The sequence below is a fragment of the Somniosus microcephalus genome, chromosome 6, assembly GCF_052327205.1.
Source record: "Somniosus microcephalus isolate GS21.2 chromosome 6, FLI_Smic_1.0, whole genome shotgun sequence".
Classification (NCBI taxonomy): Eukaryota; Metazoa; Chordata; class Chondrichthyes; order Squaliformes; family Somniosidae; genus Somniosus; species Somniosus microcephalus.
The window spans coordinates 113,598,445-113,670,533 of NC_140992.1; positions in this window are offsets into that span (position 1 = coordinate 113,598,445).

A 72,089-nucleotide genomic window follows, 5' to 3' on the forward strand; every position below is an offset into this window, starting at 1 on the left:
CACTCACTGCCCCTGTCCAGCTCTGGACAGCAGGGTCTGAGAACACTCACAGCCCCATGTCCAGCTCTGGACAGCAGGGTCTGAGAACACTCATTGCCCCATGTCCAGCTCTGGACAGCAGGGTCTGAGAACACTCACTGCCCCATGTCCAGCTCTGGACAGCAGGGTCTGAGAATACTCCCTGCCCCGGGTCCAGCTCTGGACAGCAGGGTCTGAGAACACTCACTGCCCCATGTCCAGCTCTGGACAGCAGGGTCTGAGAACACTCACTGCCCCATGTCCAGCTCTGGACAGCAGGGTCTGAGAACGCTCACTGCCCCATTTCCAGCTCTGGACAGCAGGGTCTGAGAACACTCACCGCCCCATGTCCAGCTCTGGACAGCAGGGTCTGAGAACACTCACCGCCCCATATCCAGCTCTGCACAGCAGGGTCTACAAACACTCACCGCCCCATGTCCAGCTCTGGACAGCAGGGTCTGAGAACACTCACCGCCCCATGTCCAGCTCTGGACAGCAGGGTCTGAGAACACTCACCACCCCGGGTCCTGCTCTGGACAGCAGGGTCTGAGAACACTCACCGCCCCATGTCCAGCTCTGGACAGCAGGGTCAGAGAACTCTCACTGCCCCGGGTCCAGCTCTGGACAGCAGGGTCTGAGAACACTCACCACCCCGGGTCCAGCTCTGGACAGCAGGGTCTGAGAACACTCACTGCCCCATGTCCAGCTCTGGACAGCAGGGTCTGAGAACACTCACTGCCCCATGTCCTGCTCTGGATAGCAGGGTCTGAGAACACTCACCGCCCCATGTCCAGCTCTGGATAGCAGGGTCTGAGAACACTCACCGCCCCATGTCCAGCTCTGGAAAGCAGGGTCTGAGAACATTCACCGCCCCATGTCCAGCTCTGGACAGCAGGGTCTGAGAACACTCACTGCCCCGGGCCCTGCTCTGGACAGCAGGGTCTGAGAATACTCACCGCCCCATGTCCAGCTCTGGACAGCAGGGTCTGAGAACACTCACTGCCCCGGGCCCTGCTCTGGACAGCAGGGTCTGCGAATACTCACCGCCCGATGTCCAGCTCTGGACAGCAGGGTCTGAGAACAATCAACGCCCCATGCCCAGCTCTGGACAGCAGGGTCTGAGAACACTCACAGCCCCATGTCCAGCTCTGGACAGCAGGGTCTGAGAACACTCACTGATCCGGGCCCTGCTCTGGACAGCAGTGTCTGAGAACACTCACTGCCCCATGTCCAGCTCTGGACAGCAGGGTCTGAGAACACGCACCACCCAGAGTCCTGCTCTGGACAGCATGGTCTGAGGACACTCTCCACCCCATGTCCAGCTCTGGACAGCAGGGTCTGAGAACGCTCACTGCCCCATGTCCAGCTCTGGACAGCAGGGTCTGAGAACACTCACTGCCACAGGTCCAACTCTGGACAGCAGGGTCTGAGAACGCTCACTGCCCCTTCTGCAGCTCTGGACAGCAGGGTCTGAGACCACTCACCGCCCCATGTCCCGCTCTGGACAGCAGGGTCTGAGAACACTCACCGCCCCCTCTCCAGCTCTGGACAGCAGGGCCTGAGGACACTCACTGCCCCATGTCCAGCTCTGGACAGCAGGGTCTGAGAACACTCACTGCCACGGGTCCAGCTCTGGACAGCAGGGTCTGAGAACACTCACTGCCCCATGTCCAGCTCTGGACAGCAGGGTCTGAGAACACTCACTGCCCCATGTCCTGCTCTGGATAGCAGGGTCTGAGAACACTCACCGCCCCATGTCCAGCTCTGGACAGCAGTGTCTGAGAACACTCACTGCCCCATGTCCTGCTCTGGATAGCAGGGTCTGAGAACACTCACCGCCCCATGTCCAGCTCTGGACAGCAGGGTCTGAGAACACTCACCGCCCCATGTCCAGCTCTGGACAGCAGGGTCTGAGAACACTCACTGCACCGGGCCCTGCTCTGGACAGCATGGTCTGAGAATACTCACCGCCCCATGTCCAGCTCTGGACAGCAGGGTCTGAGAACACTCACCGCTGCCCCATGTCCAGCTCTGGACAGCAGGGTCTGAGAACACTCACCGCCCCATGTCCAGCTCTGGACAGCAGGGTCTGAGAACACTCACTGCACCGGGCCCTGCTCTGGACAGCATGGTCTGAGAATACTCACCGCCCCATGTCCAGCTCTGGACAGAAGGGTCTGAGAACACTCACCGCCGCCCCCTGTCCAGCTCTGGACAGCAGGGTCTAAGAACACTCACTGCCCCATGTCCAGCTCTGGACTGCAGGGTCTGAGAACACTCACTGCCCCATGTCCTGCTCTCCACAGCAGGGTCTGAGAACACTCACCGCCCCATGTCCAGCTCTGGACAGCAGGGTCTGAGAAAACTCACTGCCCCATGTCCTGCACTCGACAGAAGGGTCTGAGAACACTCACCGCCCCATGTCCTGCTCTGGACAGCAGGGTCTGAGAACACTCACTGCCCCATGTCCAGCTCTGGAAAGCAGGGTCTGAGAACACTCACTGCCCCATGTCCAGCTCTGGCAGCAGGGTCTGAGAACACTCACCGCCCCATGTCCAGCTCTGGACAGCAGGGTCTGAGAACACTCACTGCCCCATGTCCAGCTCTGGACAGCAGGGTCTGAGAATACTCCCTGCCCCGGGTCCAGCTCTGGACAGCAGGGTCTGAGAACACTCACTGCCCCATGTCCAGCTCTGGACAGCAGGGTCTGAGAACACTCACTGCCCCATGTCCAGCTCTGGACAGCAGGGTCTGAGAACACTCACTACCCCATGTCCAGCTCTGTAAAGCAGTGTCTGAGAACACTCACTGCCACGGGCCCTGCTCTGGACAGAAGGGTCTGAGAACACTCACCGCCGCCCCATGTCCAGCTCTGGACAGCAGGGTCTGAGAACACTCACTGCCCCATGTCCAGCTCTGGACAGCAGGGTCTGAGAACACTCACTGCCCCATGTCCTGCTCTCCACAGCAGGGTCTGAGAATACTCCCTGCCCCGGGTCCAGCTCTGGACAGCAGGGTCTGAGAACACTCACTGCCCCATGTCCAGCTCTGGACAGCAGGGTCTGAGAACACTCACTGCCTCATGTCCAGCTCTGGACAGCAGGGTCTGAGAACACTCACCGCCCCATGTCCAGCTCTGGACAGCAGGGTCTGAGAACGCTCACTGCCCCGGGTCCAGCTCTGGACAGCAGGGTCTGAGAACACTCACCACCCCGTGTCCAGCTCTGGACAGCAGGGTCTGAGAACACTCACTGCCCCGGGCCCTGCTCTGGACAGCAGGGTCTGAGAATACTCACCGCCCCATGTCCAGCTCTGGACAGCAGGGTCTGAGAACACTCACTGCCCCGGGCCCTGCTCTGGACAGCAGGGTCTGCGAATACTCACCGCCCGATGTCCAGCTCTGGACAGCAGGGTCTGAGAACAATCAACGCCCCATGCCCAGCTCTGGACAGCAGGGTCTGAGAACACTCACAGCCCCATGTCCAGCTCTGGACAGCAGGGTCTGAGAACACTCACTGATCCGGGCCCTGCTCTGGACAGCAGTGTCTGAGAACACTCACTGCCCCATGTCCAGCTCTGGACAGCAGGGTCTGAGAACACGCACCACCCCGAGTCCTGCTCTGGACAGCATGGTCTGAGGACACTCTCCACCCCATGTCCAGCTCTGGACAGCAGGGTCTGAGAACGCTCACTGCCCCATGTCCAGCTCTGGACAGCAGGGTCTGAGAACACTCACTGCCACAGGTCCAACTCTGGACAGCAGGGTCTGAGAACGCTCACTGCCCCTTCTGCAGCTCTGGACAGCAGGGTCTGAGACCACTCACCGCCCCATGTCCCGCTCTGGACAGCAGGGTCTGAGAACACTCACCGCCCCCTCTCCAGCTCTGGACAGCAGGGCCTGAGGACACTCACTGCCCCATGTCCAGCTCTGGACAGCAGGGTCTGAGAACACTCACTGCCACGGGTCCAGCTCTGGACAGCAGGGTCTGAGAACGCTCACTGCCCCGGGTCCTGCTCTGGACAGCAGGGTCTGAGAACACTCACCGCCCCATGTCCAGCTCTGGACAGCAGGGTCTGAGAACACTCACTGCCCCATGTCCTGCTCTGGATAGCAGGGTCTGAGAACACTCACCGCCCCATGTCCAGCTCTGGACAGCAGTGTCTGAGAACACTCACTGCCCCATGTCCTGCTCTGGATAGCAGGGTCTGAGAACACTCACCGCCCCATGTCCAGCTCTGGACAGCAGGGTCTGAGAACACTCACTGCACCGGGCCCTGCTCTGGACAGCATGGTCTGAGAATACTCACCGCCCCATGTCCAGCTCTGGACAGAAGGGTCTGAGAACACTCACCGCTGCCCCATGTCCAGCTCTGGACAGCAGGGTCTGAGAACACTCACCGCCCCATGTCCAGCTCTGGACAGCAGGGTCTGAGAACACTCACTGCACCGGGCCCTGCTCTGGACAGCATGGTCTGAGAATACTCACCGCCCCATGTCCAGCTCTGGACAGAAGGGTCTGAGAACACTCACCGCCGCCCCCTGTCCAGCTCTGGACAGCAGGGTCTAAGAACACTCACTGCCCCATGTCCAGCTCTGGACTGCAGGGTCTGAGAACACTCACTGCCCCATGTCCTGCTCTCCACAGCAGGGTCTGAGAACACTCACCGCCCCATGTCCTGCTCTGGACAGCAGGGTCTGAGAAAACTCACTGCCCCATGTCCTGCACTCGACAGAAGAGTCTGAGAACACTCACCGCCCCATGTCCTGCTCTGGACAGCAGGGTCTGAGAACACTCACTGCCCCATGTCCAGCTCTGGAAAGCAGGGTCTGAGAACACTCACTGCCCCATGTCCAGCTCTGGCAGCAGGGTCTGAGAACACTCACCGCCCCATGTCCAGCTCTGGACAGCAGGGTCTGAGAACACTCACTGCCCCATGTCCAGCTCTGGACAGCAGGGTCTGAGAATACTCCCTGCCCCGGGTCCAGCTCTGGACAGCAGGGTCTGAGAACACTCACTGCCCCATGTCCAGCTCTGGACAGCAGGGTCTGAGAACACTCACTGCCCCATGTCCAGCTCTGGACAGCAGGGTCTGAGAACACTCACTACCCCATGTCCAGCTCTGTAAAGCAGTGTCTGAGAACACTCACTGCCACGGGCCCTGCTCTGGACAGAAGGGTCTGAGAACACTCACCGCCGCCCCATGTCCAGCTCTGGACAGCAGGGTCTGAGAACACTCACTGCCCCATGTCCAGCTCTGGACAGCAGGGTCTGAGAACACTCACTGCCCCATGTCCTGCTCTCCACAGCAGGGTCTGAGAATACTCCCTGCCCCGGGTCCAGCTCTGGACAGCAGGGTCTGAGAACACTCACTGCCCCATGTCCAGCTCTGGACAGCAGGGTCTGAGAACACTCACTGCCTCATGTCCAGCTCTGGACAGCAGGGTCTGAGAACACTCACCGCCCCATGTCCAGCTCTGGACAGCAGGGTCTGAGAACGCTCACTGCCCCGGGTCCAGCTCTGGACAGCAGGGTCTGAGAACACTCACCACCCCGTGTCCAGCTCTGGACAGCAGGGTCTGAGAACACTTACTGCCCCGGGTCCAGCTCTGGACAGCAGGGTCTGAGAACAATCAACACCCCATGTCCAGCTCTGGACAGCAGGGTCTGAGAACACTCACTGCCCCATGTCCTGCTCCGGATAGCAGGGTCTGAGAACACTCACCGCCCCATGTCCAGCTCTGGACAGCAGGGTCTGAGAACACTCACTGCCCCATGTCCTGCTCTGGATAGCAGGGTCTGAGAACACTCACTGCCCCGGGCCCTGCTCTGGATAGCAGGGTCTGAGAACACTCACCGCCCCATGTCCAGCTCTGGACAGCAGGGTCTGAGAACATTCACCGCCCCATGTCCTGCTCTGGATAGCAGGGTCTGAGAACACTCACCGCCCCATGTCCAGCTCTGGAAAGCAGGGTCTGAGAACATTCACCGCCCCATGTCCAGCTCTGGACAGCAGGGTCTGAGAAGACTCACTGCCCCGGGCCCTGCTCTGGACAGCAGGGTCTGCGAATACTCACCGCCCGATGTTCAGCTCTGGACAGCAGGGTCTGAGAACAATCAACGCCCCATGCCCAGCTCTGGACAGCAGGGTCTGAGAACACTCACAGCCCCATGTCCAGCTCTGGACAGCAGGGTCTGAGAACACTCACTGCCCCGGGTCCAGCTCTGGACAGCAGGGTCTGAGAACACTCACTGCCCCATGTCCAGCTCTGGACAGCAGGGTCTGAGAACACTCACTGATCCGGGCCCTGCTCTGGACAGCAGTGTCTGAGGACACTCACTGCCCCATGTCCAGCTCTGGACAGCAGGGTCTGAGAACACGCACCACCCCGAGTCCTGCTCTGGACAGCATGGTCTGAGGACACTCTCCACCCCATGTCCAGCTCTGGACAGCAGGGTCTGAGAACGCTCACTGCCCCATGTCCAGCTCTGGACAGCAGGGTCTGAGAACACTCACTGCCACGGGTCCAACTCTGGACAGTAGGGTCTGAGAACGCTCACTGCCCCTTCTGCAGCTCTGGACAGCAGGGCCTGAGGACACTCACTGCCCCATGTCCAGCTCTGGACAGCAGGGTCTGAGAACACTCACTGCCACGGGTCCAGCTCTGGACAGCAGGGTCTGAGAACGCTCACTGCCCCGGGTCCTGCTCTGGACAGCAGGGTCTGAGAACACTCACCGCCCCATGTCCAGCTCTGGACAGCAGGGTCTGAGAACACTCACTGCCCCATGTCCTGCTCTGGATAGCAGGGTCTGAGAACACTCACCGCCCCATGTCCAGCTCTGGACAGCAGGGTCTGAGAACACTCACTGCCCCATGTCCTGCTCTGGATAGCAGGGTCTGAGAACACTCACCGCCCCATGTCCATCTCTGGACAGCAGGGTCTGAGAACACTCACCGCCCCATGTCCAGCTCTGGACAGCAGGGTCTGAGAACACTCACTGCACCGGGCCCTGCTCTGGACAGCATGGTCTGAGAATACTCACCGCCCCATGTCCAGCTCTGGACAGAAGGGTCTGAGAACACTCACCGCTGCCCCATGTCGAGCTCTGGACAGCAGGGTCTGAGAACACTCACCGCCCCATGTCCAGCTCTGGACAGCAGGGTCTGAGAACACTCACTGCACCGGGCCCTGCTCTGGACAGCATGGTCTGAGAATACTCACCGCCCCATGTCCAGCTCTGGACAGAAGGGTCTGAGAACACTCACTGCCCCATGTCCTGCTCTGGACAGCAGGGTCTGAGAAAACTCACTGCCCCATGTCCTGCACTCGACAGAAGGGTCTGAGAACACTCACCGCCCCATGTCCTGCTCTGGACAGCAGGGTCTGAGAACACTCACTGCCCCATGTCCAGCTCTGGAAAGCAGGGTCTGAGAACACTCACTGCCCCATGTCCAGCTCTGGCAGCAGGGTCTGAGAACACTCACCGCCCCATGTCCAGCTCTGGACAGCAGGGTCTGAGAACACTCACTGCCCCATGTCCAGCTCTGGACAGCAGGGTCTGAGAATACTCCCTGCCCCGGGTCCAGCTCTGGACAGCAGGGTCTGAGAACACTCACTGCCCCATGTCCAGCTCTGGACAGCAGGGTCTGAGAACACTCACTGCCCCATGTCCAGCTCTGGACAGCAGGGTCTGAGAACACTCACTACCCCATGTCCAGCTCTGTAAAGCAGTGTCTGAGAACACTCACTGCCACGGGCCCTGCTCTGGACAGAAGGGTCTGAGAACACTCACCGCCGCCCCATGTCCAGCTCTGGACAGCAGGGTCTGAGAACACTCACTGCCCCATGTCCAGCTCTGGACAGCAGGGTCTGAGAACACTCAATGCCCCATGTCCTGCTCTCCACAGCAGGGTCTGAGAATACTCCCTGCCCCGGGTCCAGCTCTGGACAGCAGGGTCTGAGAACACTCACTGCCCCATGTCCAGCTCTGGACAGCAGGGTCTGAGAACACTCACCGCCCCATGTCCAGCTCTGGACAGCAGGGTCTGAGAACACTCACCGCCCCGGGTCCTGCTCTGGACAGCAGGGTCTGAGAACACTCACCGCCCCATGTCCAGCTCTGGACAGCAGGGTCTGAGAACGCTCACTGCCCCGGGTCCAGCTCTGGACAGCAGGGTCTGAGAACACTCACCACCCCGTGTCCAGCTCTGGACAGCAGGGTCTGAGAACACTCACTACCCCATGTCCAGCTCTGTAAAGCAGTGTCTGAGAACACTCACTGCCACGGGCCCTGCTCTGGACAGAAGGGTCTGAGAACACTCACCGCCGCCCCATGTCCAGCTCTGGACAGCAGGGTCTGAGAACACTCACTGCCCCATGTCCAGCTCTGGACAGCAGGGTCTGAGAACACTCACTGCCCCATGTCCTGCTCTCCACAGCAGGGTCTGAGAATACTCCCTGCCCCGGGTCCAGCTCTGGACAGCAGGGTCTGAGAACACTCACTGCCCCATGTCCAGCTCTGGACAGCAGGGTCTGAGAACACTCACTGCCTCATGTCCAGCTCTGGACAGCAGGGTCTGAGAACACTCACCGCCCCATGTCCAGCTCTGGACAGCAGGGTCTGAGAACACTCACCGCCCCGGGTCCTGCTCTGGACAGCAGGGTCTGAGAACACTCACCGCCCCATGTCCAGCTCTGGACAGCAGGGTCTGAGAACGCTCACTGCCCCGGGTCCAGCTCTGGACAGCAGGGTCTGAGAACACTCACCACCCCGTGTCCAGCTCTGGACAGCAGGGTCTGAGAACACTCACTGCCCCGGGTCCAGCTCTGGACAGCAGGGTCTGAGAACAATCAACACCCCATGTCCAGCTCTGGACAGCAGGGTCTGAGAACACTCACTGCCCCATGTCCTGCTCCGGATAGCAGGGTCTGAGAACACTCACCGCCCCATGTCCAGCTCTGGACAGCAGGGTCTGAGAACACTCACTGCCCCATGTCCTGCTCTGGATAGCAGGGTCTGAGAACACTCACTGCCCCGGGCCCTGCTCTGGATAGCAGGGTCTGAGAACACTCACCGCCCCATGTCCAGCTCTGGAAAGCAGGGTCTGAGAACAATCACCGCCCCATGTCCAGCTCTGGACAGCAGGGTCTGAGAACACTCACTGCCCCGGGCCCTGCTCTGGACAGCAGGGTCTGCGAATACTCACCGCCCGATGTCCAGCTCTGGACAGCAGGGTCTGAGAACAATCAACGCCCCATGTCCAGCTCTGGACAGCAGGGTCTGAGAACACTCACAGCCCCATGTCCAGCTCTGGACAGCAGGGTCTGAGAACACTCACTGCCCCGGGTCCAGCTCTGGACAGCAGGGTCTGAGAACACTCACTGCCCCATGTCCTGCTCTGGATAGCAGGGTCTGAGAACACTCACCGCCCCATGTCCAGCTCTGGACAGCAGGGTCTGAGAACATTCACCGCCCCATGTCCTGCTCTGGATAGCAGGGTCTGAGAACACTCACCGCCCCATGTCCAGCTCTGGAAAGCAGGGTCTGAGAACATTCACCGCCCCATGTCCAGCTCTGGACAGCAGGGTCTGAGAACACTCACTGCCCCGGGCCCTGCTCTGGACAGCAGGGTCTGAGAATACTCACCGCCCCATGTCCAGCTCTGGACAGCAGGGTCTGAGAACACTCACTGCCCCGGGCCCTGCTCTGGACAGCAGGGTCTGCGAATACTCACCGCCCGATGTTCAGCTCTGGACAGCAGGGTCTGAGAACAATCAACGCCCCATGCCCAGCTCTGGACAGCAGGGTCTGAGAACACTCACAGCCCCATGTCCAGCTCTGGACAGCAGGGTCTGAGAACACTCACTGCCCCGGGTCCAGCTCTGGACAGCAGGGTCTGAGAACACTCACTGCCCCATGTCCAGCTCTGGACAGCAGGGTCTGAGAACACTCACTGATCCGGGCCCTGCTCTGGACAGCAGTGTCTGAGAACACTCACTGCCCCATGTCCAGCTCTGGACAGCAGGGTCTGAGAACACGCACCACCCCGAGTCCTGCTCTGGACAGCATGGTCTGAGGACACTCTCCACCCCATGTCCAGCTCTGGACAGCAGGGTCTGAGAACGCTCACTGCCCCATGTCCAGCTCTGGACAGCAGGGTCTGAGAACACTCACTGCCACGGGTCCAACTCTGGACAGCAGGGTCTGAGAACGCTCACTGCCCCTTCTGCAGCTCTGGACAGCAGGGTCTGAGAACACTCACCGCCCCATGTCCCGCTCTGGACAGCAGGGTCTGAGAACACTCACCGCCCCCTCTCCAGCTCTGGACAGCAGGGCCTGAGGACACTCACTGCCCCATGTCCAGCTCTGGACAGCAGGGTCTGAGAACACTCACTGCCACGGGTCCAGCTCTGGACAGCAGGGTCTGAGAACGCTCACTGCCCCGGGTCCTGCTCTGGACAGCAGGGTCTGAGAACACTCACCGCCCCATGTCCAGCTCTGGACAGCAGGGTCGGAGAACACTCACTGCCCCATGTCCTGCTCTGGATAGCAGGGTCTGAGAACACTCACCGCCCCATGTCCAGCTCTGGACAGCAGGGTCTGAGAACACTCACTGCCCCATGTCCTGCTCTGGATAGCAGGGTCTGAGAACACTCACCGCCCCATGTCCAGCTCTGGACAGCAGGGTCTGAGAACACTCACCGCCCCATGTCCAGCTCTGGACAGCAGTGTCTGAGAACACTCACTGCACCGGGCCCTGCTGTGGACAGCATGGTCTGAGAATACTCACCGCCCCATGTCCAGCTCTGGACAGAAGGGTCTGAGAACACTCACCGCTGCCCCATGTCCAGCTCTGGACAGCAGGGTCGGAGAACACTCACCGCCCCATGTCCAGCTCTGGACAGCAGGGTCTGAGAACACTCACTGCACCGGGCCCTGCTCTGGACAGCATGGTCTGAGAATACTCACCGCCCCATGTCCAGCTCTGGACAGAAGGGTCTGAGAACACTCACTGCCCCATGTCCTGCTCTGGACAGCAGGGTCTGAGAAAACTCACTGCCCCATGTCCTGCACTCGACAGAAGGGTCTGAGAACACTCACCGCCCCATGTCCTGCTCTGGACAGCAGGGTCTGAGAACACTCACTGCCCCATGTCCAGCTCTGGAAAGCAGGGTCTGAGAACACTCACTGCCCCATGTCCAGCTCTGGCAGCAGGGTCTGAGAACACTCACCGCCCCATGTCCAGCTCTGGACAGCAGGGTCTGAGAACACTCACTGCCCCATGTCCAGCTCTGGACAGCAGGGTCTGAGAATACTCCCTGCCCCGGGTCCAGCTCTGGACAGCAGGGTCTGAGAACACTCACTGCCCCATGTCCAGCTCTGGACAGCAGGGTCTGAGAACACTCACTGCCCCATGTCCAGCTCTGGACAGCAGGGTCTGAGAACACTCACTACCCCATGTCCAGCTCTGTAAAGCAGTGTCTGAGAACACTCACTGCCACGGGCCCTGCTCTGGACAGAAGGGTCTGAGAACACTCACCGCCGCCCCATGTCCAGCTCTGGACAGCAGGGTCTGAGAACACTCACTGCCCCATGTCCAGCTCTGGACAGCAGGGTCTGAGAACACTCACTGCCCCATGTCCTGCTCTCCACAGCAGGGTCTGAGAATACTCCCTGCCCCGGATCCAGCTCTGGACAGCAGGGTCTGAGAACACTCACTGCCCCATGTCCAGCTCTGGACAGCAGGGTCTGAGAACACTCACTGCCTCATGTCCAGCTCTGGACAGCAGGGTCTGAGAACACTCACCGCCCCATGTCCAGCTCTGGACAGCAGGGTCTGAGAACACTCACCGCCCCGGGTCCTGCTCTGGACAGCAGGGTCTGAGAACACTCACCGCCCCATGTCCAGCTCTGGACAGCAGGGTCTGAGAACGCTCACTGCCCCGGGTCCAGCTCTGGACAGCAGGGTCTGAGAACACTCACCACCCCGTGTCCAGCTCTGGACAGCACGGTCTGAGAACACTCACTGCCCCGGGTCCAGCTCTGGACAGCAGGGTCTGAGAACAATCAACACCCCATGTCCAGCTCTGGACAGCAGGGTCTGAGAACACTCACTGCCCCATGTCCTGCTCCGGATAGCAGGGTCTGAGAACACTCACCGCCCCATGTCCAGCTCTGGACAGCAGGGTCTGAGAACACTCACTGCCCCATGTCCTGCTCTGGATAGCAGGGTCTGAGAACACTCACTGCCCCGGGCCCTGCTCTGGATAGCAGGGTCTGAGAACAATCACCGCCCCATTTCCAGCTCTGGACAGCAGGGTCTGAGAACACTCACTGCCCCGGGCCCTGCTCTGGACAGCAGGGTCTGCGAATACTCACCGCCCGATGTCCTGCTCTGGACAGCAGGGTCTGAGAACAATCAACGCCCCATGTCCAGCTCTGGACAGCAGGGTCTGAGAACACTCACAGCCCCATGTCCAGCTCTGGACAGCAGGGTCTGAGAACACTCACTGCCCCGGGTCCAGCTCTGGACAGCAGGGTCTGAGAACACTCACTGCCCCATGTCCAGCTCTGGACAGCAGTGTCTGAGAATTCTCACTGCCCCATGTCCTGCTCTGGACAGCAGGGTCTAGGAACACTCACCGCCCCATGTCCAGGTCTGGACAGCAGGGTCTGAGAACACTCACTGCCCCATGTCCAGCTCTGGACAGCAGGGTCTGAGAACACTCACTGCCCCATGTCCAGCTCTGGACAGCAGAGTCTGAGAACACTCACTACCCCATGTACAGCTCTGGACAGCAGGGTCTGAGAACACTCACTGCCCCATGTCCAGCTCTGGACAGCAGGATCTGAGAACACTCACCGCCCCATGTCCAGCTCTGGACAGCAGGGTCTGAGAACACTCACTGCCCCATGTCCAGCTCTGGACAGCAGGGTCTGAGAACACTCACCGCCCCATGTCCAGCTCTGGACAGCAGGGTCTGAGAACACTCACCGCCCCATGTCCAGCTCTGGACAGCAGGGTCTGAGAACACTCACTACCCCATGTCCAGCTCTGGACAGCAGTGTCTGAGAACACTCACTGCCCCGGGTCCTGCTCTGGACAGAAGGGTCTGAGAACACTCTCCGCCGCCCCATGTCCAGCTCTGGACAGCAGGGTCTGAGAACACTCACTGCCCCATGTCCTGCTCTGGACAGCAGGGTCTGAGAACACTCACTGCCCCATGTCCAGCTCTGGACTGCAGGGTCTGAGAACACTCACTGCACCATGTCCAGCTCTGGACAGCAGGGTCTGAGAATACTCACAGCCCCATGTCCAGCTCTGGACAGCAGGGTCTGAGAACACTCACTGCCCCGGGTCCAGCTCTGGACAGCAGGGTCTGAGAACACTCACTGCCCCATTTCCAGCTCTGGACAGCAGGGTCTGAGAACACTCACTGCCCCATGTCCAGCTCTGGAAAGCAGGGTCTGAGAATACTCCCTGCCCCGGGTCCAGCTCTGGACAGCAGGGTCTGAGAACACTCACTGCCCCATGTCCAGCTCTGGACAGCAGGGTCTGAGAACACTCACTGCCCCATGTCCAGCTCTGCACAGCAGGGTCTGAGAACACTCACTGCCCCATGTCCACCTCTGGACAGCAGGGTGTGAGAACACTCACTGCCCTGGCTCCAGCTCTGGACAGCAGGGTCTGAGAACAATCAACGCCCCATGTCCAGCTCTGGACAGCAGGGTCTGAGAACACCCACTGCCCCATCTCCTGCTCTGGATAGCAGGGTCTGAGAACACTCACCGCCCCATGTCCAGCTCTGGACAGCAGGGTCTGAGAACACTCACTGCCCCATGTCCTGCTCTGGAAAGCAGGGTCTGAGAACATTCACCGCCCCATGTCCAGCTCTGGACAGCAGGGTCTGAGAACGCTCACTGCCCCGGGTCCTGCTCTGGACAGCAGGGTCTGAGAACACTCACTGCCCCATGTCCAGCTCTGGACAGCAAGGTCTGAGAACACTCACTGCCCCATGTCCTGCTCTGGATAGCAGGGTCTGAGAACACTCACCGCCCCATGTCCAGCTCTGGACAGCAGGGTCTGAGAACACTCACTGCCCCATGTCCTGCTCTGGATAGCAGGGTCTGAGAACACTCACCGCCCCATGTCCAGCTCTGGACAGCAGGGTCTGAGAACACTCACTGCACCGGGCCCTGCTCTGGACAGCATGGTCTGAGAATACTCACCGCCCCATGTCCAGCTCTGGCCAGCAGGGTCTGAGAACACTCACTGCCCCGGGTCCTGCTCTGGACAGCAGGGTCTGAGAACACTCACCGCCCCATGTCCAGCTCTGGACAGCAAGGTCTGAGAACACTCACTGCCCCATGTCCTGCTCTGGATAGCAGGGTCTGAGAACACTCACCGCCCCATGTCCAGCTCTGGACAGCAGGGTCTGAGAACACTCACTGCCCCATGTCCTGCTCTGGATAGCAGGGTCTGAGAACACTCACCACCCCATGTCCAGCTCTGGACAGCAGGGTCTGAGAACACTCACTGCACCGGGCCCTGCTCTGGACAGCATGGTCTGAGAATACTCACCGCCCCATGTCCAGCTCTGGACAGAAGGGTCTGAGAACACTCACAGCCCCATGTCCAGCTCTGGACAGCAGGGTCAGAGAACACTCACTGCCCCATGTCCAGCTCTGGACAGCAGGGTCTGAGAACACTCACTGCACCGGGCCCTGCTCTGGACAGCATGGTCTGAGAATAATCACCGCCCCATGTCCAGCTCTGGACAGAAGGGTCTGAGAACACTCACCGCCGCCCCATGTCCAGCTCTGGACAGCAGGGTCTGAGAACACTCACTGCCCCATGTCCAGCTCTGGACTGCAGGGTCTGAGAACACTCACTGCCCCATGTCCTGCTCTCCACAGCAGGGTCTGAGAACACTCACCGCCCGATGTCCTGCTCTGGACAGCAGGGTCTGAGAAAACTCACTGCCCCATGTCCTGCTCTCGACAGAAGAGTCTGAGAACACTCACCGCCCCATGTCCTGCTCTGGACAGCAGGGTCTGAGAACACTCACTGCCCCATGTCCAGCTCTGGACAGCAGGGTCTGAGAACACTCACTGCCCCATGTCCAGCTCTGGACAGCAGGGTCTGAGAACACTCACAGCCCCATGTCCAGCTCTGGACAGCAGGGTCTGAGAACACTCACTGCCCCGGGTCCAGCTCTGGACAGCAGGGTCTGAGAACACTCACTGCCCCATGTCCAGCTCTGGACAGCAGGGTCTGAGAACACTCACCGCCGCCCCATGTCCAGCTCTGGACAGCAGGGTCTGAGAACACTCACTGACCCATGTCCAGCTCTGGACAGCAGGGTCTGAGAACACTCACTGCCCCATGTCCTGCTCTCCACAGCAGGGTCTGAGAATACTCCCTGCCCCGGGTCCAGCTCTGGACAGCAGGGTCTGAGAACACTCACTGCCCCATGTCCAGCTCTGGACAGCAGGGTCTGAGAACACTCACTGCCTCATGTCCAGCTCTGGACAGCAGGGTCTGAGAACGCTCACTGCCCCATTTCCAGCTCTGGACAGCAGGGTCTGAGAACACTCACCACCCCATGTCCAGCTCTGGACAGCAGGGTCTGAGAACACTCACCGCCCCATGTCCAGCTCTGCACAGCAGGGTCTACAAACACTCACCACCCCATGTCCAGCTCTGGACAGCAGGGTCTGAGAACACTCACTGCCCCATGTCCAGCTCTGGACAGCAGGGTCTGAGAACACTCACCGCCCCATGTCCAGCTCTGGACAGCAGGGTCTGAGAACACTCACCGCCCCGGGTCCTGCTCTGGACAGCAGGGTCTGAGAACACTCACCGCCCCATGTCCAGCTCTGGACAGCAGGGTCTGAGAACGCTCACTGCCCCGGGTCCAGCTCTGGACAGCAGGGTCTGAGAACACTCACCACCCCGGGTCCAGCTCTGGACAGCAGGGTCTGAGAACACTCACTGCCCCGGGTACAGCTCTGGACAGCATGGTCTGAGAACAATCAACGCCCCATGTCCAGCTCTGGACAGCAGGGTCTGAGAACACTCACTGCCCCATGTCCTGCTCTGGATAGCAGGGTCTGAGAACACTCACTGCCCCATGTCCAGCTCTGGACAGCAGGGTCTGAGAACACTCACTGCCCCATGTCCTGCTCTGGATAGCAGATCTGAGAACACTCACTGCCCCATGTCCAGCTCTGGACAGCAGGGTCTGAGAACACTCACTGCCCCATGTCCAGCTCTGGACAGCAGGGTCTGAGAACACTCACTGCCCCATGTCCAGCTCTGGAAAGCAGGGTCTGAGAACATTCACCGCCCCATGTCCAGCTCTGGACAGCAGGGTCTGAGAACACTCACTGCCCCGGGCCCTGCTCTGGACAGCAGGGTCTGCGAAGACTCACCGCCCGATGTCCAGCTCTGGACAGCAGGGTCTGAGAACAATCAACGCCCCATGTCCAGCTCTGGACAGCAGGGTCTGAGAACACTCACAGCCCCATGTCCAGCTCTGGACAGCAGGGTCTGAGAACACTCACTGCCCCGGGTCCAGCTCTGGACAGCAGGGTCTGAGAACACTCACTGCCCCATGTCCAGCTCTGGACAGCAGTGTCTGAGAATTCTCACTGCCCCATGTGCTGCTCTGGACAGCAGGGTCTAGGAACACTCACCGCCCCATGTCCAGGTCTGGACAGCAGTGTCTGAGAACACTCACTGCCCCATGTCCAGCTCTGGACAGCAGGGTCTGAGAACACTCACTGCCCCATGTCCAGCTCTGGACAGCAGGATCTGAGAACACTCACCGCCCCATGTCCAGCTCTGGACAGCAGGGCCTGAGAACACTCACCGCCCCATGTCCAGCTCTGGACAGCAGGGTCTGAGAACACTCACTACCCATGTCCAGCTCTGGACAGCAGGGTCTGAGAACACTCACTGCCCCGGGTCCTGCTCTTGACAGAAGGGTCTGAGAACACTCTCCGCCGCCCCATGTCCAGCTCTGGACAGCAGGGTCTGAGAACACTCACTGCCCCATGTCCTGCTCTGGACAGCAGGGTCTGAGAACACTCACTGCCCCATGTCCAGCTCTGGACTGCAGGGTCTGAGAACACTCACTGCCCCATGTCCAGCTCTGGACAGCAGGGTCTGAGAACACTCACAGCCCCATGTCCAGCTCTGGACAGCAGGGTCTGAGAACACTCACTGCCCCGGGTCCAGCTCTGGACAGCAGGGTCTGAGAACACTCACTGCCCCATGTCCAGCTCTGGACAGCAGGGTCTGAGAACACTCACTGCCCCATGTCCAGCTCTGGACAGCAGCGTCTGAGAACACTCACTGCCCCATGTCCAGCTCTGGAAAGCAGGGTCTGAGAATACTCCCTGCCCCGGGTCCAGCTCTGGACAGCAGGGTCTGAGAACACTCACTGCCCCATGTCCAGCTCTGGACAGCAGGGTCTGAGAACACTCACTGCCCCATGTCCAGCTCTGCACAGCAGGGTCTGAGAACACTCACCACCCCGGGTCCACCTCTGGACAGCAGGGTCTGAGAACACTCACTGCACCGGGTCCAGCTCTGGACAGCAGGGTCTGAGAACAATCAACGCCCCATTTCCAGCTCTGGACAGCAGTGTCTGAGAATAGTCACTGCCCCATGTCCTGCTCTGGACAGCAGGGTCTACGAACACTCACCGCCCCATGTCCAGGTCTGGACAGCAGGGTCTGAGAACACTCACTGCCTCATGTCCAGCTCTGGACAGCAGGGTCTGAGAACACTCACTGCCCCATGTCCAGCTCTGGACAGCAGAGTCTGAGAACACTCACTACCCCATGTACAGCTCTGGACAGCAGGGTCTGAGAACACTCACTGCCCCATGTCCAGCTCTGGACAGCAGGATCTGAGAACACTCACCGCCCCATGTCCAGCTCTGGACAGCAGGGTCTGAGAACACTCATTGCCCCATGTCCAGCTCTGGACAGCAAGGTCTGAGAACACTCACCACCCCATGTCCAGCTCTGGACAGCAGGGTCTGAGAACACTCACCGCCCCATGTCCAGCTCTGGACAGCAGGGTCTGAGAACACTCACTGCCCCGGGTCCTGCTCTGGACAGAAGGGTCTGAGAACACTCACCGCCGCCCCATGTCCAGCTCTGGACAGCAGGGTCTGAGAACACTCACTGCCCCATGTCCTGCTCTGGACAGCAGGGTCTGAGAACACTCACTGCCCCATGTCCAGCTCTGGACTGCAGGGTCTGAGATCACTCACTGCCCCATGTCCTGCTCTCCACAGCAGGGTCTGAGAACACTCACCGCCCCATGTCCTGCTCTGGACAGCAGGGTCTGAGAACACTCACCGCCCCATGTCCTGCTCTGTACAGCACGGTCTGAAAACACTCACTGCCCCATGTCCTGCTCTCGATAGAAGGGTCTGAGAACACTCACTGCCCCATGTCCTGCTCTGCACAGCAGGGTCTGAGAACACTCACTGCCCCATGCCCAGCTCTGGAAAGCAGGGTCTGAGAACACTCACTGCCCCATGTCCAGCTCTGGACAGCAGGGTCTGAGAACACTCACTGCCCCATGTCCAGCTCTGGACAGCAGGGTCTGAGAATACTCCCTGCCCCGGGTCCAGCTCTGGACAGCAGGGTCTGAGAACACTCACTGCCCCATGTCCAGCTCTGGACAGCAGGGTCTGAGAACACTCACTGCCCCATGTCCAGCTCTGGACAGCAGTGTCTGAGAATGCTCACTGCCCCATGTCCAGCTCTGGACAGCAGGGTCTGAGAACACTCACTGCCCCATGTCCAGCTCTGGACAGCAGGGTCTGAGAATACTCCCTGCCCCGGGTCCAGCTCTGGACAGCAGGGTCTGAGAACACTCACTGCCCCATGTCCAGCTCTGGACAGCAGGGTCTGAGAACACTCACCGCCCCATGTCCAGCTCTGGACAGCAGCGTCTGAGAACACTCACCGCCCCATGTCCAGCTCTGCACAGCAGGGTCTACAAACACTCACCGCCCCATGTCCAGCTCTGGACAGCAGGGTCTGAGAACACTCACTGCCCCATGTCCAGCTCTGGACAGCAGGGTCTGAGAACACTCACCGCCCCATGTCCAGCTCTGGACATCCGGGTCTGAGAACACTCACCGCCCCGGTTCCTGCTCTGGACAGCAGGGTCTGAGAACACTCACCGCCCCATGTCCAGCTCTGGACAGCAGGGTCTGAGAACGCTCACTGCCCCGGGTCCAGCTCTGGACAGCAGGCTCTGAGAACACTCACCACCCCGGGTCCAGCTCTGGACAGCAGGGTCTGAGAACACTCACTGCCCCGGGTCCAGCTCTGGACAGCAGGGTCTGAGAACAATCAACGCCCCATGTCCAGCTCTGGACAGCAGGGTCTGAGAACACTCACTGCCCCATGTCCTGCTCTGGATAGCTGGGTCTGAGAACACTCACCGCCCCATGTCCAGCTCTGGACAGCAGGGTCTGAGAACACTCACTGCCCCATGTCCTGCTCTGGATAGCAGGGTCTGAGAACAATCACCGCCCCATGTCCAGCTCTGGAAAGCAGGGTCTGAGAACATTCACCGCCCCATGTCCAGCTCTGGACAGCAGGGTCTGAGAACACTCACTGCCCCGGGCCCTGCTCTGGACAGCAGAGTCTGCGAATACTCACCGCCCGATGTCCAGCTCTGGACGGCAGGGTCTGAGAACAATCAACGCCCCATGTCCAGCTCTGGACAGCAGTGTCTGAGAACAATCAGCGCCCCATGTCCAGCTCTGGACAGCAGGGTCTCAGAACACTCACTGCCCCATGTCCAGCTCCGGACAGCAGGGTCTGAGAACACTCACAGCCCCATGTCCAGCTCTGGACAGCGGGGTCTGAGAACACTCACTGCCCCGGGTCCAGCTCTGGACAGCAGGGTCTGAGAACACTCACTGCCCCATGTCCAGCTCTGGACAGCAGTGTCTGAGAATACTCACTGCCCCATGTCCAGCTCTGGACAGCAGTGTCTGAGAATACTCACTGCCCCATGTCCTGCTCTGGACAGCAGGGTCTACGAACACTCACCGCCCCATGTCCAGGTCTGGACAGCAGGGTCTGAGAACACTCACCGCATCATGTCCAGCTCTGGACAGCAGGGTCTGAGAACACTCACTGCCCCATGTCCTGCTCTGGACAGCAGGGTCTGAGAACACTCACTGCCCCATGTCCAGCTCTGGACAGCAGGGTCTGAGAACACTCACTGCCCCGGGTCCAGCTCTGGACAGCAGGGTCTGAGAACACTCACTGCCCCATGTCCAGCTCTGGACAGCAGGGTCTGAGAAAACTCACCGCATCATGTCCAGCTCTGGACAGCAGGGTCTGAGAACACTCACTGCCCAATGTCCTGCTCTGGACAGCAGGGTCTGAGAACACTCACTGCCCCATGTCCTGCTCTGGACAGCAGGGTCTGAGAAAACTCACCGCATCATGTCCAGCTCTGGACAGCAGGGTCTGAGAACACTCACCGCCCCGGGCCCTGCCCTGGACAGCAGGGTCAGAGAACACTCAATGCCCCATGACCTGCTCTGGACAGCAGGGTCTGAGAAAACTCACCGCATCATGTCCAGCTCTGGACAGCAGGGTCTGAGAACACTCACCGCCCCTTGTCCAGCTCTGGACAGCAGGGTCTGAGAAAACTCACTGCCCCATGTCCAGCTCTGGACAGCAGGGTCTGAGAACACTCACTGCCCCGGGCCCTGCTCTGGACAGCAGTGTCTGAGAACACTCACTGCCCCATGTCCAGCTCTGGACAGCAGTGTCTGAGAACACTCACCACCCCATGTCCAGCTCTGGACGGCAGGGTCTGAGAACACTCACTGCCCCGGGTCCTGCTCTGGACAGCAGGGTCTGAGAACACTCACCGCCCCATGTCCAGCTCTGGATAGCAGGGTCTGAGAACACTCACTGCCCCATGTCCTACTCTGGATAGCAGCGTCTGAGAACACTCACCGCCCCATGTTCGGCTCTGGACAGCAGGGTCTGAGAACACTCACTGCCCCATGTCCTGCTCTGGATAGCAGGGTCTGAGAACACTCACCGCCCCATGTCCAGCTCTGGACAGCAGGGTCTGAGAACACTCACCGCCCCATGTCCAGCTCTGGACAGCAGTGTCTGAGAACACTCACTGCACCGGGCCCTGCTCTGGACAGCATGGTCTGAGAATACTCACCGCCCCATGTCCAGCTCTGGACAGAAGGGTCTGAGAACACTCACCGCCGCCCCATGTCCAGCTCTGGACAGCAGGGTCTGAGAACACTCACTGCCCCATGTCCTGCTCTGGACAGCAGGGTCTGAGAACACTCACTGCCCCATGTCCAGCTCTGGACTGCAGGGTCTGAGAACACTCACTGCCCCATGTCCTGCTCTCCACAGCAGGGTCTGAGAACACTCACCGCCCCATGTCCTGCTCTGGACAGCAGGGTCTGAGAAAACTCACTGCCCCATGTCCTGCTCTCGATAGAAGGGTCTGAGAACACTCACCGCCCCATGTCCTGCTCTGGACAGCAGGGTCTGAGAACACTCACTGCCCCATGTCCAGCTCTGGAAAGCAGGGTCTGAGAACACTCACTGCCCCATGTCCAGCTCTGGACAGCAGGGTCTGAGAACACTCACTGCCCCATGTCCAGCTCTGGACAGCAGGGTCTGAGAATACTCCCTGCCCCGGGTCCAGCTCTGGACAGCAGGGTCTGAGAACACTCACTGCCCCATGTCCAGCTCTGGACAGCAGGGTCTGAGAACACTCACTGCCCCATGTCCAGCTCTGGACAGCAGGGTCTGAGAACGCTCACTGCCCCATGTCCAGCTCTGGACAGCAGGGTCTGAGAACACTCACCACCCCATGTCCAGCTCTGGACAGCAGGGTCTGAGAACACTCACCACCCCATGTCCAGCTCTGCACAGCAGGGTCTGCAAACACTCACCGCCCCATGTCCAGCTCTGGACAGCAGGGTCTGAGAACACTCACTGCCCCATGTCCAGCTCTGGACAGCAGGGTCTGAGAACACTCACTGCCCCATGTCCAGCTCTGGACAGCAGGGTCTGAGAACACTCACCGCCCCGGGTCCTGCTCTGGACAGCAGGGTCTGAGAACACTCACCGCCCCATGTCCTGCTCTGGACAGCAGGGTCTGAGAAAGCTCACAGCCCCGGGTCCAGCTCTGGACAGCAGGGTCTGAGAACACTCACCACCCCGGGTCCAGCTCTGGACAGCAGGGTCTGAGAACACACACTGACCCGGGTCCAGCTCTGGACAGCAGGGTCTGAGAACAATCAACGCCCCATGTATAGCTCTGGACAGCAGGGTCTGAGAACACTCACTGCCCCATGTCCTGCTCTGGATAGCAGGGTCTGAGAACACTCACCGCCCCATGTCCAGCTCTGGACAGCAGGGTCTGAGAACACTCACTGCCCCATGTCCTGCTCTGGATAGTAGGGTCTGAGAACACTCACCGCCCCATGTCCAGCTCTGGACAGCAGGGTCTGAGAACACTCACTGCCCCGGGCACTGCTGTGAACAGCAGGGTCTGCGAATACTCACCGCCCGATGTCCAGCTCTGGACAGCAGGGTCTGAGAACAATCAACGCCCCATGTCCAGCTCAGGACAGCAGTGTCTGAGAACAATCAGCGCCCCATGTCCAGCTCTGGACAGCAGGGTCTGAGAACACTCACTGCCCCATGTCCTGCTCTCCACAGCAGGGTCTGAGAACACTCACTGCCCCATGTCCAGCTCTGGACAGCAGGGTCTGAGAACGCTCACTTCCCCATGTCCAGCTCTGGACAGCAGGGTCTGAGAACACTCACCACCCCATGTCCAGCTCTGGACAGCAGGGTCTGAGAACGCTCACTGCCCCGGGTCCAGCTCTGGACAGCAGGGTCTGAGAACACTCACCACCCCGGGTCCAGCTCTGGACAGCAGGGTCTGAGAACACTCACTGCCCCGGGTACAGCTCTGGACAGCATGGTCTGAGAACAATCAACGCCCCATGTCCAGCTCTGGACAGCAGGGTCTGAGAACACTCACTGCCCCATGTCCTGCTCTGGATAGCAGGGTCTGAGAACACTCACCGCCCCATGTCCAGCTCTGGACAGCAGGGTCTGAGAGCACTCACTGCCCCATGTCCTGCTCTGGATTGCAGGGTCTGAGAACACACACCGCCCCATGTCCAGCTCTGGACAGCAGGGTCTGAGAACACTCACCGCCCCATGTCCAGCTCTGGAAAGCAGGGTCTGAGAACATTCACCGCCCCATGTCCAGCTCTGGACAGCAGGGTCTGAGAACACTCACTGCCCCGGGTCCTGCTCTGGGCAGCAGGGTCTGCGAATACTCACCGCCCGATGTCCAGCTCTGGACAGCAGGGTCTGAGAACAATCAACGCCCCATGTCCAGCTCTGGACAGCAGGGTCTGAGAACACTCACAGCCCCATGTCCAGCTCTGGACAGCAGGGTCTGAGAACACTCACTGCCCCGGGTCCAGCTCTGGACAGCAGGGTCTGAGAACACTCACTGCCCCATGTCCAGCTCTGGACAGCAGTGTCTGAGAATTCTCACTTCCCCATGTCCTGCTCTGGACAGCAGGGTCGAGGAACAGTCACCGCCCCATGTCCAGGTCTGGACAGCAGTGTCTGAGAACGCTCACTGCCCCATGTCCAGCTCTGGACAGCAGGGTCTGAGAACACTCACTGCCCCATGTCCAGCTCTGGACAGCAGAGTCTGAGAACACTCACTACCCCATGTACAGCTCTGGACAGCAGGGTCTGAGAACACTCACTGCCCCATGTCCAGCTCTGGACAGCAGGATCTGAGAACACTCACCGCCCCATGTCCAGCTCTGGACAGCAGGGTCTGAGAACACTCACCGCCCCATGTCCAGCTCTGGACAGCAGGGCCTGAGAACACTCACCACCCCATGTCCAGCTCTGGACAGCAGGGTCTGAGAACACTCACTACCCCATGTCCAGCTCTGGACAGCAGGGTCTGAGAACACTCACTGCCCCGGGTCCTGCTCTGGACAGAAGGGTCTGAGAACACTCTCCGCCGCCCCATGTCCAGCTCTGGACAGCAGGGTCTGAGAACACTCACTGCCCCATGTCCTGCTCTGGACAGCAGGGTCTGAGAACACTCACTGCCCCATGTCCAGCTCTGGACTGCAGGGTCTGAGAACACTCACTGCCCCATGTCCAGCTCTGGACAGCAGGGTCTGAGAACACTCACAGCCCCATGTCCAGCTCTGGACAGCAGGGTCTGAGAACACTCACTGCCCCGGGTCCAGCTCTGGACAGCAGGGTCTGAGAACACTCACTGCCCCATGTCCAGCTCTGGACAGCAGGGTCTGAGAACACTCACTGCCCCATGTCCAGCTCTGGACAGCAGCGTCTGAGAACACTCACTGCCCCATGTCCAGCTCTGGAAAGCAGGGTCTGAGAATACTCCCTGCCCCGGGTCCAGCTCTGGACAGCAGGGTCTGAGAACACTCACTGCCCCATGTCCAGCTCTGGACAGCAGGGTCTGAGAACACTCACTGCCCCATGTCCAGCTCTGCACAGCAGGGTCTGAGAACACTCACTGCCCCGGTTCCAGCTGTGGACAGCAGGGTCTGAGAACAATCAACGCCCCATGTCCAGCTCTGGACAGCAGGGTCTGAGAACACCCACCGCCCCATGTCCAGCTCTGGACAGCAGGGTCTGAGAAAACTCACTGCCCCATGTCCTGCTCTGGATAGCAGGGTCTCAGAACACTCACCGCCCCATGTCCAGCTCTGGACAGCAGGGTCTGAGAACACTCACTGCCCCGGGCCCTGCTCTGGACAGCAGGGTCTGCGAATACTCACCGCCCGATGTCCAGCTCTGGACAGCAGGGTCTGAGAACAATCAACGCCCCATGTCCAGCTCTGGACAGCAGGGTCTGAGAACACTCACAGCCCCAAGTCCAGCTCTGGACAGCAGGGTCTGAGAACACTCACTGCCCCGGGTCCAGCTCTGGACAGCAGGGTCTGAGAACACTCACTGCCCCATGTCCAGCTCTGGACAGCAGTGTCTGAGAATAGTCACTGCCCCAGGTCCTGCTCTGGACAGCAGGGTCTACGAACACTCACCGCCCCATGTCCAGGTCTGGACAGCAGGGTCTGAGAACACTCACTGCCCCATGTCCAGCTCTGGACAGCAGGGTCTGAGAACACTCACTGCCCCATGTCCAGCTCTGGACAGCAGAGTCTGAGAACACTCACTACCCCATGTACAGCTCTGGACAGCAGGGTCTGAGAACACTCACTGCCCCATGTCCAGCTCTGGACAGCAGGATCTGAGAACACTCACCGCCCCATGTCCAGCTCTGGACAGCAGGGTCTGAGAACACTCACTGCCCCATGTCCAGCTCTGGACAGCAAGGTCTGAGAACACTCACCACCCCATGTCCAGCTCTGGACAGCAGGGTCTGAGAACACTCACCGCCCCATGTCCAGCTCTGGACAGCAGGGTCTGAGAACACTCACTACCGCATGTCCAGCTCTGGACAGCAGGGTCTGAGAACACTCACTGCCCCGGGTCCTGCTCTGGACAGAAGGGTCTGAGAACGCTCACCGCCGCCCCATGTCCAGCTCTGGACAGCAGGGTCTGAGAACACTCACTGCCCCATGTCCTGCTCTGGACAGCAGGGTCTGAGAACACTCACTGCCCCATGTCCAGCTCTGGACTGCAGGGTCTGAGAACACTCACTGCCCCATGTCCTGCTCTCCACATCAGGGTCTGAGATCACTCACCGCCCCATGTCCTGCTCTGGACAGCAGGGTCTGAGAACACTCACTGCCCCATGTCCTGCTCTCGACAGAAGGGTCTGAGAACACTCACCGCCCCATGTCCTGCTCTGCACAGCAGGGTCTGAGAACACTCACTGCCCCATGCCCAGCTCTGGAAAGCAGGTTCTGAGAACAGTCACTGCCCCATGTCCAGCTCTGGACAGCAGGGTCTGAGAATACTCCCTGCCCCGGGTCCAGCTCTGGACAGCAGGGTCTGAGAACACTCACTGCCCCATGTCCAGCTCTGGACAGCAGGGTCTGAGAACACTCACTGCCCCATGTCCAGCTCTGGACAGCAGTGTCTGAGAACGCTCACTGCCCCATTTCCAGCTCTGGACAGCAGGGTCTGAGAACACTCACCGCCCCATGTCCAGCTCTGGACAGCAGGGTCTGAGAACACTCACCGCCCCATGTCCAGCTCTGCACAGCAGGGTCTACGAACACTCACCGCCCCATGTGCAGGTCTGGACAGCAGGGTCTGAGAACACTCACCGCATCATGTCCAGCTCTGGACAGCAGGGTCTGAGAACACTCACTGCCCCATGTCCTGCTCTGGACTGCAGGGTCTGAGAACAATCACTGCCCCATGTCCAGCTCTGGACAGCAGGGTCTGAGAAAACTCACTGCCCCGGGTCCAGCTCTGGACAGCAGGGTCTGAGAACACTCACTGCCCCATGTCCAGCTCTGGACAGCAGGGTCTGAGAAAACTCACCGCATCATGTCCAGCTCTGGACAGCAGGGTCTGAGAACACTCACTGCCCAATGTCCTGCTCTGGACAGCAGGGTCTGAGAACACTCATTGCCCCATGTCCTGCTCTGGACAGCAGGGTCTGAGAAAACTCACCGCATCATGTCCAGCTCTGGACAGCAGGGTCTGAGAACACTCACCGCCCCGGGCCCTGCCCTGGACAGCAGGGTCAGAGAACACTCAATGCCCCATGTCCTGCTCTGGACAGCAGGGTCTGAGAAAACTCACCGCATCATGTCCAGCTCTGGACAGCAGGGTCTGAGAACACTCACCGCCCCTTGTCCAGCTCTGGACAGCAGGGTCTGAGAAAACTCACTGCCCCATGTCCAGCTCTGGACAGCAGGGTCTGAGAACACTCACTGCCCCGGGCCCTGCTCTGGACAGCAGTGTCTGAGAACACTCACTGCCCCATGTCCAGCTCTGCACAGCAGGGTCTACGAACACTCACCGCCCCATGTGCAGGTCTGGACAGCAGGGTCTGAGAACACTCACCGCATCATGTCCAGCTCTGCACAGCAGGGTCTACGAACACTCACCGCCCCATGTGCAGGTCTGGACAGCAGGGTCTGAGAACACTCACCGCATCATGTCCAGCTCTGGACAGCAGGGTCTGAGAACACTCACTGCCCCGGGTCCAGCTCTGGACAGCAGGGTCTGAGAACACTCACTGCCCCATGTCCAGCTCTGGACAGCAGTGTCTGAGAACACTCACTGCCCCATGTCCAGCTCTGGACAGCAGTGTCTGAGAACACTCACCACCCCATGTCCAGCTCTGGACGGCAGGGTCTGAGAACACTCACTGCCCCTTCTGCAGCTCTGGACAGCAGGGTCTGAGAACACTCACCGCCCCATGTCCCGCTCTGGACAGCAGAGTCTGAGAACACTCACCGCCCCATGTCCAGCTCTGGACAGCAGGTTCTGAGAACACCCACTGCCCCATGTCCAGCTCTGGACAGCAGGGTATGAGAACACTCACTGCCACGGGTCCAGCTCTGGACAGCAGGGTCTGAGAACGCTCGCTGCCCGGGTCCTGCTCTGGACAGCAGGGTCTGAGAACACTCACCGCCCCATGTCCAGCTCTGGATAGCAGGGTCTGAGAACACTCACTGCCCCATGTCCTACTCTGGATAGCAGCGTCTGAGAACACTCACCGCCCCATGTTCGGCTCTGGACAGCAGGGTCTGAGAACACTCACTGCCCCATGTCCTGCTCTGGATAGCAGGGTCTGAGAACACTCACCGCCCCATGTCCAGCTCTGGACAGCAGGGTCTGAGAACACTCACCGCCCCATGTCCAGCTCTGGACAGCAGGGTCTGAGAACACTCACTGCACCGGGCCCTCCTCTGGACAGCATGGTCTGAGAATACTCACCGCCCCATGTCCAGCTCTGGACAGAAGGGTCTGAGAACACTCACCGCCGCCCCATGTCCAGCTCTGGACAGCAGGGTCTGAGAACACTCACTGCCCCATGTCCTGCTCTGGACAGCAGGGTCTGAGAACACTCACTGCCCCATGTCCAGCTCTGGACTGCAGGGTCTGAGAACACTCACTGCCCCATGTCCTGCTCTCCACAGCAGGGTCTGAGAACACTCACCGCCCCATGTCCTGCTCTGGAAAGCAGGGTCTGAGAAAACTCACTGCCCCATGTCCTGCTCTCGATAGAAGGGTCTGAGAACACTCACCGCCCCATGTCCTGCTCTGGACAGCAGGGTCTGAGAACACTCACTGCCCCATGTCCAGCTCTGGACAGCAGGGTCTGAGAACACTCACTGCCCCATGTCCAGCTCTGGAAAGCAGGGTCTGAGGACACTCACTGCCCCATGTCCAGCTCTGGACAGCAGGGTCTGAGAACACTCACTGCCCCATGTCCAGCTCTGGACAGCAGGGTCTGAGAATACTCCCTGCCCCGGGTCCAGCTCTGGACAGCAGGGTCTGAGAACACTCACTGCCCCATGTCCAGCTCTGGACAGCAGGGTCTGAGAACACTCACTGCCCCATGTCCAGCTCTGGACAGCAGGGTCTGAGAACGCTCACTGCCCCATGTCCAGCTCTGGACAGCAGGGTCTGAGAACACTCACCACCCCATGTCCAGCTCTGGACAGCAGGGTCTGAGAACACTCACCGCCCCATGTCCAGCTCTGCACAGCAGGGTCTACAAACACTCACCGCCCCATGTCCAGCTCTGGACAGCAGGGTCTGAGAACACTCACTGCCCCATGTCCAGCTCTGGACAGCAGCGTCCGAGAACACTCACTGCCCCATGTCCAGCTCTGGACAGCAGGGTCTGAGAACACTCACTGCCCCATGTCCAGCTCTGGACAGCAGGGTCTGAGAACACTCACCGCCCCGGGTCCTGCTCTGGACAGCAGGGTCTGAGAACACTCACCACCCCATGTCCTGCTCTGGACAGCAGGGTCTGAGAAAGCTCACTGCCCCGGGTCCAGCTCTGGACAGCAGGGTCTGAGAACACTCACCACCCCGGGTCCAGCTCTGGACAGCAGGGTCTGAGAACACTCACTGACCCGGGTCCAGCTCTGGACAGCAGGGTCTGAGAACAATCAACGCCCCATGTGTAGCTCTGGACAGCAGGGTCTGAGAACACTCACTGCCCCATGTCCTGCTCTGGATAGCAGGGTCTGAGAACACTCACCGCCCCATGTCCAGCTCTGGACAGCAGGGTCTGAGAACACTCACTGCCCCATGTCCTGCTCTGGATAGCAGGGTCTGAGAACACTCACCGCCCCATGTCCAGCTCTGGAAAGCAGGGTCTGAGAACATTCACCGCCCCATGTCCAGCTCTGGACAGCAGGGTCTGAGAACACTCACTGCCCCGGGCCCTGCTCTGGACAGCAGGGTCTGAGAACACTCACAGCCCCATGTCCTGCTCTGGATAGCAGGGTCTGAGAACACTCACCGCCCCATGTCCAGCTCTGGACAGCAGGGTCTGAGAACACTCACTGCCCCATGTCCTGCTCTGGATAGCAGGGTCTGAGAACACACACCGCCCCATGTCCAGCTCTGGACAGCAGGGTCTGAGAACACTCACCGCCCCATGTCCAGCTCTGGAAAGCAGGGTCTGAGAACATTCACCGCCCCATGTCCAGCTCTGGACAGCAGGGTCTGAGAACACTCACTGCCCCGGGCCCTGCTCTGGACAGCAGGGTCTGCGAATACTCACCGCCCGATGTCCAGCTCTGGACAGCAGGGTCTGAGAACAATCAACGCCCCATGTCCAGCTCTGGACAGCAGGGTCTGAGAACACTCACAGCCCCATGTCCAGCTCTGGACAGCAGGGTCTGAGAACACTCACTGCCCCGGGTCCAGCTCTGGACAGCAGGGTCTGAGAACACTCACTGCCCCATGTCCAGCTCTGGACAGCAGTGTCTGAGAATTCTCACTGCCCCATGTCCTGCTCTGGACAGCAGGGCCGAGGAACAGTCACCGCCCCATGTCCAGGTCTGGACAGCAGTGTCTGAGAACGCTCACTGCCCCATGTCCAGCTCTGGACAGCAGGGTCTGAGAACACTCACTGCCCCATGTCCAGCTCTGGACAGCAGAGTCTGAGAACACTCACTACCCCATGTACAGCTCTGGACAGCAGGGTCTGAGAACACTCACTGCCCCATGTCCAGCTCTGGACAGCAGGATCTGAGAACACTCACCGCCCCATGTCCAGCTCTGGACAGCAGGGTCTGAGAACACTCACTGCCCCATGTCCAGCTCTGGACAGCAGGGTCTGAGAACACTCACCGCCCCATGTCCAGCTCTGGACAGCAGGGCCTGAGAACACTCACCGCCCCATGTCCAGCTCTGGACAGCAGGGTCTGAGAACACTCACTACCCCATGTCCAGCTCTGGACAGCAGGGTCTGAGAACACTCACTGCCCCGGGTCCTGCTCTGGACAGAAGGGTCTGAGAACACTCTCCGCCGCCCCATGTCCAGCTCTGGACAGCAGGGTCTGAGAACACTCACTGCCCCATGTCCTGCTCTGGACAGCAGGGTCTGAGAACACTCACTGCCCCATGTCCAGCTCTGGACTGCAGGGTCTGAGAACACTCACTGCCCCATGTCCAGCTCTGGACAGCAGGGTCTGAGAACACTCACAGCCCCAAGTCCAGCTCTGGACAGCAGGGTCTGAGAACACTCACTGCCCCGGGTCCAGCTCTGGACAGCAGTGTCTGAGAATAGTCACTGCCCCATGTCCTGCTCTGGACAGCAGGGTCTACGAACACTCACCGCCCCATGTCCAGGTCTGGACAGCAGGGTCTGAGAACACTCACTGCCCCATGTCCAGCTCTGGACAGCAGGGTCTGAGAACACTCACTGCCCCATGTCCAGCTCTGGACAGCAGAGTCTGAGAACACTCACTACCCCATGTACAGCTCTGGACAGCAGGGTCTGAGAACACTCACTGCCCCATGTCCAGCTCTGGACAGCAGGATCTGAGAACACTCACCGCCCCATGTCCAGCTCTGGACAGCAGGGTCTGAGAACACTCACTGCCCCATGTCCAGCTCTGGACAGCAAGGTCTGAGAACACTCACCACCCCATGTCCAGCTCTGGACAGCAGGGTCTGAGAACACTCACCGCCCCATGTCCAGCTCTGGACAGCAGGGTCTGAGAACACTCACTACCCCATGTCCAGCTCTGGACAGCAGGGTCTGAGAACACTCACTGCCCCGGGTCCTGCTCTGGACAGAAGGGTCTGAGAACGCTCACCGCCGCCCCATGTCCAGCTCGGGACAGCAGGGTCTGAGAACACTCACTGCCCCATGTCCTGCTCTGGACAGCAGGGTCTGAGAACACTCACTGCCCCATGTCCAGCTCTGGACTGCAGGGTCTGAGAACACTCACTGCCCCATGTCCTGCTCTCCACAGCAGTGTCTGAGATCACTCACCGCCCCATGTCCTGCTCTGGACAGCAGGGTCTGAGAACACTCACTGCCCCATGTCCTGCTCTCGACAGAAGGGTCTGAGAACACTCACCGCCCCATGTCCTGCTCTGCACAGCAGGGTCTGAGAACACTCACTGCCCCATGCCCAGCTCTGGAAAGCAGGGTCTGAGAACAGTCACTGCCCCATGTCCAGCTCTGGACAGCAGGGTCTGAGAACACTCACTGCCCCATGTCCAGCTCTGGACAGCAGGGTCTGAGAATACTCCCTGCCCCGGGTCCAGCTCTGGACAGCAGGGTCTGAGAACACTCACTGCCCCATGTCCAGCTCTGGACAGCAGGGTCTGAGAACACTCACTGCCCCATGTCCAGCTCTGGACAGCAGTGTCTGAGAACGCTCACTGCCCCATTTCCAGCTCTGGACAGCAGGGTCTGAGAACACTCACCGCCCCATGTCCAGCTCTGGACAGCAGGGTCTGAGAACACTCACCGCCCCATGTCCAGCTCTGCACAGCAGGGTCTACGAACACTCACCGCCCCATGTCCAGGTCTGGACAGCAGGGTCTGAGAACACTCACCGCATCATGTCCAGCTCTGGACAGCAGGGTCTGAGAACACTCACTGCCCCATGTCCAGCTCTGGACAGCAGGGTCTGAGAACACTCACTGCCCCGGGTCCAGCTCTGGACAGCAGGGTCTGAGAACACTCACTGCCCCATGTCCAGCTCTGGACAGCAGGGTCTGAGAAAACTCACCGCATCATGTCCAGCTCTGGACAGCAGGGTCTGAGAACACTCACTGCCCAATGTCCTGCTCTGGACAGCAGGGTCTGAGAACACTCATTGCCCCATGTCCTGCTCTGGACAGCAGGGTCTGAGAAAACTCACCGCATCATGTCCAGCTCTGGACAGCAGGGTCTGAGAACACTCACCGCCCCGTGCCCTGCCCTGGACAGCAGGGTCAGAGAACACTCAATGCCCCATGTCCTGCTCTGGACAGCAGGGTCTGAGAAAACTCACCGCATCATGTCCAGCTCTGGACAGCAGGGTCTGAGAACACTCACCGCCCCTTGTCCAGCTCTGGACAGCAGGGTCTGAGAAAACTCACTGCCCCATGTCCAGCTCTGGACAGCAGGGTCTGAGAACACTCACTGCCCCGGGCCCTGCTCTGGACAGCAGTGTCTGAGAACACTCACTGCCCCATGTCCAGCTCTGGACAGCAGTGTCTGAGAACACTCACCACCCCATGTCCAGCTCTGGACGGCAGGGTCTGAGAACACTCACTGCCCCTTCTGCAGCTCTGGACAGCAGGGTCTGAGAACACTCACCGCCCCATGTCCCGCTCTGGACAGCAGAGTCTGAGAACACTCACCGCCCCCTCTCCAGCTCTGGACAGCAGGGCCTGAGGACACTCACTGCCCCATGTCCAGCTCTGGACAGCAGGGTCTGAGAACACTCGCTGCCCCGGGTCCTGCTCTGGACAGCAGGGTCTGAGAACACTCACCGCCCCATGTCCAGCTCTGGATAGCAGGGTCTGAGAACACTCACTGCCCCATGTCCTACTCTGGATAGCAGCGTCTGAGAACACTCACCGCCCCATGTTCGGCTCTGGACAGCAGGGTCTGAGAACACTCACTGCCCCATGTCCTGCTCTGGATAGCAGGGTCTGAGAACACTCACCACCCCATGTCCAGCTCTGGACAGCAGGGTCTGAGAACACTCACCGCCCCATGTCCAGCTCTGGACAGCAGGGTCTGAGAACACTCACTGCACCGGGCCCTGCTCTGGACAGCATGGTCTGAGAATACTCACCGCCCCATGTCCAGCTCTGGACAGAAGGGTCTGAGAACACTCACCGCCGCCCCATGTCCAGCTCTGGACAGCAGGGTCTGAGAACACTCACTGCCCCATGTCCTGCTCTGGACAGCAGGGTCTGAGAACACTCACTGCCCCATGTCCAGCTCTGGACTGCAGGGTCTGAGAACACTCACTGCCCCATGTCCTGCTCTCCACAGCAGGGTCTGAGAACACTCACCGCCCCATGTCCTGCTCTGGAAAGCAGGGTCTGAGAAAACTCACTGCCCCATGTCCTGCTCTCGATAGAAGGGTCTGAGAACACTCACCGCCCCATGTCCTGCTCTGGACAGCAGGGTCTGAGAACACTCAGTGCCCCATGTCCAGCTCTGGAAAGCAGGGTCTGAGGACACTCACTGCCCCATGTCCAGCTCTGGACAGCAGGGTCTGAGAACACTCACTGCCCCATGTCCAGCTCTGGACAGCAGGGTCTGAGAATACTCCCTGCCCCGGGTCCAGCTCTGGACAGCAGGGTCTGAGAACACTCACTGCCCCATGTCCAGCTCTGGACGGCAGGGTCTGAGAACACTCACTGCCCCATGTCCAGCTCTGGACAGCAGGGTCTGAGAACGCTCACTGCCCCATGTCCAGCTCTGGACAGCAGGGTCTGAGAACACTCACCACCCCATGTCCAGCTCTGCACAGCAGGGTCTACAAACACTCACCGCCCCATGTCCAGCTCTGGACAGCAGGGTCTGAGAACACTCACTGCCCCATGTCCAGCTCTGGACAGCAGGGTCCGAGAACACTCACTGCCCCATGTCCAGCTCTGGACAGCAGGGTCTGAGAACACTCACTGCCCCATGTCCAGCTCTGGACAGCAGGGTCTGAGAACACTCACCGCCCCGGGTCCTGCTCTGGACAGCAGGGTCTGAGAACACTCACCACCCCATGTCCTGCTCTGGACAGCAGGGTCTGAGAAAGCTCACTGCCCCGGGTCCAGCTCTGGACAGCAGGGTCTGAGAACACTCACCACCCCGGGTCCAGCTCTGGACAGCAGGGTCTGAGAACACTCACTGACCCGGGTCCAGCTCTGGACAGCAGGGTCTGAGAACAATCAACGCCCCATGTGTAGCTCTGGACAGCAGGGTCTGAGAACACTCACTGCCCCATGTCCTGCTCTGGATAGCAGGGTCTGAGAACACTCACCGCCCCATGTCCAGCTCTGGACAGCAGGGTCTGAGAACACTCACTGCCCCATGTCCTGCTCTGGATAGCAGGGTCTGAGAACACTCACCGCCCCATGTCCAGCTCTGGAAAGCAGGGTCTGAGAACATTCACCGCCCCATGTCCAGCTCTGGACAGCAGGGTCTGAGAACACTCACTGCCCCGGGCCCTGCTCTGGACAGCAGGGTCTGAGAACACTCACAGCCCCATGTCCTGCTCTGGATAGCAGGGTCTGAGAACACTCACCGCCCCATGTCCAGCTCTGGACAGCAGGGTCTGAGAACACTCACTGCCCCATGTCCTGCTCTGGATAGCAGGGTCTGAGAACACACACCGCCCCATGTCCAGCTCTGGACAGCAGGGTCTGAGAACACTCACCGCCCCAAATCCAGCTCTGGAAAGCAGGGTCTGAGAACATTCACCGCCCCATGTCCAGCTCTGGACAGCAGGGTCTGAGAACACTCACTGCCCCGGGCCCTGCTCTGGACAGCAGGGTCTGCGAATACTCACCGCCCGATGTCCAGCTCTGGACAGCAGGGTCTGAGAACAATCAACGCCCCATGTCCAGCTCTGGACAGCAGGGTCTGAGAACACTCACAGCCCCATGTCCAGCTCTGGACAGCAGGGTCTGAGAACACTCACTGCCCCGGGTCCAGCTCTGGACAGCAGGGTCTGAGAACACTCACTGCCCCATGTCCAGCTCTGGACAGCAGTGTCTGAGAACACTCACCGCCCCATGTCCAGCTCTGGACAGCAGGGTCTGAGAACACTCACTACCCCATGTCCAGCTCTGGACAGAAGGGTCTGAGAACGCTCACCGCCGCCCCATGTCCAGCTCTGGACAGCAGGGTCTGAGAACACTCACTGCCCCATGTCCTGCTCTGGACAGCAGGGTCTGAGAACACTCACTGCCCCATGTCCAGCTCTGGACTGCAGGGTCTGAGAACACTCACTGCCCCATGTCCTGCTCTCCACAGCAGGGTCTGAGATCACTCACCGCCCCATGTCCTGCTCTGGACAGCAGGGTCTGAGAACACTCACTGCCCCATGTCCTGCTCTCGACAGAAGGGTCTGAGAACACTCACCGCCCCATGTCCTGCTCTGCACAGCAGGGTCTGAGAACACTCACTGCCCCATGCCCAGCTCTGGAAAGCAGGGTCTGAGAACAGTCACTGCCCCATGTCCAGCTCTGGACAGCAGGGTCTGAGAACACTCACTGCCTCATGTCCAGCTCTGGACAGCAGGGTCTGAGAATACTCCCTGCCCCGGGTCCAGCTCTGGACAGCAGGGTCTGAGAACACTCACTGCCCCATGTCCAGCTCTGGACAGCAGGGTCTGAGAACACTCACTGCCCCATGTCCAGCTCTGGACAGCAGTGTCTGAGAACGCTCACTGCCCCATTTCCAGCTCTGGACAGCAGGGTCTGAGAACACTCACCGCCCCATGTCCAGCTCTGGACAGCAGGGTCTGAGAACACTCACCGCCCCATGTCCAGCTCTGCACAGCAGGGTCTGCGAACACTCACCGCCCCATGTCCAGGTCTGGACAGCAGGGTCTGAGAACACTCACCGCATCATGTCCAGCTCTGGACAGCAGGGTCTGAGAATACTCACTGCCCCATGTCCTGCTCTGGACAGCAGGGTCTGAGAACACTCACTGCCCCATGTCCAGCTCTGGACAGCAGGGTCTGAGAACACTCACTGCCCCGGGTCCAGCTCTGGACAGCAGGGTCTGAGAACACTCACTGCCCCATGTCCAGCTCTGGACAGCAGGGTCTGAGAAAACTCACCGCATCATGTCCAGCTCTGGACAGCAGGGTCTGAGAACACTCACTGCCCAATGTCCTGCTCTGGACAGCAGGGTCTGAGAACACTCATTGCCCCATGTCCTGCTCTGGACAGCAGGGTCTGAGAAAACTCACCGCATCATGTCCAGCTCTGGACAGCAGGGTCTGAGAACACTCACCGCCCCGGGCCCTGCCCTGGACAGCAGGGTCAGAGAACACTCAATGCCCCATGTCCTGCTCTGGACAGCAGGGTCTGAGAAAACTCACCGCATCATGTCCAGCTCTGGACAGCAGGGTCTGAGAACACTCACCGCCCCTTGTCCAGCTCTGGACAGCAGGGTCTGAGAACACTCACTGCCCCGGGTCCAGCTCTGGACAGCAGGGTCTGAGAACACTCACTGCCCCATGTCCAGCTCTGGACAGCAGGGTCTGAGAAAACTCACCGCATCATGTCCAGCTCTGGACAGCAGGGTCTGAGAACACTCACTGCCCAATGTCCTGCTCTGGACAGCAGGGTCTGAGAACACTCATTGCCCCATGTCCTGCTCTGGACAGCAGGGTCTGAGAAAACTCACCGCATCATGTCCAGCTCTGGACAGCAGGGTCTGAGAACACTCACCGCCCCGGGCCCTGCCCTGGACAGCAGGGTCAGAGAACACTCAATGCCCCATGTCCTGCTCTGGACAGCAGGGTCTGAGAAAACTCACCGCATCATGTCCAGCTCTGGACAGCAGGGTCTGAGAACACTCACCGCCCCTTGTCCAGCTCTGGACAGCAGGGTCTGAGAAAACTCACTGCCCCATGTCCAGCTCTGGACAGCAGGGTCTGAGAACACTCACTGCCCCGGGCCCTGCTCTGGACAGCAGTGTCTGAGAACACTCACTGCCCCATGTCCAGCTCTGGACAGCAGTGTCTGAGAACACTCACCACCCCATGTCCAGCTCTGGACGGCAGGGTCTGAGAACACTCACTGCCCCTTCTGCAGCTCTGGACAGCAGGGTCTGAGAACACTCACCGCCCCATGTCCCGCTCTGGACAGCAGAGTCTGAGAACACTCACCGCCCCCTCTCCAGCTCTGGACAGCAGGGCCTGAGGACACTCACTGCCCCATGTCCAGCTCTGGACAGCAGGGTCTGAGAACACTCGCTGCCCCGGGTCCTGCTCTGGACAGCAGGGTCTGAGAACACTCACCGCCCCATGTCCAGCTCTGGATAGCAGGGTCTGAGAACACTCACTGCCCCATGTCCTACTCTGGATAGCAGCGTCTGAGAACACTCACCGCCCCATGTTCGGCTCTGGACAGCAGGGTCTGAGAACACTCACTGCCCCATGTCCTGCTCTGGATAGCAGGGTCTGAGAACACTCACCACCCCATGTCCAGCTCTGGACAGCAGGGTCTGAGAACACTCACCGCCCCATGTCCAGCTCTGGACAGCAGGGTCTGAGAACACTCACTGCACCGGGCCCTGCTCTGGACAGCATGGTCTGAGAATACTCACCGCCCCATGTCCAGCTCTGGACAGAAGGGTCTGAGAACACTCACCGCCGCCCCATGTCCAGCTCTGGACAGCAGGGTCTGAGAACACTCACTGCCCCATGTCCTGCTCTGGACAGCAGGGTCTGAGAACACTCACTGCCCCATGTCCAGCTCTGGACTGCAGGGTCTGAGAACACTCACTGCCCCATGTCCTGCTCTCCACAGCAGGGTCTGAGAACACTCACCGCCCCATGTCCTGCTCTGGAAAGCAGGGTCTGAGAAAACTCACTGCCCCATGTCCTGCTCTCGATAGAAGGGTCTGAGAACACTCACCGCCCCATGTCCTGCTCTGGACAGCAGGGTCTGAGAACACTCAGTGCCCCATGTCCAGCTCTGGAAAGCAGGGTCTGAGGACACTCACTGCCCCATGTCCAGCTCTGGACAGCAGGGTCTGAGAACACTCACTGCCCCATGTCCAGCTCTGGACAGCAGGGTCTGAGAATACTCCCTGCCCCGGGTCCAGCTCTGGACAGCAGGGTCTGAGAACACTCACTGCCCCATGTCCAGCTCTGGACGGCAGGGTCTGAGAACACTCACTGCCCCATGTCCAGCTCTGGACAGCAGGGTCTGAGAACGCTCACTGCCCCATGTCCAGCTCTGGACAGCAGGGTCTGAGAACACTCACCACCCCATGTCCAGCTCTGCACAGCAGGGTCTACAAACACTCACCGCCCCATGTCCAGCTCTGGACAGCAGGGTCTGAGAACACTCACTGCCCCATGTCCAGCTCTGGACAGCAGGGTCCGAGAACACTCACTGCCCCATGTCCAGCTCTGGACAGCAGGGTCTGAGAACACTCACTGCCCCATGTCCAGCTCTGGACAGCAGGGTCTGAGAACACTCACCGCCCCGGGTCCTGCTCTGGACAGCAGGGTCTGAGAACACTCACCACCCCATGTCCTGCTCTGGACAGCAGGGTCTGAGAAAGCTCACTGCCCCGGGTCCAGCTCTGGACAGCAGGGTCGGAGAACACTCACCACCCCGGGTCCAGCTCTGGACAGCAGGGTCTGAGAACACTCACTGACCCGGGTCCAGCTCTGGACAGCAGGGTCTGAGAACAATCAACGCCCCATGTGTAGCTCTGGACAGCAGGGTCTGAGAACACTCACTGCCCCATGTCCTGCTCTGGATAGCAGGGTCTGAGAACACTCACCGCCCCATGTCCAGCTCTGGACAGCAGGGTCTGAGAACATTCACCGCCCCATGTCCAGCTCTGGACAGCAGGGTCTGAGAACACTCACTGCCCCGGGCCCTGCTCTGGACAGCAGGGTCTGAGAACACTCACAGCCCCATGTCCTGCTCTGGATAGCAGGGTCTGAGAACACTCACCGCCCCATGTCCAGCTCTGGACAGCAGGGTCTGAGAACACTCACTGCCCCATGTCCTGCTCTGGATAGCAGGGTCTGAGAACACACACCGCCCCATGTCCAGCTCTGGACAGCAGGGTCTGAGAACACTCACCGCCCCAAATCCAGCTCTGGAAAGCAGGGTCTGAGAACATTCACCGCCCCATGTCCAGCTCTGGACAGCAGGGTCTGAGAACACTCACTGCCCCGGGCCCTGCTCTGGACAGCAGGGTCTGCGAATACTCACCGCCCGATGTCCAGCTCTGGACAGCAGGGTCTGAGAACACTCACCGCCCCATGTCCTGCTCTGGAAAGCAGGGTCTGAGAAAACTCACTGCCCCATGTCCTGCTCTCGATAGAAGGGTCTGAGAACACTCACCGCCCCATGTCCTGCTCTGGACAGCAGGGTCTGAGAACACTCAGTGCCCCATGTCCAGCTCTGGAAAGCAGGGTCTGAGGACACTCACTGCCCCATGTCCAGCTCTGGACAGCAGGGTCTGAGAACACTCACTGCCCCATGTCCAGCTCTGGACAGCAGGGTCTGAGAATACTCCCTGCCCCGGGTCCAGCTCTGGACAGCAGGGTCTGAGAACACTCACTGCCCCATGTCCAGCTCTGGACGGCAGGGTCTGAGAACACTCACTGCCCCATGTCCAGCTCTGGACAGCAGGGTCTGAGAACGCTCACTGCCCCATGTCCAGCTCTGGACAGCAGGGTCTGAGAACACTCACCACCCCATGTCCAGCTCTGCACAGCAGGGTCTACAAACACTCACCGCCCCATCTCCAGCTCTGGACAGCAGGGTCTGAGAACACTCACTGCCCCATGTCCAGCTCTGGACAGCAGGGTCCGAGAACACTCACTGCCCCATGTCCAGCTCTGGACAGCAGGGTCTGAGAACACTCACTGCCCCATGTCCAGCTCTGGACAGCAGGGTCTGAGAACACTCACCGCCCCGGGTCCTGCTCTGGACAGCAGGGTCTGAGAACACTCACCACCCCATGTCCTGCTCTGGACAGCAGGGTCTGAGAAAGCTCACTGCCCCGGGTCCAGCTCTGGACAGCAGGGTCTGAGAACACTCACCACCCCGGGTCCAGCTCTGGACAGCAGGGTCTGAGAACACTCACTGACCCGGGTCCAGCTCTGGACAGCAGGGTCTGAGAACAATCAACGCCCCATGTGTAGCTCTGGACAGCAGGGTCTGAGAACACTCACTGCCCCATGTCCTGCTCTGGATAGCAGGGTCTGAGAACACTCACCGCCCCATGTCCAGCTCTGGACAGCAGGGTCTGAGAACACTCACTGCCCCATGTCCTGCTCTGGATAGCAGGGTCTGAGAACACTCACCGCCCCATGTCCAGCTCTGGAAAGCAGGGTCTGAGAACATTCACCGCCCCATGTCCAGCTCTGGACAGCAGGGTCTGAGAACACTCACTGCCCCGGGCCCTGCTCTGGACAGCAGGGTCTGAGAACACTCACAGCCCCATGTCCTGCTCTGGATAGCAGGGTCTGAGAACACTCACCGCCCCATGTCCAGCTCTGGACAGCAGGGTCTGAGAACACTCACTGCCCCATGTCCTGCTCTGGATAGCAGGGACTGAGAACACACACCGCCCCATGTCCAGCTCTGGACAGCAGGGTCTGAGAACACTCACCGCCCCAAATCCAGCTCTGGAAAGCAGGGTCTGAGAACATTCACCGCCCCATGTCCAGCTCTGGACAGCAGGGTCTGAGAACACTCACTGCCCCGGGCCCTGCTCTGGACAGCAGGGTCTGCGAATACTCACCGCCCGATGTCCAGCTCTGGACAGCAGGGTCTGAGAACAATCAACGCCCCATGTCCAGCTCTGGACAGCAGGGTCTGAGAACACTCACAGCCCCATGTCCAGCTCTGGACAGCAGGGTCTGAGAACACTCACTGCCCCGGGTCCAGCTCTGGACAGCAGGGTCTGAGAACACTCACTGCCCCATGTCCAGCTCTGGACAGCAGTGTCTGAGAACACTCACCGCCCCATGTCCAGCTCTGGACAGCAGGGTCTGAGAACACTCACTACCCCATGTCCAGCTCTGGACAGAAGGGTCTGAGAACGCTCACCGCCGCCCCATGTCCAGCTCTGGACAGCAGGGTCTGAGAACACTCACTGCCCCATGTCCTGCTCTGGACAGCAGGGTCTGAGAACACTCACTGCCCCATGTCCAGCTCTGGACTGCAGGGTCTGAGAACACTCACTGCCCCATGTCCTGCTCTCCACAGCAGGGTCTGAGATCACTCACCGCCCCATGTCCTGCTCTGGACAGCAGGGTCTGAGAACACTCACTGCCCCATGTCCAGCTCTCGACAGAAGGGTCTGAGAACACTCACCGCCCCATGTCCTGCTCTGCACAGCAGGGTCTGAGAACACTCACTGCCCCATGCCCAGCTCTGGAAAGCAGGGTCTGAGAACAGTCACTGCCCCATGTCCAGCTCTGGACAGCAGGGTCTGAGAACACTCACTGCCTCATGTCCAGCTCTGGACAGCAGGGTCTGAGAATACTCCCTGCCCCGGGTCCAGCTCTGGACAGCAGGGTCTGAGAACACTCACTGCCCCATGTCCAGCTCTGGACAGCAGGGTCTGAGAACACTCACTGCCCCATGTCCAGCTCTGGACAGCAGTGTCTGAGAACGCTCACTGCCCCATTTCCAGCTCTGGACAGCAGGGTCTGAGAACACTCACCGCCCCATGTCCAGCTCTGGACAGCAGGGTCTGAGAACACTCACCGCCCCATGTCCAGCTCTGCACAGCAGGGTCTGCGAACACTCACCGCCCCATGTCCAGGTCTGGACAGCAGGGTCTGAGAACACTCACCGCATCATGTCCAGCTCTGGACAGCAGGGTCTGAGAATACTCACTGCCCCATGTCCTGCTCTGGACAGCAGGGTCTGAGAACACTCACTGCCCCATGTCCAGCTCTGGACAGCAGGGTCTGAGAACACTCACTGCCCCGGGTCCAGCTCTGGACAGCAGGGTCTGAGAACACTCACTGCCCCATGTCCAGCTCTGGACAGCAGGGTCTGAGAAAACTCACCGCATCATGTCCAGCTCTGGACAGCAGGGTCTGAGAACACTCACTGCCCAATGTCCTGCTCTGGACAGCAGGGTCTGAGAACACTCATTGCCCCATGTCCTGCTCTGGACAGCAGGGTCTGAGAAAACTCACCGCATCATGTCCAGCTCTGGACAGCAGGGTCTGAGAACACTCACCGCCCCGGGCCCTGCCCTGGACAGCAGGGTCAGAGAACACTCAATGCCCCATGTCCTGCTCTGGACAGCAGGGTCTGAGAAAACTCACCGCATCATGTCCAGCTCTGGACAGCAGGGTCTGAGAACACTCACCGCCCCTTGTCCAGCTCTGGACAGCAGGGTCTGAGAACACTCACTGCCCCGGGTCCAGCTCTGGACAGCAGGGTCTGAGAACACTCACTGCCCCATGTCCAGCTCTGGACAGCAGGGTCTGAGAAAACTCACCGCATCATGTCCAGCTCTGGACAGCAGGGTCTGAGAACACTCACTGCCCAATGTCCTGCTCTGGACAGCAGGGTCTGAGAACACTCATTGCCCCATGTCCTGCTCTGGACAGCAGGGTCTGAGAAAACTCACCGCATCATGTCCAGCTCTGGACAGCAGGGTCTGAGAACACTCACCGCCCCGGGCCCTGCCCTGGACAGCAGGGTCAGAGAACACTCAATGCCCCATGTCCTGCTCTGGACAGCAGGGTCTGAGAAAACTCACCGCATCATGTCCAGCTCTGGACAGCAGGGTCTGAGAACACTCACCGCCCCTTGTCCAGCTCTGGACAGCAGGGTCTGAGAAAACTCACTGCCCCATGTCCAGCTCTGGACAGCAGGGTCTGAGAACACTCACTGCCCCGGGCCCTGCTCTGGACAGCAGTGTCTGAGAACACTCACTGCCCCATGTCCAGTTCTGGACAGCAGTGTCTGAGAACACTCACCACCCCATGTCCAGCTCTGGACGGCAGGGTCTGAGAACACTCACTGCCCCTTCTGCAGCTCTGGACAGCAGGGTCTGAGAACACTCACCGCCCCATGTCCCGCTCTGGACAGCAGAGTCTGAGAACACTCACCGCCCCCTCTCCAGCTCTGGACAGCAGGGCCTGAGGTCACTCACTGCCCCATGTCCAGCTCTGGACAGCAGGGTCTGAGAACACTCGCTGCCCCGGGTCCTGCTCTGGACAGCAGGGTCTGAGAACACTCACCGCCCCATGTCCAGCTCTGGATAGCAGGGTCTGAGAACACTCACTGCCCCATGTCCTACTCTGGATAGCAGCGTCTGAGAACACTCACCGCCCCATGTTCGGCTCTGGACAGCAGGGTCTGAGAACACTCACTGCCCCATGTCCTGCTCTGGATAGCAGGGTCTGAGAACACTCACCACCCCATGTCCAGCTCTGGACAGCAGGGTCTGAGAACACTCACCGCCCCATGTCCAGCTCTGGACAGCAGGGTCTGAGAACACTCACTGCACCGGGCCCTGCTCTGGACAGCATGGTCTGAGAATACTCACCGCCCCATGTCCAGCTCTGGACAGAAGGGTCTGAGAACACTCACCGCCGCCCCATGTCCAGCTCTGGACAGCAGGGTCTGAGAACACTCACTGCCCCATGGCCTGCTCTGGACAGCAGGGTCTGAGAACACTCACTGCCCCATGTCCAGCTCTGGACTGCAGGGTCTGAGAACACTCACTGCCCCATGTCCTGCTCTCCACAGCAGGGTCTGAGAACACTCACCGCCCCATGTCCTGCTCTGGAAAGCAGGGTCTGAGAAAACTCACTGCCCCATGTCCTGCTCTCGATAGAAGGGTCTGAGAACACTCACCGCCCCATGTCCTGCTCTGGACAGCAGGGTCTGAGAACACTCAGTGCCCCATGTCCAGCTCTGGAAAGCAGGGTCTGAGGACACTCACTGCCCCATGTCCAGCTCTGGACAGCAGGGTCTGAGAACACTCACTGCCCCATGTCCAGCTCTGGACAGCAGGGTCTGAGAATACTCCCTGCCCCGGGTCCAGCTCTGGACAGCAGGGTCTGAGAACACTCACTGCCCCATGTCCAGCTCTGGACGGCAGGGTCTGAGAACACTCACTGCCCCATGTCCAGCTCTGGACAGCAGGGTCTGAGAACGCTCACTGCCCCATGTCCAGCTCTGGACAGCAGGGTCTGAGAACACTCACCACCCCATGTCCAGCTCTGCACAGCAGGGTCTACAAACACTCACCGCCCCATGTCCAGCTCTGGACAGCAGGGTCTGAGAACACTCACTGCCCCATGTCCAGCTCTGGACAGCAGGGTCCGAGAACACTCACTGCCCCATGTCCAGCTCTGGACAGCAGGGTCTGAGAACACTCACTGCCCCATGTCCAGCTCTGGACAGCAGGGTCTGAGAACACTCACCGCCCCGGGTCCTGCTCTGGACAGCAGGGTCTGAGAACACTCACCACCCCATGTCCTGCTCTGGACAGCAGGGTCTGAGAAAGCTCACTGCCCCGGGTCCAGCTCTGGACAGCAGGGTCGGAGAACACTCACCACCCCGGGTCCAGCTCTGGACAGCAGGGTCTGAGAACACTCACTGACCCGGGTCCAGCTCTGGACAGCAGGGTCTGAGAACAATCAACGCCCCATGTGTAGCTCTGGACAGCAGGGTCTGAGAACACTCACTGCCCCATGTCCTGCTCTGGATAGCAGGGTCTGAGAACACTCACCGCCCCATGTCCAGCTCTGGACAGCAGGGTCTGAGAACACTCACTGCCCCATGTCCTGCTCTGGATAGCAGGGTCTGAGAACACTCACCGCCCCATGTCCAGCTCTGGAAAGCAGGGTCTGAGAACATTCACCGCCCCATGTCCAGCTCTGGACAGCAGGGTCTGAGAACACTCACTGCCCCGGGCCCTGCTCTGGACAGCAGGGTCTGAGAACACTCACAGCCCCATGTCCTGCTCTGGATAGCAGGGTCTGAGAACACTCACCGCCCCATGTCCAGCTCTGGACAGCAGGGTCTGAGAACACTCACTGCCCCATGTCCTGCTCTGGATAGCAGGGTCTGAGAACACACACCGCCCCATGTCCAGCTCTGGACAGCAGGGTCTGAGAACACTCACCGCCCCAAATCCAGCTCTGGAAAGCAGGGTCTGAGAACATTCACCGCCCCATGTCCAGCTCTGGACAGCAGGGTCTGAGAACACTCACTGCCCCGGGCCCTGCTCTGGACAGCAGGGTCTGCGAATACTCACCGCCCGATGTCCAGCTCTGGACAGCAGGGTCTGAGAACAATCAACGCCCCATGTCCAGCTCTGGACAGCAGGGTCTGAGAACACTCACAGCCCCATGTCCAGCTCTGGACAGCAGGGTCTGAGAACACTCACTGCCCCGGGTCCAGCTCTGGACAGCAGGGTCTGAGAACACTCACTGCCCCATGTCCAGCTCTGGACAGCAGTGTCTGAGAACACTCACCGCCCCATGTCCAGCTCTGGACAGCAGGGTCTGAGAACACTCACTACCCCATGTCCAGCTCTGGACAGCAGGGTCTGAGAACACTCACTGCCCCGGGTCCTGCTCTGGACAGAAGGGTCTGAGAACGCTCACCGCCGCCCCATGTCCAGCTCTGGACAGCAGGGTCTGAGAACACTCACTGCCCCATGTCCTGCTCTGGACAGCAGGGTCTGAGAACACTCACTGCCCCATGTCCAGCTCTGGACTGCAGGGTCTGAGAACACTCACTGCCCCATGTCCTGCTCTCCACAGCAGGGTCTGAGATCACTCACCGCCCCATGTCCTGCTCTGGACAGCAGGGTCTGAGAACACTCACTGCCCCATGTCCTGCTCTCGACAGAAGGGTCTGAGAACACTCACCGCCCCATGTCCTGCTCTGCACAGCAGGGTCTGAGAACACTCACTGCCCCATGCCCAGCTCTGGAAAGCAGGGTCTGAGAACAGTCACTGCCCCATGTCCAGCTCTGGACAGCAGGGTCTGAGAACACTCACTGCCTCATGTCCAGCTCTGGACAGCAGGGTCTGAGAATACTCCCTGCCCCGGGTCCAGCTCTGGACAGCAGGGTCTGAGAACACTCACTGCCCCATGTCCAGCTCTGGACAGCAGGGTCTGAGAACACTCACTGCCCCATGTCCAGCTCTGGACAGCAGTGTCTGAGAACGCTCACTGCCCCATTTCCAGCTCTGGACAGCAGGGTCTGAGAACACTCACCGCCCCATGTCCAGCTCTGGACAGCAGGGTCTGAGAACACTCACCGCCCCATGTCCAGCTCTGCACAGCAGGGTCTGCGAACACTCACCGCCCCATGTCCAGGTCTGGACAGCAGGGTCTGAGAACACTCACCGCATCATGTCCAGCTCTGGACAGCAGGGTCTGAGAATACTCACTGCCCCATGTCCTGCTCTGGACAGCAGGGTCTGAGAACACTCACTGCCCCATGTCCAGCTCTGGACAGCAGGGTCTGAGAACACTCACTGCCCCGGGTCCAGCTCTGGACAGCAGGGTCTGAGAACACTCACTGCCCCATGTCCAGCTCTGGACAGCAGGGTCTGAGAAAACTCACCGCATCATGTCCAGCTCTGGACAGCAGGGTCTGAGAACACTCACTGCCCAATGTCCTGCTCTGGACAGCAGGGTCTGAGAACACTCATTGCCCCATGTCCTGCTCTGGACAGCAGGGTCTGAGAAAACTCACCGCATCATGTCCAGCTCTGGACAGCAGGGTCTGAGAACACTCACCGCCCCGGGCCCTGCCCTGGACAGCAGGGTCAGAGAACACTCAATGCCCCATGTCCTGCTCTGGACAGCAGGGTCTGAGAAAACTCACCGCATCATGTCCAGCTCTGGACAGCAGGGTCTGAGAACACTCACCGCCCCTTGTCCAGCTCTGGACAGCAGGGTCTGAGAAAACTCACTGCCCCATGTCCAGCTCTGGACAGCAGGGTCTGAGAACACTCACTGCCCCGGGCCCTGCTCTGGACAGCAGTGTCTGAGAACACTCACTGCCCCATGTCCAGCTCTGGACAGCAGTGTCTGAGAACACTCACCACCCCATGTCCAGCTCTGGACGGCAGGGTCTGAGAACACTCACTGCCCCTTCTGCAGCTCTGGACAGCAGGGTCTGAGAACACTCACCGCCCCATGTCCCGCTCTGGACAGCAGAGTCTGAGAACACTCACCGCCCCATGTCCAGCTCTGGACAGCAGGGTCTTAGAACACTCACTGCCCCATGTCCAGCTCTGGACAGCAGGGTCTTAGAACACTCGCTGCCCCGGGTCCTGCTCTGGACAGCAGGGTCTGAGAACACTCACCGCCCCATGTCCAGCTCTGGATAGCAGGGTCTGAGAACACTCACTGCCCCATGTCCTACTCTGGATAGCAGCGTCTGAGAACACTCACCGCCCCATGTTCGGCTCTGGACAGCAGGGTCTGAGAACACTCACTGCCCCATGTCCTGCTCTGGATAGCAGGGTCTGAGAACACTCACCACCCCATGTCCAGCTCTGGACAGCAGGGTCTGAGAACACTCACCGCCCCATGTCCAGCTCTGGACAGCAGGGTCTGAGAACACTCACTGCACCGGGCCCTGCTCTGGACAGCATGGTCTGAGAATACTCACCGCCCCATGTCCAGCTCTGGACAGAAGGGTCTGAGAACACTCACCGCCGCCCCATGTCCAGCTCTGGACAGCAGGGTCTGAGAACACTCACTGCCCCATGTCCTGCTCTGGACAGCAGGGTCTGAGAACACTCACTGCCCCATGTCCAGCTCTGGACTGCAGGGTCTGAGAACACTCACTGCCCCATGTCCTGCTCTCCACAGCAGGGTCTGAGAACACTCACCGCCCCATGTCCTGCTCTGGAAAGCAGGGTCTGAGAAAACTCACTGCCCCATGTCCTGCTCTCGATAGAAGGGTCTGAGAACACTCACCGCCCCATGTCCTGCTCTGGACAGCAGGGTCTGAGAACACTCAGTGCCCCATGTCCAGCTCTGGAAAGCAGGGTCTGAGGACACTCACTGCCCCATGTCCAGCTCTGGACAGCAGGGTCTGAGAACACTCACTGCCCCATGTCCAGCTCTGGACAGCAGGGTCTGAGAATACTCCCTGCCCCGGGTCCAGCTCTGGACAGCAGGGTCTGAGAACACTCACTGCCCCATGTCCAGCTCTGGACAGCAGGGTCTGAGAACACTCACTGCCCCATGTCCAGCTCTGGACAGCAGGGTCTGAGAACGCTCACTGCCCCATGTCCAGCTCTGGACAGCAGGGTCTGAGAACACTCACCACCCCATGTCCAGCTCTGGACAGCAGGGTCTGAGAACACTCACCGCCCCATGTCCAGCTCTGCACAGCAGGGTCTACAAACACTCACCGCCCCATGTCCAGCTCTGGACAGCAGGGTCTGAGAACACTCACTGCCCCATGTCCAGCTCTGGACAGCAGGGTCCGAGAACACTCACTGCCCCATGTCCAGCTCTGGACAGCAGGGTCTGAGAACACTCACTGCCCCATGTCCAGCTCTGGACAGCAGGGTCTGAGAACACTCACCGCCCCGGGTCCTGCTCTGGACAGCAGGGTCTGAGAACACTCACCACCCCATGTCCTGCTCTGGACAGCAGGGTCTGAGAAAGCTCACTGCCCCGGGTCCAGCTCTGGACAGCAGGGTCTGAGAACACTCACCACCCCGGATCCAGCTCTGGACAGCAGGGTCTGAGAACACTCACTGACCCGGGTCCAGCTCTGGACAGCAGGGTCTGAGAACAATCAACGCCCCATGTGTAGCTCTGGACAGCAGGGTCTGAGAACACTCACTGCCCCATGTCCTGCTCTGGATAGCAGGGTCTGAGAACACTCACCGCCCCATGTCCAGCTCTGGACAGCAGGGTCTGAGAACACTCACTGCCCCATGTCCTGCTCTGGATAGCAGGGTCTGAGAACACTCACCGCCCCATGTCCAGCTCTGGAAAGCAGGGTCTGAGAACATTCACCGCCCCATGTCCAGCTCTGGACAGCAGGGTCTGAGAACACTCACTGCCCCGGGCCCTGCTCTGGACAGCAGGGTCTGAGAACACTCACAGCCCCATGTCCTGCTCTGGATAGCAGGGTCTGAGAACACTCACCGCCCCATGTCCAGCTCTGGACAGCAGGGTCTGAGAACACTCACTGCCCCATGTCCTGCTCTGGATAGCAGGGTCTGAGAACACACACCGCCCCATGTCCAGCTCTGGACAGCAGGGTCTGAGAACACTCACCGCCCCATGTCCAGCTCTGGAAAGCAGGGTCTGAGAACATTCACCGCCCCATGTCCAGCTCTGGACAGCAGGGTCTGAGAACACTCACTGCCCCGGGCCCTGCTCTGGACAGCAGGGTCTGCGAATACTCACCGCCCGATGTCCAGCTCTGGACAGCAGGGTCTGAGAACAATCAACGCCCCATGTCCAGCTCTGGACAGCAGGGTCTGAGAACACTCACAGCCCCATGTCCAGCTCTGGACAGCAGGGTCTGAGAACACTCACTGCCCCGGGTCCAGCTCTGGACAGCAGGGTCTGAGAACACTCACTGCCCCATGTCCAGCTCTGGACAGCAGTGTCTGAGAACACTCACCGCCCCATGTCCAGCTCTGGACAGCAGGGTCTGAGAACACTCACTACCCCATGTCCAGCTCTGGACAGCAGGGTCTGAGAACACTCACTGCCCCGGGTCCTGCTCTGGACAGAAGGGTCTGAGAACGCTCACCGCCGCCCCATGTCCAGCTCTGGACAGCAGGGTCTGAGAACACTCACTGCCCCATGTTCTGCTCTGGACAGCAGGGTCTGAGAACACTCACTGCCCCATGTCCAGCTCTGGACTGCAGGGTCTGAGAACACTCACTGCCCCATGTCCTGCTCTCCACAGCAGGGTCTGAGATCACTCACCGCCCCATGTCCTGCTCTGGACAGCAGGGTCTGAGAACACTCACTGCCCCATGTCCTGCTCTCGACAGAAGGGTCTGAGAACACTCACCGCCCCATGTCCTGCTCTGCACAGCAGGGTCTGAGAACACTCACTGCCCCATGCCCAGCTCTGGAAAGCAGGGTCTGAGAACAGTCACTGCCCCATGTCCAGCTCTGGACAGCAGGGTCTGAGAACACTCACTGCCCCATGTCCTGCTCTGGATAGCAGGGTCTGAGAACACACACCGCCCCATGTCCAGCTCTGGACAGCAGGGTCTGAGAACACTCACCGCCCCAAATCCAGCTCTGGAAAGCAGGGTCTGAGAACATTCACCGCCCCATGTCCAGCTCTGGACAGCAGGGTCTGAGAACACTCACTGCCCCGGGCCCTGCTCTGGACAGCAGGGTCTGCGAATACTCACCGCCCGATGTCCAGCTCTGGACAGCAGGGTCTGAGAACAATCAACGCCCCATGTCCAGCTCTGGACAGCAGGGTCTGAGAACACTCACAGCCCCATGTCCAGCTCTGGACAGCAGGGTCTGAGAACACTCACTGCCCCGGGTCCAGCTCTGGACAGCAGGGTCTGAGAACACTCACTGCCCCATGTCCAGCTCTGGACAGCAGTGTCTGAGAACACTCACCGCCCCATGTCCAGCTCTGGACAGCAGGGTCTGAGAACACTCACTACCCCATGTCCAGCTCTGGACAGCAGGGTCTGAGAACACTCACTGCCCCGGGTCCTGCTCTGGACAGAAGGGTCTGAGAACGCTCACCGCCGCCCCATGTCCAGCTCTGGACAGCAGGGTCTGAGAACACTCACTGCCCCATGTCCTGCTCTGGACAGCAGGGTCTGAGAACACTCACTGCCCCATGTCCAGCTCTGGACTGCAGGGTCTGAGAACACTCACTGCCCCATGTCCTGCTCTCCACAGCAGGGTCTGAGATCACTCACCGCCCCATGTCCTGCTCTGGACAGCAGGGTCTGAGAACACTCACTGCCCCATGTCCTGCTCTCGACAGAAGGTCTGAGAACACTCACCGCCCCATGTCCTGCTCTGCACAGCAGGGTCTGAGAACACTCACTGCCCCATGCCCAGCTCTGGAAAGCAGGGTCTGAGAACAGTCACTGCCCCATGTCCAGCTCTGGACAGCAGGGTCTGAGAACACTCACTGCCTCATGTCCAGCTCTGGACAGCAGGGTCTGAGAATACTCCCTGCCCCGGGTCCAGCTCTGGACAGCAGGGTCTGAGAACACTCACTGCCCCATGTCCAGCTCTGGACAGCAGGGTCTGAGAACACTCACTGCCCCATGTCCAGCTCTGGACAGCAGTGTCTGAGAACGCTCACTGCCCCATTTCCAGCTCTGGACAGCAGGGTCTGAGAACACTCACCGCCCCATGTCCAGCTCTGGACAGCAGGGTCTGAGAACACTCACCGCCCCATGTCCAGCTCTGCACAGCAGGGTCTGCGAACACTCACCGCCCCATGTCCAGGTCTGGACAGCAGGGTCTGAGAACACTCACCGCATCATGTCCAGCTCTGGACAGCAGGGTCTGAGAATACTCACTGCCCCATGTCCTGCTCTGGACAGCAGGGTCTGAGAACACTCACTGCCCCATGTCCAGCTCTGGACAGCAGGGTCTGAGAACACTCACTGCCCCGGGTCCAGCTCTGGACAGCAGGGTCTGAGAACACTCACTGCCCCATGTCCAGCTCTGGACAGCAGGGTCTGAGAAAACTCACCGCATCATGTCCAGCTCTGGACAGCAGGGTCTGAGAACACTCACTGCCCAATGTCCTGCTCTGGACAGCAGGGTCTGAGAACACTCATTGCCCCATGTCCTGCTCTGGACAGCAGGGTCTGAGAAAACTCACCGCATCATGTCCAGCTCTGGACAGCAGGGTCTGAGAACACTCACCGCCCCGGGCCCTGCCCTGGACAGCAGGGTCAGAGAACACTCAATGCCCCATGTCCTGCTCTGGACAGCAGGGTCTGAGAAAACTCACCGCATCATGTCCAGCTCTGGACAGCAGGGTCTGAGAACACTCACCGCCCCTTGTCCAGCTCTGGACAGCAGGGTCTGAGAAAACTCACTGCCCCATGTCCAGCTCTGGACAGCAGGGTCTGAGAACACTCACTGCCCCGGGCCCTGCTCTGGACAGCAGTGTCTGAGAACACTCACTGCCCCATGTCCAGCTCTGGACAGCAGTGTCTGAGAACACTCACCACCCCATGTCCAGCTCTGGACGGCAGGGTCTGAGAACACTCACTGCCCCTTCTGCAGCTCTGGACAGCAGGGTCTGAGAACACTCACCGCCCCATGTCCCGCTCTGGACAGCAGAGTCTGAGAACACTCACCGCCCCATGTCCAGCTCTGGACAGCAGGGTCTTAGAACACTCACTGCCCCATGTCCAGCTCTGGACAGCAGGGTCTTAGAACACTCGCTGCCCCGGGTCCTGCTCTGGACAGCAGGGTCTGAGAACACTCACCGCCCCATGTCCAGCTCTGGATAGCAGGGTCTGAGAACACTCACTGCCCCATGTCCTACTCTGGATAGCAGCGTCTGAGAACACTCACCGCCCCATGTTCGGCTCTGGACAGCAGGGTCTGAGAACACTCACTGCCCCATGTCCTGCTCTGGATAGCAGGGTCTGAGAACACTCACCACCCCATGTCCAGCTCTGGACAGCAGGGTCTGAGAACACTCACCGCCCCATGTCCAGCTCTGGACAGCAGGGTCTGAGAACACTCACTGCACCGGGCCCTGCTCTGGACAGCATGGTCTGAGAATACTCACCGCCCCATGTCCAGCTCTGGACAGAAGGGTCTGAGAACACTCACCGCCGCCCCATGTCCAGCTCTGGACAGCAGGGTCTGAGAACACTCACTGCCCCATGTCCTGCTCTGGACAGCAGGGTCTGAGAACACTCACTGCCCCATGTCCAGCTCTGGACTGCAGGGTCTGAGAACACTCACTGCCCCATGTCCTGCTCTCCACAGCAGGGTCTGAGAACACTCACCGCCCCATGTCCTGCTCTGGAAAGCAGGGTCTGAGAAAACTCACTGCCCCATGTCCTGCTCTCGATAGAAGGGTCTGAGAACACTCACCGCCCCATGTCCTGCTCTGGACAGCAGGGTCTGAGAACACTCAGTGCCCCATGTCCAGCTCTGGAAAGCAGGGTCTGAGGACACTCACTGCCCCATGTCCAGCTCTGGACAGCAGGGTCTGAGAACACTCACTGCCCCATGTCCAGCTCTGGACAGCAGGGTCTGAGAATACTCCCTGCCCCGGGTCCAGCTCTGGACAGCAGGGTCTGAGAACACTCACTGCCCCATGTCCAGCTCTGGACAGCAGGGTCTGAGAACACTCACTGCCCCATGTCCAGCTCTGGACAGCAGGGTCTGAGAACGCTCACTGCCCCATGTCCAGCTCTGGACAGCAGGGTCTGAGAACACTCACCACCCCATGTCCAGCTCTGGACAGCAGGGTCTGAGAACACTCACCGCCCCATGTCCAGCTCTGCACAGCAGGGTCTACAAACACTCACCGCCCCATGTCCAGCTCTGGACAGCAGGGTCTGAGAACACTCACTGCCCCATGTCCAGCTCTGGACAGCAGGGTCCGAGAACACTCACTGCCCCATGTCCAGCTCTGGACAGCAGGGTCTGAGAACACTCACTGCCCCATGTCCAGCTCTGGACAGCAGGGTCTGAGAACACTCACCGCCCCGGGTCCTGCTCTGGACAGCAGGGTCTGAGAACACTCACCACCCCATGTCCTGCTCTGGACAGCAGGGTCTGAGAAAGCTCACTGCCCCGGGTCCAGCTCTGGACAGCAGGGTCTGAGAACACTCACCACCCCGGGTCCAGCTCTGGACAGCAGGGTCTGAGAACACTCACTGACCCGGGTCCAGCTCTGGACAGCAGGGTCTGAGAACAATCAACGCCCCATGTGTAGCTCTGGACAGCAGGGTCTGAGAACACTCACTGCCCCATGTCCTGCTCTGGATAGCAGGGTCTGAGAACACTCACCGCCCCATGTCCAGCTCTGGACAGCAGGGTCTGAGAACACTCACTGCCCCATGTCCTGCTCTGGATAGCAGGGTCTGAGAACACTCACCGCCCCATGTCCAGCTCTGGAAAGCAGGGTCTGAGAACATTCACCGCCCCATGTCCAGCTCTGGACAGCAGGGTCTGAGAACACTCACTGCCCCGGGCCCTGCTCTGGACAGCAGGGTCTGAGAACACTCACAGCCCCATGTCCTGCTCTGGATAGCAGGGTCTGAGAACACTCACCGCCCCATGTCCAGCTCTGGACAGCAGGGTCTGAGAACACTCACTGCCCCATGTCCTGCTCTGGATAGCAGGGTCTGAGAACACACACCGCCCCATGTCCAGCTCTGGACAGCAGGGTCTGAGAACACTCACCGCCCCATGTCCAGCTCTGGAAAGCAGGGTCTGAGAACATTCACCGCCCCATGTCCAGCTCTGGACAGCAGGGTCTGAGAACACTCACTGCCCCGGGCCCTGCTCTGGACAGCAGGGTCTGCGAATACTCACCGCCCGATGTCCAGCTCTGGACAGCAGGGTCTGAGAACAATCAACGCCCCATGTCCAGCTCTGGACAACAGGGTCTGAGAACACTCACAGCCCCATGTCCAGCTCTGGACAGCAGGGTCTGAGAACACTCACTGCCCCGGGTCCAGCTCTGGACAGCAGGGTCTGAGAACACTCACTGCCCCATGTCCAGCTCTGGACAGCAGTGTCTGAGAACACTCACCGCCCCATGTCCAGCTCTGGACAGCAGGGTCTGAGAACACTCACTACCCCATGTCCAGCTCTGGACAGCAGGGTCTGAGAACACTCACTGCCCCGGGTCCTGCTCTGGACAGAAGGGTCTGAGAACGCTCACCGCCGCCCCATGTCCAGCTCTGGACAGCAGGGTCTGAGAACACTCACTGCCCCATGTCCTGCTCTGGACAGCAGGGTCTGAGAACACTCACTGCCCCATGTCCAGCTCTGGACTGCAGGGTCTGAGAACACTCACTGCCCCATGTCCTGCTCTCCACAGCAGGGTCTGAGATCACTCACCGCCCCATGTCCTGCTCTGGACAGCAGGGTCTGAGAACACTCACTGCCCCATGTCCTGCTCTCGACAGAAGGGTCTGAGAACACTCACCGCCCCATGTCCTGCTCTGCACAGCAGGGTCTGAGAACACTCACTGCCCCATGCCCAGCTCTGGAAAGCAGGGTCTGAGAACAGTCACTGCCCCATGTCCAGCTCTGGACAGCAGGGTCTGAGAACACTCACTGCCCCATGTCCAGCTCTGGACAGCAGGGTCTGAGAATACTCCCTGCCCCGGGTCCAGCTCTGGACAGCAGGGTCTGAGAACACTCACTGCCCCATGTCCAGCTCTGGACAGCAGGGTCTGAGAACACTCACTGCCCCATGTCCAGCTCTGGACAGCAGTGTCTGAGAACGCTCACTGCCCCATTTCCAGCTCTGGACAGCAGGGTCTGAGAACACTCACCGCCCCATGTCCAGCTCTGGACAGCAGGGTCTGAGAACACTCACCGCCCCATGTCCAGCTCTGCACAGCAGGGTCTACGAACACTCACCGCCCCATGTCCAGGTCTGGACAGCAGGGTCTGAGAACACTCACCGCATCATGTCCAGCTCTGGACAGCAGGGTCTGAGAATACTCACTGCCCCATGTCCTGCTCTGGACAGCAGGGTCTGAGAACACTCACTGCCCCATGTCCAGCTCTGGACAGCAGGGTCTGAGAACACTCACTGCCCCGGGTCCAGCTCTGGACAGCAGGGTCTGAGAACACTCACTGCCCCATGTCCAGCTCTGGACAGCAGGGTCTGAGAAAACTCACCGCATCATGTCCAGCTCTGGACAGCAGGGTCTGAGAACACTCACTGCCCAATGTCCTGCTCTGGACAGCAGGGTCTGAGAACACTCATTGCCCCATGTCCTGCTCTGGACAGCAGGGTCTGAGAAAACTCACCGCATCATGTCCAGCTCTGGACAGCAGGGTCTGAGAACATTCACCGCCCCGGGCCCTGCCCTGGACAGCAGGGTCAGAGAACACTCAATGCCCCATGTCCTGCTCTGGACAGCAGGGTCTGAGAAAACTCACCGCATCATGTCCAGCTCTGGACAGCAGGGTCTGAGAACACTCACCGCCCCTTGTCCAGCTCTGGACAGCAGGGTCTGAGAAAACTCACTGCCCCATGTCCAGCTCTGGACAGCAGGGTCTGAGAACACTCACTGCCCCGGGCCCTGCTCTGGACAGCAGTGTCTGAGAACACTCACTGCCCCATGTCCAGCTCTGGACAGCAGTGTCTGAGAACACTCACCACCCCATGTCCAGCTCTGGACGGCAGGGTCTGAGAACACTCACTGCCCCTTCTGCAGCTCTGGACAGCAGGGTCTGAGAACACTCACCGCCCCATGTCCCGCTCTGGACAGCAGAGTCTGAGAACACTCACCGCCCCATGTCCAGCTCTGGACAGCAGGGTCTTAGAACACTCACTGCCCCATGTCCAGCTCTGGACAGCAGGGTCTTAGAACACTCGCTGCCCCGGGTCCTGCTCTGGACAGCAGGGTCTGAGAACACTCACCGCCCCATGTCCAGCTCTGGATAGCAGGGTCTGAGAACACTCACTGCCCCATGTCCTACTCTGGATAGCAGCGTCTGAGAACACTCACCGCCCCATGTTCGGCTCTGGACAGCAGGGTCTGAGAACACTCACTGCCCCATGTCCTGCTCTGGATAGCAGGGTCTGAGAACACTCACCACCCCATGTCCAGCTCTGGACAGCAGGGTCTGAGAACACTCACCGCCCCATGTCCAGCTCTGGACAGCAGGGTCTGAGAACACTCACTGCACCGGGCCCTGCTCTGGACAGCATGGTCTGAGAATACTCACCGCCCCATGTCCAGCTCTGGACAGAAGGGTCTGAGAACACTCACCGCCGCCCCATGTCCAGCTCTGGACAGCAGGGTCTGAGAACACTCACTGCCCCATGTCCTGCTCTGGACAGCAGGGTCTGAGAACACTCACCACCCCATGTCCAGCTCTGGACAGCAGGGTCTGAGAACACTCACCGCCCCATGTCCAGCTCTGGACAGCAGGGTCTGAGAACACTCACTGCACCGGGCCCTGCTCTGGACAGCATGGTCTGAGAATACTCACCGCCCCATGTCCAGCTCTGGACAGAAGGGTCTGAGAACACTCACCGCCGCCCCATGTCCAGCTCTGGACAGCAGGGTCTGAGAACACTCACTGCCCCATGTCCTGCTCTGGACAGCAGGGTCTGAGAACACTCACTGCCCCATGTCCAGCTCTGGACTGCAGGGTCTGAGAACACTCACTGCCCCATGTCCTGCTCTCCACAGCAGGGTCTGAGAACACTCACCGCCCCATGTCCTGCTCTGGAAAGCAGGGTCTGAGAAAACTCACTGCCCCATGTCCTGCTCTCGATAGAAGGGTCTGAGAACACTCACCGCCCCATGTCCTGCTCTGGACAGCAGGGTCTGAGAACACTCAGTGCCCCATGTCCAGCTCTGGAAAGCAGGGTCTGAGGACACTCACTGCCCCATGTCCAGCTCTGGACAGCAGGGTCTGAGAACACTCACTGCCCCATGTCCAGCTCTGGACAGCAGGGTCTGAGAATACTCCCTGCCCCGGGTCCAGCTCTGGACAGCAGGGTCTGAGAACACTCACTGCCCCATGTCCAGCTCTGGACAGCAGGGTCTGAGAACACTCACTGCCCCATGTCCAGCTCTGGACAGCAGGGTCTGAGAACGCTCACTGCCCCATGTCCAGCTCTGGACAGCAGGGTCTGAGAACACTCACCACCCCATGTCCAGCTCTGGACAGCAGGGTCTGAGAACACTCACCGCCCCATGTCCAGCTCTGCACAGCAGGGTCTACAAACACTCACCGCCCCATGTCCAGCTCTGGACAGCAGGGTCTGAGAACACTCACTGCCCCATGTCCAGCTCTGGACAGCAGGGTCCGAGAACACTCACTGCCCCATGTCCAGCTCTGGACAGCAGGGTCTGAGAACACTCACTGCCCCATGTCCAGCTCTGGACAGCAGGGTCTGAGAACACTCACCGCCCCGGGTCCTGCTCTGGACAGCAGGGTCTGAGAACACTCACCACCCCATGTCCTGCTCTGGACAGCAGGGTCTGAGAAAGCTCACTGCCCCGGGTCCAGCTCTGGACAGCAGGGTCTGAGAACACTCACCACCCCGGGTCCAGCTCTGGACAGCAGGGTCTGAGAACACTCACTGACCCGGGTCCAGCTCTGGACAGCAGGGTCTGAGAACAATCAACGCCCCATGTGTAGCTCTGGACAGCAGGGTCTGAGAACACTCACTGCCCCATGTCCTGCTCTGGATAGCAGGGTCTGAGAACACTCACCGCCCCATGTCCAGCTCTGGACAGCAGGGTCTGAGAACACTCACTGCCCCATGTCCTGCTCTGGATAGCAGGGTCTGAGAACACTCACCGCCCCATGTCCAGCTCTGGAAAGCAGGGTCTGAGAACATTCACCGCCCCATGTCCAGCTCTGGACAGCAGGGTCTGAGAACACTCACTGCCCCGGGCCCTGCTTTGGACAGCAGGGTCTGAGAACACTCACAGCCCCATGTCCTGCTCTGGATAGCAGGGTCTGAGAACACTCACCGCCCCATGTCCAGCTCTGGACAGCAGGGTCTGAGAACACTCACTGCCCCATGTCCTGCTCTGGATAGCAGGGTCTGAGAACACACACCGCCCCATGTCCAGCTCTGGACAGCAGGGTCTGAGAACACTCACCGCCCCATGTCCAGCTCTGGAAAGCAGGGTCTGAGAACATTCACCGCCCCATGTCCAGCTCTGGACAGCAGGGTCTGAGAACACTCACTGCCCCGGGCCCTGCTCTGGACAGCAGGGTCTGCGAATACTCACCGCCCGATGTCCAGCTCTGGACAGCAGGGTCTGAGAACAATCAACGCCCCATGTCCAGCTCTGGACAGCAGGGTCTGAGAACACTCACAGCCCCATGTCCAGCTCTGGACAGCAGGGTCTGAGAACACTCACTGCCCCGGGTCCAGCTCTGGACAGCAGGGTCTGAGAACACTCACTGCCCCATGTCCAGCTCTGGACAGCAGTGTCTGAGAATTCTCACTGCCCCATGTCCTGCTCTGGACAGCAGGGTCGAGGAACAGTCACCGCCCCATGTCCAGGTCTGGACAGCAGTGTCTGAGAACGCTCACTGCCCCATGTCCAGCTCTGGACAGCAGGGTCTGAGAACACTCACTGCCCCATGTCCAGCTCTGGACAGCAGAGTCTGAGAACACTCACTACCCCATGTACAGCTCTGGACAGCAGGGTCTGAGAACACTCACTGCCCCATGTCCAGCTCTGGACAGCAGGATCTGAGAACACTCACCGCCCCATGTCCAGCTCTGTACAGCAGGGTCTGAGAACACTCACTGCCCCATGTCCAGCTCTGGACAGCAGGGTCTGAGAACACTCACCGCCCCATGTCCAGCTCTGGACAGCAGGGCCTGAGAACACTCACCGCCCCATGTCCAGCTCTGGACAGCAGGGTCTGAGAACACTCACTACCCCATGTCCAGCTCTGGACAGCAGGGTCTGAGAACACTCACTGCCCCGGGTCCTGCTCTGGACAGAAGGGTCTGAGAACACTCTCCGCCGCCCCATGTCCAGCTCTGGACAGCAGGGTCTGAGAACACTCACTGCCCCATGTCCTGCTCTGGACAGCAGGGTCTGAGAACACTCACTGCCCCATGTCCAGCTCTGGACTGCAGGGTCTGAGAACACTCACTGCCCCATGTCCAGCTCTGGACAGCAGGCTCTGAGAACACTCACAGCCCCATGTCCAGCTCTGGACAGCAGGGTCTGAGAACACTCACTGCCCCGGGTCCAGCTCTGGACAGCAGGGTCTGAGAACACTCACTGCCCCATGTCCAGCTCTGGAAAGCAGGGTCTGAGAACACTCACTGCCCCATGTCCAGCTCTGGACAGCAGCGTCTGAGAACACTCACTGCCCCATGTCCAGCTCTGGAAAGCAGGGTCTGAGAATACTCCCTGCCCCGGGTCCAGCTCTGGACAGCAGGGTCTGAGAACACTCACTGCCCCATGTCCAGCTCTGGACAGCAGGGTCTGAGAACACTCACTGCCCCATGTCCAGCTCTGCACAGCAGGGTCTGAGAACACTCACTGCCCCGGTTCCAGCTCTGGACAGCAGGGTCTGAGAACAATCAACGCCCCATGTCCAGCTCTGGACAGCAGGGTCTGAGAACACCCACCGCCCCATGTCCAGCTCTGGACAGCAGGGTCTGAGAAAACTCACTGCCCCATGTCCTGCTCTGGATAGCAGGGTCTCAGAACACTCACCGCCCCATGTCCAGCTCTGGACAGCAGTGTCTGAGAACAATCAACGCCCCATGTCCAGCTCTGGACAGCAGGGTCTGAGAACACTCACAGCCCCAAGTCCAGCTCTGGACAGCAGGGTCTGAGAACACTCACTGCCCCGGGTCCAGCTCTGGACAGCAGGGTCTGAGAACACTCACTGCCCCATGTCCAGCTCTGGACAGCAGTGTCTGAGAATAGTCACTGCCCCATGTCCTGCTCTGGACAGCAGGGTCTACGAAGACTCACCACCCCATGTCCAGGTCTGGACAGCAGGGTCTGAGAACACTCACTGCCCCATGTCCAGCTCTGGACAGCAGGGTCTGAGAACACTCACTGCCCCATGTCCAGCTCTGGACAGCAGAGTCTGAGAACACTTACCACCCCATGTCCAGCTCTGGACAGCAGGGTCTGAGAACACTCACCGCCCCATGTCCAGCTCTGGACAGCAGGGTCTGAGAACACTCACTACCCCATGTCCAGCTCTGGACAGCAGGGTCTGAGAACACTCACTGCCCCGGGTCCTGCTCTGGACAGAAGGGTCTGAGAACGCTCACCGCCGCCCCATGTCCAGCTCTGGACAGCAGGGTCTGAGAACACTCACTGCCCCATGTCCTGCTCTGGACAGCAGGGTCTGAGAACACTCACTGCCCCATGTCCAGCTCTGGACTGCAGGGTCTGAGAACATTCACTGCCCCATGTCCTGCTCTCCACAGCAGGGTCTGAGATCACTCACCGCCCCATTTCCTGCTCTGGACAGCAGGGTCTGAGAACACTCACTGCCCCATGTCCTGCTCTCGACAGAAGGGTCTGAGAACACTCACCGCCCCATGTCCTGCTCTGCACAGCAGGGTCTGAGAACACTCACTGCCCCATGCCCAGCTCTGGAAAGCAGGGTCTGAGAACAGTCACTGCCCCATGTCCAGCTCTGGACAGCAGGGTCTGAGAACACTCACTGCCCCATGTCCAGCTCTGGACAGCAGGGTCTGAGAATACTCCCTGCCCCGGGTCCAGCTCTGGACAGCAGGGTCTGAGAACACTCACTGCCCCATGTCCAGCTCTGGACAGCAGGGTCTGAGAACACTCACTGCCCCATGTCCAGCTCTGGACAGCAGTGTCTGAGAACGCTCACTGCCCCATTTCCAGCTCTGGACAGCAGGGTCTGAGAACACTCACCGCCCCATGTCCAGCTCTGGACAGCAGGGTCTGAGAACACTCACCGCCCCTTGTCCAGCTCTGCACAGCAGGGTCTACGAACACTCACCGCCCCATGTCCAGGTCTGGACAGCAGGGTCTGAGAACACTCACCGCATCATGTCCAGCTCTGGACAGCAGGGTCTGAGAACACTCACTGCCCCATGTCCTGCTCTGGACAGCAGGGTCTGAGAACACCCACTGCCCCATGTCCAGCTCTGGACAGCAGGGTCTGAGAACACTCACTGCCCCGGGTCCAGCTCTGGACAGCAGGGTCTGAGAACACTCACTGCCCCATGTCCAGCTCTGGACAGCAGGGTCTGAGAAAACTCACCGCATCATGTCCAGCTCTGGACAGCAGGGTCTGAGAACACTCACTGCCCAATGTCCTGCTCTGGACAGCAGGGTCTGAGAACACTCACTGCCCCATGTCCTGCTCTGGACAGCAGGGTCTGAGAAAACTCACCGCATCATGTCCAGCTCTGGACAGCAGGGTCTGAGAACACTCACCGCCCCGGGCCCTGCCCTGGACAGCAGGGTCAGAGAACACTCAATGCCCCATGTCCTGCTCTGGACAGCAGGGTCTGAGAAAACTCACCGCATCATGTCCAGCTCTGGACAGCAGGGTCTGAGAACACTCACCGCCCCTTGTCCAGCTCTGGACAGCAGGGTCTGAGAAAACTCACTGCCCCATGTCCAGCTCTGGACAGCAGGGTCTGAGAACACTCACTGCCCCGGGCCCTGCTCTGGACAGCAGTGTCTGAGAACACTCACTGCCCCATGTCCAGCTGTGGACAGCAGTGTCTGAGAACACTCACCACCCCATGTCCAGCTCTGGACGGCAGGGTCTGAGAACACTCACTGCCCCTTCTGCAGCTCTGGACAGCAGGGTCTGAGAACACTCACCGCCCCATGTCCCGCTCTGGACAGCAGAGTCTGAGAACACTCACCGCCCCCTCTCCAGCTCTGGACAGCAGGGCCTGAGGACACTCACTTCCCCATGTCCAGCTCTGGACAGCAGGGTCTGAGAACACTCACCGCCCCATGTCCAGCTCCGGACAGCTGGGTCTGAGAACACTCACCGCCCCATGTCCAGCTCTGGACAGCAGGTTCTGAGAACACCCACTGCCCCATGTCCAGCTCTGGACAGCAGGGTATGAGAACACTCACTGCCACGGGTCCAGCTCTGGACAGCAGGGTCTGAGAAGGCTCGCTGCCCCGGGTCCTGCTCTGGACAGCAGGGTCTGAGAACACTCACCGCCCCATGTCCAGCTCTGGATAGCAGGGTCTGAGAACACTCACTGCCCCATGTCCTACTCTGGATAGCAGCGTCTGAGAACACTCACCGCCCCATGTTCGGCTCTGGACAGCAGGGTCTGAGAACACTCACTGCCCCATGTCCTGCTCTGGATAGCAGGGTCTGAGAACACTCACCGCCCCATGTCCAGCTCTGGACAGCAGGGTCTGAGAACACTCACCGCCCCATGTCCAGCTCTGGACAGCAGGGTTTGAGAACACTCACTGCACCGGGCCCTGCTCTGGACAGCATGGTCTGAGAATACTCACCGCCCCATGTCCAGCTCTGGACAGAAGGGTCTGAGAACACTCACCGCCGCCCCATGTCCAGCTCTGGACAGCAGGGTCTGAGAACACTCACTGCCCCATGTCCTGCTCTGGACAGCAGGGTCTGAGAACACTCACTGCCCCATGTCCAGCTCTGGACTGCAGGGTCTGAGAACACTCACTGCCCCATGTCCTGCTCTCCACAGCAGGGTCTGAGAACACTCACCGCCCCATGTCCTGCTCTGGAAAGCAGGGTCTGAGAAAACTCACTGCCCCATGTCCTGCTCTCGATAGAAGGGTCTGAGAACACTCACCGCCCCATGTCCTGCTCTGGACAGCAGGGTCTGAGAACACTCAGTGCCCCATGTCCAGCTCTGGAAAGCAGGGTCTGAGGACACTCACTGCCCCATGTCCAGCTCTGGACAGCAGGGTCTGAGAACACTCACTGCCCCATGTCCAGCTCTGGACAGCAGGGTCTGAGAATACTCCCTGCCCCGTGTCCAGCTCTGGACAGCAGGGTCTGAGAACACTCACTGCCCCATGTCCAGCTCTGGACAGCAGGGTCTGAGAACACTCACTGCCCCATGTCCAGCTCTGGACAGCAGGGTCTGAGAACGCTCACTGCCCCATGTCCAGCTCTGGACAGCAGGGTCTGAGAACACTCACCACCCCATGTCCAGCTCTGGACAGCAGGGTCTGAGAACACTCACCGCCCCATGTCCAGCTCTGCACAGCAGGGTCTACAAACACTCACCGCCCCATGTCCAGCTCTGGACAGCAGGGTCTGAGAACACTCACTGCCCCATGTCCAGCTCTGGACAGCAGGGTCCGAGAACACTCACTGCCCCATGTCCAGCTCTGGACAGCAGGGTCTGAGAACACTCACTGCCCCATGTCCAGCTCTGGACAGCAGGGTCTGAGAACACTCACCGCCCCGGGTCCTGCTCTGGACAGCAGGGTCTGAGAACACTCACCGCCCCATGTCCTGCTCTGGACAGCAGGGTCTGAGAAAGCTCAGTGCCCCGGGTCCAGCTCTGGACAGCAGGGTCTGAGAACACTCACCACCCCGGGTCCAGCTCTGGACAGCAGGGTCTGAGAACACTCACTGACCCGGGTCCAGCTCTGGACAGCAGGGTCTGAGAACAATCAACGCCCCATGTGTAGCTCTGGACAGCAGGGTCTGAGAACACTCACTGCCCCATGTCCTGCTCTGGATAGCAGGGTCTGAGAACACTCACCACCCCATGTCCAGCTCTGGACAGCAGGGTCTGAGAACACTCACTGCCCCATGTCCTGCTCTGGATAGCAGGGTCTGAGAACACTCACCACCCCATGTCCAGCTCTGGAAAGCAGGGTCTGAGAACATTCACCGCCCCATGTCCAGCTCTGGACAGCAGGGTCTGAGAACACTCACTGCCCCGGGCCCTGCTCTGGACAGCAGGGTCTGAGAACACTCACTGCCCCATGTCCTGCTCTGGATAGCAGGGTCTGAGAACACTCACCGCCCCATGTCTAGCTCTGGAAAGCAGGGTCTGAGAACATTCACCGCCCCATGTCCAGGTCTGGACAGCAGGCTCTGAGAACACTCACTGCCCCGGGCCCTGCTGTGGACAGCAGGGTCTGCGAATACTCACCGCCCGATGTCCAGCTCTGGACAGCAGGGTCTGAGAACAATCAACGCCCCATGTCCAGCTCAGGACAGCAGTGTCTGAGAACAATCAGCGCCCCATGTCCAGCTCTGGACAGCAGGGTCTGAGAACACTCACTGCCCCATGTCCAACTCTGGACAGCAGGGTCTGAGAACACTCACAGCCCCATGTCCAGCTCTGGACAGCAGTGTCTGAGAATACTCACTGCCCCATGTCCTGCTCTGGACAGCAGGGTCAACGAACACTCACCGCCCCATGTCCAGGTCTGGACAGCAGGGTCTGAGAACACTCACTGCCCCATGTCCAGCTCTGGACAGCAGAGTCTGAGAACACTCACTGCCCCATGTCCAGCTCTGGACAGCAGAGTCTGAGAACACTCACTACCCCATGTCCAGCTCTGGACAGCAGGGTCTGAGAACACTCACTGCCCCATGTCCAGCTCTGGACAGCAGGATCTGAGAACACTCACCACCCCATGTCCAGCTCTGGACAGCAGGGTCTGAGAACACTCCCTGCCCCATGTCCAGCTCTGGACAGCAGGGTCTGAGAACACTCACCGCCCCATGTCCAGCTCTGGACAGCAGGGTCTGAGAACACTCACTACCCCATGTCCAGCTCTGGACAGCAGGGTCTGAGAACACTCACTGCCCCGGGTCCTGCTCTGGACAGAAGGGTCTGAGAACACTCACCGCCGCCCCGTGTCCAGCTCTGGACAGCAGGGTCTGAGAACACTCACTGCCCCATGTCCTGCTCTGGACAGCAGGGTCTGAGAACACTCACTGCCCCATGTCCAGCTCGGGACTGCAGGGTCTGAGAACACTCACTGCCCCATGTCCTGCTCTCCACAGCAGGGTCTGAGAACACTCACCGCCCCATGTCCTGCTCTGGACAGCAGGGTCTGAGAACACTCACTGCCCCATGTCCTGCTCTCGACAGAAGGGTCTGAGAACACTCACCGCCCCACGTCCTGCTCTGGACAGCAGGGTCTGAGAACACTCACTGCCCCATGTCCAGCTCTGGAAAGCAGGGTCTGAGAACACTCACTGCCCCATGTCCAGCTCTGTACAGCAGGGTCTGAGAACACTCCCTGCCCCGGGTCCAGCTCTGAACAACAGGGTCTGAGAACACTCACTGCCCCATGTCCAGCTCTGGACAGCAGTGTCTGAGAACACTCACTGCCCCATGTCCAGCTCTGGACAGCAGGGTCTGAGAACACTCACCGCCCCATGTCCAGCTCTGGACAGCAGGGTCTGAGAACACTCACCGCCCCATGTCCAGCTCTGCACAGCAGGGTCTACAAACACTCACCGCTCCATGTCCAGCTCTGGACAGCAGGGTCTGAGAACACTCACTGCCCCATGTCCAGCTCTGGACAGCAGGGTCTGAGAACACTCACTGCCCCATGTCCAGCTCTGGACAGCAGGGTCTGAGAACACTCACCGCCCCGGTCCTGCTCTGGACAGCAGGGTCTGAGAACGCTCACTGCCCCGGGTCCAGCTCTGGACAGCAGGGTCTGAGAACACTCACCACCCCGGGTCCAGCTCTGGACAGCAGGGTCTGAGAACACTCACTGCCCCGGGTCCAGCTCTGGACAGCAGGGTCTGAGAACAATCAACGCCCCATGTCCAGCTCTGGACAGCAGGGTCTGAGAACACTCACTGCCCCATGTCCTGCTCTGGATAGCAGGGTCTGAGAACACTCACCGCCCCATGTCCAGCTCTGGACAGCAGGGTCTGAGAACACTCACTGCCCCATGTCCTGCTCTGGATAGCAGCGTCTGAGAACACTCACCGCCCCATGTCCAGCTCTGGAAAGCAGGGTCTGAGAACATTCACCGCCCCATGTCCAGCTCTGGACAGCAGGTTCTGAGAACACTCACTGCCCCGGGCCCTGCTCTGGACAGCAGGGTCAGCGAATAATCACCGCCCGATGTCCAGCTCTGGACAGCAGGGTCTGAGAACAATCAATGCCCCATGTCCAGCTCTGGACAGCAGGGTCTGAGAACAATCAGCGCCTCATGTCCAGCTCTGGACAGCAGGGTCTGAGAACACTCACTGCCCCATGTCCAGCTCTGGACAGCAGCGTCTGAGAACACTCACTGCCCCATGTCCAGCTCTGGACAGCAGAGTCTGAGAACACTCACTACCCCATGTCCAGCTCTGGACAGCAGGGTCTGAGAACACTCACTGCCCCATGTCCAGCTCTGGACAGCAGGGTCTGAGAACACTCACCGCCCCATGTCCAGCTCTGGACAGCAGGGTCTGAGAACACTCACTGCCCCATGTCCAGCTCTGGACAGCAGGGTCTGAGAACGCTCACCGCCCCATGTCCAGCTCTGGACAGCAGGGTCTGAGAACACTCACCGCCCCATGTCCAGCTCTGGACAGCAGGGTCTGAGAACACTCACTACCCCATGTCCAGCTCTGGACAGCAGGGTCTGAGAACACTCACTGCCCCGGGTCCTGCTCTGGACAGCAGGGTCTGAGAACACTCACCGCCGCTCCATGTCCAGCTCTGGACAGCTGGGTCCGAGAACACTCACTGCCCCATGTCCTGCTCTCGACAGAAGGGTCTGAGAACACTCACCGCCCCATGTCCTGCTCTGGACAGCAGGGTCTGAGAACACTCACTGCCCCATGTCAAGCTCTGGACAGCAGGGTCTGAGAACACTCACTGCCCCATGCCCAGCTCTGGAAAGCAGGGTCTGAGAACAGTCACTGCCCCATGTCCAGCTCTGGACAGCAGGGTCTGAGAACACTCACTGCCCCATGTCCAGCTCTGGACAGCAGGGTCTGAGAATACTCCCTGCCCCGGGTCCAGCTCTGGACAGCAGGGTCTGAGAACACTCACTGCCCCATGTCCAGCTCTGGACAGCAGGGTCTGAGAACACTCACTGCCCCATGTCCAGCTCTGGACAGCAGTGTCTGAGAACGCTCACTGCCCCATTTCCAGCTCTGGACAGCAGGGTCTGAGAACACTCACCGCCCCATGTCCAGCTCTGGACAGCAGGGTCTGAGAACACTCACCGCCCCTTGTCCAGCTCTGCACAGCAGGGTCTACGAACACTCACCGCCCCATGTCCAGGTCTGGACAGCAGGGTCTGAGAACACTCACCGCATCATGTCCAGCTCTGGACAGCAGGGTCTGAGAACACTCACTGCCCCATGTCCTGCTCTGGACAGCAGGGTCTGAGAACACCCACTGCCCCATGTCCAGCTCTGGACAGCAGGGTCTGAGAACACTCACTGCCCCGGGTCCAGCTCTGGACAGCAGGGTCTGAGAACACTCACTGCCCCATGTCCAGCTCTGGACAGCAGGGTCTGAGAAAACTCACCGCATCATGTCCAGCTCTGGACAGCAGGGTCTGAGAACACTCACTGCCCAATGTCCTGCTCTGGACAGCAGGGTCTGAGAACACTCACTGCCCCATGTCCTGCTCTGGACAGCAGGGTCTGAGAAAACTCACCGCATCATGTCCAGCTCTGGACAGCAGGGTCTGAGAACACTCACCGCCCCGGGCCCTGCCCTGGACAGCAGGGTCAGAGAACACTCAATGCCCCATGTCCTGCTCTGGACAGCAGGGTCTGAGAAAACTCACCGCATCATGTCCAGCTCTGGACAGCAGGGTCTGAGAACACTCACCGCCCCTTGTCCAGCTCTGGACAGCAGGGTCTGAGAAAACTCACTGCCCCATGTCCAGCTCTGGACAGCAGGGTCTGAGAACACTCACTGCCCCGGGCCCTGCTCTGGACAGCAGTGTCTGAGAACACTCACTGCCCCATGTCCAGCTCTGGACAGCAGTGTCTGAGAACACTCACCACCCCATGTCCAGCTCTGGACGGCAGGGTCTGAGAACACTCACTGCCCCTTCTGCAGCTCTGGACAGCAGGGTCTGAGAACACTCACCGCCCCATGTCCCGCTCTGGACAGCAGAGTCTGAGAACACTCACCGCCCCCTCTCCAGCTCTGGACAGCAGGGCCTGAGGACACTCACTTCCCCATGTCCAGCTCTGGACAGCAGGGTCTGAGAACACTCACCGCCCCATGTCCAGCTCCGGACAGCTGGGTCTGAGAACACTCACCGCCCCATGTCCAGCTCTGGACAGCAGGTTCTGAGAACACCCACTGCCCCATGTCCAGCTCTGGACAGCAGGGTATGAGAACACTCACTGCCACGGGTCCAGCTCTGGACAGCAGGGTCTGAGAAAGCTCGCTGCCCCGGGTCCTGCTCTGGACAGCAGGGTCTGAGAACACTCACCGCCCCATGTCCAGCTCTGGATAGCAGGGTCTGAGAACACTCACTGCCCCATGTCCTACTCTGGATAGCAGCGTCTGAGAACACTCACCGCCCCATGTTCGGCTCTGGACAGCAGGGTCTGAGAACACTCACTGCCCCATGTCCTGCTCTGGATAGCAGGGTCTGAGAACACTCACCGCCCCATGTCCAGCTCTGGACAGCAGGGTCTGAGAACACTCACCGCCCCATGTCCAGCTCTGGACAGCAGGGTCTGAGAACACTCACTGCACCGGGCCCTGCTCTGGACAGCATGGTCTGAGAATACTCACCGCCCCATGTCCAGCTCTGGACAGAAGGGTCTGAGAACACTCACCGCCGCCCCATGTCCAGCTCTGGACAGCAGGGTCTGAGAACACTCACTGCCCCATGTCCTGCTCTGGACAGCAGGGTCTGAGAACACTCACTGCCCCATGTCCAGCTCTGGACTGCAGGGTCTGAGAACACTCACTGCCCCATGTCCTGCTCTCCACAGCAGGGTCTGAGAACACTCACCGCCCCATGTCCTGCTCTGGAAAGCAGGGTCTGAGAAAACTCACTGCCCCATGTCCTGCTCTCGATAGAAGGGTCTGAGAACACTCACCGCCCCATGTCCTGCTCTGGACAGCAGGGTCTGAGAACACTCAGTGCCCCATGTCCAGCTCTGGAAAGCAGGGTCTGAGGACACTCACTGCCCCATGTCCAGCTCTGGACAGCAGGGTCTGAGAACACTCACTGCCCCATGTCCAGCTCTGGACAGCAGGGTCTGAGAATACTCCCTGCCCCGTGTCCAGCTCTGGACAGCAGGGTCTGAGAACACTCACTGCCCCATGTCCAGCTCTGGACAGCAGGGTCTGAGAACACTCACTGCCCCATGTCCAGCTCTGGACAGCAGGGTCTGAGAACGCTCACTGCCCCATGTCCAGCTCTGGACAGCAGGGTCTGAGAACACTCACCACCCCATGTCCTGCTCTGGACAGCAGGGTCTGAGAACACTCACCGCCCCGGGTCCTGCTCTGGACAGCAGGGTCTGAGAACACTCACCGCCCCATGTCCTGCTCTGGACAGCAGGGTCTGAGAAAGCTCAGTGCCCCGGGTCCAGCTCTGGACAGCAGGGTCTGAGAACACTCACCACCCCGGGTCCAGCTCTGGACAGCAGGGTCTGAGAACACTCACTGACCCGGGTCCAGCTCTGGACAGCAGGGTCTGAGAACAATCAACGCCCCATGTGTAGCTCTGGACAGCAGGGTCTGAGAACACTCACTGCCCCATGTCCTGCTCTGGATAGCAGGGTCTGAGAACACTCACCACCCCATGTCCAGCTCTGGACAGCAGGGTCTGAGAACACTCACTGCCCCATGTCCTGCTCTGGATAGCAGGGTCTGAGAACACTCACCACCCCATGTCCAGCTCTGGAAAGCAGGGTCTGAGAACATTCACCGCCCCATGTCCAGCTCTGGACAGCAGGGTCTGAGAACACTCACTGCCCCGGGCCCTGCTCTGGACAGCAGGGTCTGAGAACACTCACTGCCCCATGTCCTGCTCTGGATAGCAGGGTCTGAGAACACTCACCGCCCCATGTCTAGCTCTGGAAAGCAGGGTCTGAGAACATTCACCGCCCCATGTCCAGGTCTGGACAGCAGGCTCTGAGAACACTCACTGCCCCGGGCCCTGCTGTGGACAGCAGGGTCTGCGAATACTCACCGCCCGATGTCCAGCTCTGGACAGCAGGGTCTGAGAACAATCAACGCCCCATGTCCAGCTCAGGACAGCAGTGTCTGAGAACAATCAGCGCCCCATGTCCAGCTCTGGACAGCAGGGTCTGAGAACACTCACTGCCCCATGTCCAACTCTGGACAGCAGGGTCTGAGAACACTCACAGCCCCATGTCCAGCTCTGGACAGCAGTGTCTGAGAATACTCACTGCCCCATGTCCTGCTCTGGACAGCAGGGTCAACGAACACTCACCGCCCCATGTCCAGGTCTGGACAGCAGGGTCTGAGAACACTCACTGCCCCATGTCCAGCTCTGGACAGCAGAGTCTGAGAACACTCACTGCCCCATGTCCAGCTCTGGACAGCAGAGTCTGAGAACACTCACTACCCCATGTCCAGCTCTGGACAGCAGGGTCTGAGAACACTCACTGCCCCATGTCCAGCTCTGGACAGCAGGATCTGAGAACACTCACCACCCCATGTCCAGCTCTGGACAGCAGGGTCTGAGAACACTCCCTGCCCCATGTCCAGCTCTGGACAGCAGGGTCTGAGAACACTCACCGCCCCATGTCCAGCTCTGGACAGCAGGGTCTGAGAACACTCACTACCCCATGTCCAGCTCTGGACAGCAGGGTCTGAGAACACTCACTGCCCCGGGTCCTGCTCTGGACAGAAGGGTCTGAGAACACTCACCGCCGCCCCGTGTCCAGCTCTGGACAGCAGGGTCTGAGAACACTCACTGCCCCATGTCCTGCTCTGGACAGCAGGGTCTGAGAACACTCACTGCCCCATGTCCAGCTCGGGACTGCAGGGTCTGAGAACACTCACTGCCCCATGTCCTGCTCTCCACAGCAGGGTCTGAGAACACTCACCGCCCCATGTCCTGCTCTGGACAGCAGGGTCTGAGAACACTCACTGCCCCATGTCCTGCTCTCGACAGAAGGGTCTGAGAACACTCACCGCCCCACGTCCTGCTCTGGACAGCAGGGTCTGAGAACACTCACTGCCCCATGTCCAGCTCTGGAAAGCAGGGTCTGAGAACACTCACTGCCCCATGTCCAGCTCTGTACAGCA